A 64,780-nucleotide genomic window follows, 5' to 3' on the forward strand; every position below is an offset into this window, starting at 1 on the left:
ATTAATAGTAATAGTAGTTATAGTAATAGTAATAAATATATATTTACATATATATATACACACACACAGTAGTAGACAGTAACATAATATTGTCGCTCTTTCTGGGGTTTTGGAAAAGGCGAATCACAGGTCCTGCTATCAACACATTAATTCCACATTGAAGCAGTAGCACTTCTCCCTTTTTAAAATGGAATGAACAAATGCAAAATAATACGGTAATTATGCAGCCCTGATCCAACATTCAGTAACTTGGACAAAAAAAAAAAAAAATTCAGTAGAGAAGTGAGCCGCTGGTGCCAGTGGAAAAGTAAAAGAGCTAAAACTCAATTGGATGCCGGCGCGGCTCCCTTAAAGGTCAGATTGATGAGGGGAGCAAAAGGAAGTGACAACGGCGATGTTTCACGAAGCCGGCGCTCATACGCAGGCGGCTCCACCAACAGCAGCAGCTTACCAGTTACTTACCTGATTATATACAAATTTTTGGGTGGAAGGGGGTTGTTGGCGGAGGCCTCGCCTGTCGCGCTGCTTCGGCAGGGGGTTTTGACTCCCGGTTGAAGGTTAATGCCTGTTGGCTCACCCCTGGACACACACGGCCGTGATTGATGCATGCTCAGCGGCCGTGCCGGGGGGATTAGCGGCGGCGGGATCACAGCGTTTACATTCGCTGACCTCCCGTCGTCACCTTCCCGCTCCGCCCGTGGATTACTGTCACAAACACATGTCGGGGGGGGGGCCGCGTCAACCTCAGTGTTTTTCGCACCACAACCCAAAAAGGTTCTTTTTTTTTTTTCTTTTTTTTTTTACTTTTGGTCTTTTGCTCTTCTTTTCCGCATGGGAAAATCTGAGTTAGAGGATTCACATTTAGGTCTGAATGCAAGATCATTCACCTGACATCATACGATCCTAAAGTGTTTTGGCGAGGAAAATAAAGCGTTTCACTGGGTTTACCCTTGAGAATAGATCTTGTCTACGATGAGCTTTCATTGTCATCATTCACCTGCCTGAAAAATATGAAACCACAAACAAAAATCTTGGTCAGGTTTCATCTTTTTCCGGTCATAATGTTTTGAAAATAATTATGTCGGTGTATCGAAAAACTCCATCTTTGACACATTATCATTAAAATGAAAATAAATTGTTTATTTTGATTCTGCTTTATATTTTTAAAACAGCAAGTGAAATTGTGTTGATTAAGTAAGCGTTGTGATTATAAAATGAATTTGCTGCTCAGATTTAATAATATATATAATATTATACACATTAAGCGGGCCGTGTGAATTTGCCTCGCGTAGTTTGAAACCCCATGCCGTGGATTCTCTAAAATCTGCATCAGACCAGCAACAACTGAAGGAAGCAAATTTAAATCTCACTATGGGATGTTGCGGTTATGGCAACCTGTAATGTATGCTTCTTATGGGATAAACCAGGCCATCGGACGATAGATACAAGATCTGTGTGTGTGTGTGTGTGTGCGTGTGTGTGTGTTTGTGTGCGTGTGTGTGTGTGTGTGCGTGTGTGTGTTTGCATGTGTGTGCGTGTGTGTGCGTGTGCGCGTTTGTGTGCGTGTGTGTGTGTGTTTGTGTGCGTGTGTGTGTGTGCGTGTGTGTGTTTGTGTGTGTGTGCGTGTGTGTGCGTGTGTGTGCGTGTGTGTGTGTGTGTGTGTGTGTGCGTGTGTGTGAGGGAGGGAGACAGTTGACCACAGGCCATCTGGCCAGGCCCAACTGCTGCAGGCACACTGTACAAGCAAGTCGTTTATATATGTGGCGGGTGGTCCCCTGCGTCGGCAAGGGCCACAGTGAGTAATGCGCAACGCTCCGTGTAAGATCCGTCTTATAGCAAAGACGCAAAATGGCGGGACGGCATATTTAACTGCAGGCAAGAACTGTGATTGTCCAATATGTGAACATAAACAGCAGGCCACACAGTTCCGCACAAGTGCCCTTGATTTATAGGATTCATAATGCGACGACTTTAAGAGTTATTCGATATATAAAACACGATATTAACATCCTTTGGATTTAAACTGAATAAATTGGAAAGCCCCTCGCTCCGGCACAGATGTCAGTAGATCTTTCCCTTCTTCCCTGCTCCTCCGCCCCCCCCCCCGCCCCCCTGCCGCCGTCTCCCGCTCGTCCTCCTCTCCCGTGCGCGAGGACCTGAAGACTGCTGTCCCTGGCTAATAATTGCTGACACACCAAAGCCAACATAGCCCAAGCGAGCCTTTAATAGTTTTCATTTTTCTTCCTTACAGGACGGCCTCTGAGGTGCCATCATGAATGATCAGCGCGCGGACGCCACTGCAGCACTGCGCGGAGGCCGCCCGCTCCCGGCTCTCTCCGTCTCTCCCTCTCTCTCCCTCCCTCTCCCTCTCTCTCCCCCCGTCGCTCCGCTCTCCCTGGCTGAACCTACGCCTCGATCTACGGCACGTCCCTGCTCTGGCCATTACCAGCTCTGTCTCTTCCTCACCTCTCATCTCCACCCCATACAGACAATTTATATAGAAAATGTTCCCTGCCCAGAGCTTTCATCACGGGGGCCCAGGTAGCAGGGGCCCATTTTCGCGGCATTAATCCTCTCTCTCCCTTTTCCCCACTCCCTCCCTGTTTCGCCGAAAAAACTATCAATACGCTACTCGGTAAACTATTTCAGGAATCCAATTTATCAGGAGCTGAGTGGGAGCCCTGCACCGACATCAAAAGAGGGCGGTGGCAGGTGTGCTGCGGTGGCCTGCCCCGGCTCACTACTGTATTCGGCAGACGGCCATTTATCATTATTTAAGACAGTGGCCGAAACGCATCCTCTGACGATATTAATGAATGGATGGAACCGCGGGGGGGAAAAAAAAAACAACTTTGACGGGGAATCTTAGGAGTCAACGGGGCTGAAATAATCCATTTGGGTGGGAAACATCGGTGAGGAATGGCGCCCTCACACAGTACGTCCGGCCTTGCATTGATTAGCGTGCCCGTTCTCACGGGCGGCTGGAGTCGCGGCGCACGGAGTCCCCGCGGAAGCCGATGTTTCCCCCCGGCCCCTCCCCATCACGATGGCCCCGGAGGCGAGCCACGGCGGCACGGAGGCGACCGTTTGACAGCGTTCGTTGAAGTGCGCCGAGCGCACTTAGAAACAATGCCGCAAAAGCCGGCCCGGCCTTGACGTCCGCTCGGCGGGGAGGCCGCCAAACCCCACCGTGGCGTGTCGTCCATCAATCAAGCCCAACCGTCAGCTGCGGGAGAAAAAAAACCATTCTGTTTACCGTGACAATTTGCATCTTGTTTGTCAGGGCTTGTTTCCGTCAACGTTCTACCCGACGACTCCCAGCTGACGTGCGCCCCGTCTGCGCCTACCTTGCCTGAGCCCTGTCGGGCTTCCTGGGCTCCGTTCTGGCCCCGACTCGCGTCCCATCCCCTCTGGGTCTCCCGCGGATCCCGGCTTTGGCTTTCCGTATGCCGGGGCTCTATCTGTCGACCGGGGGACGGCTGGGAGACAAAATGCCATTCTGATTAGTCCTTCGCCTCTGAAAATATCTATCTCGGCGCCTGAGGTTGGCTTGTTTGCTTGTGTGTTGCCGGTGGGTTGTATGTCTGTCCGGATATAATATGTTTCTGCGTCGACAATAAGGGACACCAATGTTGGTTTTTAAAGTTATTATTGGGGGGTTTGAAGTGCTTCGAGACCTTCCCTACGCTATCGAGGCGTTTAAATGTCACAGCGTATGAAAAACATTTATTTTTCCACCTATGAATAATCATCTGTGATTGAGTTGAGAAAAGCGCTCCGTCAGGCCTGGTTTAACTAATGGGACAGGCAGTGATGTACCTGTGTGTGCATAATTGTTCGGATGAAGTTTTACGTCATTTTACTCTTCCACCCAGCCACCAGAATGCAGGGGCGTTTCACGCTGGAGCGGATACTTCTCCAAGATTGATCGCTCTGCTTATAATTTCCTAATTTCCAATCCACTGGGGGACTTAACTGCAAGCAGCCCTTTTTTTTTTTTTTTTCCTGAGCACCGGTTCTTTTTATTTCCGCACAGGGCTAAATAGGAAGAATCTTCCAGCCCATTAAGCAGACAGTCCGTGTCATAAAAGTTTGGTGGCAGAGTCTCTCTCTCTCTCTCTCTCTCTCTCTTTCTCTCTGCCTCTTGCTCCTCCCCTCCCTCCCTCCTTCTCCCTCTCTTTCTCTCCCTCAGCACCCGAATCGAAATAGTCTTTGGATTAATAGAAATCATCCCCTTCATCAGCAGTTAGCTGATTGAACTTAACCACCCACCTCTGCCCCGTCAGTTCAAATTTGGTGAAAATCCACTAAAACTGGCCCTACCCACATCTGCCAGATAAAAAGCATTCGCTTTAATCCATCAGAGTAAAAAAAAAAAAAAAAAGTCAATGAGCAGAGCCTCCCGGAGGTTTCATGCACGGTGATGTGACCCCCTCGCAGCCAGCCAGAGCCCAGGTAGCGCCGCTGACACAACTGACCCGAAGCCGGTCGGGGCCGGTCCCTAACTTTGCCGTGGTAGCGCATCACATGCCGTTTGGAAATCGGGGGCCAGCTGAACCCTCCAGTTTGAGGCTCCCGCACCACAAGAGTCCTCCCCATGTCAGGGGGGAAGGAGTGAAGAAGCTGCGTCAGGCGCGTTGTTGAAGTCAGGCGAGATGACACCTTGCCCAAGGTGCCACTGCCCGACAACAGGATGCAAACCTTGCTCAAGCGTTGCGGGAGGTTAAAGTGAGTGTTGGCATCACTATAAGAACACACTGGTACCACTACCAATCATTGAAAGCCCTTTCAGCCAAATAGCTACGGTCATTGTAGGACCGTTACGTCTAAGTCTTCTGAGGCCATCCCTCGATTTCAGTTATCTTGGATTACGCCACTCGATATGTACCGCCAGTGCCAAAGGTGTGGCCAGAGAGCTGTTCCTACTGTTTTTCAGGGTGGGTATTTCTGATGACATTTTGACCGTTCAAGGGTACTGTTACACATCGAAGCTGATGAAAGAACTTTGTCGCCACCTGGAATATTTGTCAACCGTGCCAGATATCTACTGTCCACTGCCCACAAACGGATGGCCTCGTGGAAAGGTTTAACTGAAACACTGAAAACCCTGTTAAAGAAACGAATAGATACAGAGGGAAAAATTGGCACCAAAAACCCCCCTATGTTTTGATCTCTATTGGGGGTGTACCGCAAAGTTCCACAGGCTTTTCATCGCTTGAGTTGCTTGACCACAGATCAACAATGCAACAGTGGCTGGCACAGATCTGGTCCCTTGTCCAATACCCCACAAAGGAGGCCAAAGGAGCTCAAGCTTAAGTATATAATTGACAAGCCCACGTACAGTAAATTTCAATCCCGGAGGAGCCCTACTGAATACTAATAATGACCCAAAAAGCGATATGCCATCACTCGCTTCTGCAACGACCTCAGAAAGTTAAATGAGATCCATAAGTTTGATGTGTAACCAATGTCAAGAGGGGGCGGGCTAATAGAGAAGCCGGGTACTGCCAGATTCATGAGCACCCTCCACCCCACCAAGGGAAAATGGCAGATCCCTCCTCACACCCAACCCAATATCCTTCTCCACTCCTGATGGGCTATATCAGTACACGGTGCCACCATTTGGAGCATGAAGTTTATCCCCCATTTTAGGTGCCGGATGCCTCTCTGTTTCCAAGTCAGGAAACCCCCTCCATGTGGGCTGGACGGAGGAAGCAGGCGGAGCATTCTGGGGGGGTGCTGGCGACCTCATAAAAAACATTTATCCTGCAGATGGACGCACCTGAGTCAGGCCTGGAATCCGTCGAATCACAGTCAGCCAGCCAAAAAGAGCACCGGGTTCTCTGTATTAGCTGAAGAAGAAAAACATATCGCAGGAGTTGCACGGCGGTGCCTTGAGTCGCCTTGAGTCGCCGCTGCAACGCCGACGCCCTGGTCCTGCCGGGGGGGAGCGTCTAGCGAGCTGTAACTCCGTCCAACAGTGTGGAGCTGTGGGTGGAGTATACGGAGGTGGATAAGGAGGCACCTGGGCGCGATTTTGGAAAGACAGGCCACGGGAGGTGCCTCGGGTCCGGGCTCTGCCAATCAGAACCTGTGACAAGCGACAGAGGGAGGTCGAGCCGCGTTGTCTATCACTTCTATTTTCCCGGCGAGCACCATCACACTAATCATGTAATTGAATTTGCGGCTCTTCTCAAACTCAGAGCCGTAACTGACACTCTTAAAGGCTCCCGGTTTCCTCTCCTTGATTGGCACGCACACCGGCGGTAATCACTGCTAAGTGGTAATCAAAAAGTTTGATGAGCGCTAGTTAATGCAATGACGGAGCGATGTCAAATCTGGTTAAGTGGGCGGAGAAGCGGAGCGATGGTTGAGAGGGTAAGAATAACAAACGGAACGTAGAAAAACACAACATTAAGTGGTTTGTGATGGGGGCCGATCCCCGAGCCAAGGAAAGGGTCCTCAACATCATTAACCCATTAAGCTAAATAGATTAAGGTGGCATTTGCAGTCATTAAAGCTACATGGGATGACTTTTTATTGCAAAATATTACCTGTGAATTGCTATTACTGAAATTGTCCTTACCTATCCACAATGGAACCATAAATAAGGCGTGAAATGGTGAGACCCTTGGGATTTGCGTATTCTGTCGGTGTACTGGATAGTACATAGAAATACACTGCGGTATGGGAAGAGATACAGTTTGTGTGTTCCAAATAGGAGGAAGAGAGTGATGGTGGTCGTACTCCAAGCCCCACGGGTGGGTGGCGGCCGGCGTGGTGGCCAACTCTCGTGCGGCGTCTGGGCCCAAAAAAAACCCCATATAAGGCTACGTTTACACCGCCGACTGAAATGATCCAATTCTGACGTGAATTGGGGGAGAAAAAAAACCAACACATGGATTTGGTTATTTTCACATCTGATTCGGGCCGCGTTTATACGCGGAAGCAAACCGGATACGCATCAGATAACGATTAACGCGACTTCCGTCCAAACGCCTGGGTCGGAATTCGACTTTATTGGCCGGTAAAGTAGCGGACTCCGCGCGATCCCACCAAACGCTGGGGGCTCTCCGTCGGGTCCTTTGCCGTAAAATGGGGCCGGTGCGCAGTTTACCTCTAAAGATGCTTCGGAGAAACGAGAGCTTGAATGATAATTCCCATTTCACTTGCGTCCCTGACAGATGGCGAACGGGCCCCGCTCGTACGCTTGAGAATGAACTGACCGAGGCTTTATTTATTTATTTGTTTATTTCCCCTTTTCTTTCTTTTTTAAAATTTTTCCCCCACCTTGGTTGTTCGTATCCACCCGTTTGTTTCAAGAGCTCGGTTCCGAACTGGGTCAGGGCCACCGCCGCCGCCACCGGTTCATTCCGTTATCGGGGTTAAGAGCCGTTGATTAGAGGACCCCGCCGATGACGGAGAGACTTCAATCAGCAAACGAGTCCAACTCGGCAGCCGGCCGAGAGAAGGTCCAATCGTCATGCAGCCGTTAATTCACCGACCGTCAACTTTCCGTGACTTCCGGGGGGGAACGTCTCCAACAGCAATAGCCGCAAAAATATCGGGGAAAAAAACCCCGGCGTGAGGCGTACATACGTCACCGCACAAATGAGCCGAGGCCGACAACACATTTAGACGGTATTTAGCCGGGGCCGTGCGCGTGTCATCGACAGCGTGCGGTGTTGGCAGCAAAATCAAATCTGTGTTTGGCTCAAGCGAACATTTGATTGGCGGCGTTCCCCGCGCCGTGACGAAGGGAGACCTTGCGGGGAGCGTCGAGACCTTGAGCAGGGGCCACGACCGCCGGTTTAACCGTCGCCGAAACTGAAGGTCACCGCGCGTTCTCTCAGTCGCCGTTGTTTTTTGCGCATGTGCGCAGTTCCTGTTGCGTCGCAAACGGAGGACAAACGATGTCTCGGAAAATAATCTGGTTTAAATTTTCCTTCTCATCCTTCCATGAACATTCATCTTTTTACTATTTCACACCGATGAGTGGATTTAAAAACAACACAAATAGATTTTTTTTTTTTTTTTACATTATTAAGCTTCGTTGGCTTTAGAAATCTATTTCCATTCATATTCATTCATTCTCTTAGTTTTTGTCTTTTCTCCTCATTCACTCTAACGTGGTGATAATAATTAAATAAACCGCATTAAGCTACTTAATAATGCACTGAAACAACTCCGGAGAAATGCATAATCTTATTCGGTATTGATACTTTAATCGGTGATTTGAATAAATGTTTTTATGGAAATAAATGGAAATGTGTATCTAATGGTGATAAAGTGCAAAAAAAAAAAAAGAAACATTCTCGCAAATAATGAGATGGGAACTACTTCTCCTGCGATCTCCATCTGCTCCTCACATGCACACACACACACGCACGCACACACGCACACGCACACACACACACACACACACACATACACACACACACACACACACACACACACACACACACGGGGTTCCAGCCCTGCTCTGCTGTGTTTGCAGAACGAAAACAAAGCTATATTGTGGCCGTTCCACCACCACAGAAGAAAAAGCTTATGATGATTTAGAATGGCCATATAATTGCTTCAATTAAACAGAAAACAAAGTCGAGTCCGTCATTTTGCAGACCAATAAAAAAAGGCTTTTGGATCTAATTTCTGATGTCCACCTTTACCAGTTTTCCCAGTTTAAATAAGAAATATTTCTCTCTTTTATTTACACGGAAAGACATAAAGAAGCATTGGTTTCGACATTGGTAAGTCTGTTATTATCCGTATTATTTGGTGCTGAGCCGAAAAGGATACGGGCATTTACTGAAGCCTCCAATATCGTTAATTTGAGTTCAGGGCAGGACGCGCCAAACACGACCCCGGAGCCGACTTCACACCGAATGCCTGACCGCATCCGACAGTCGGATCCTCGCCCTTGTGGCCGTGGAGTGAACTTCCTCTGAGTTTCGCGCCACAAATCGGAAAATGAGAGAGAGCTTGTTTTTACAGCGAGTAGTTTGCTCAGCTGGACATCTACCATGTTCCATGATCAGGAGTTAAAAATGACCTTCATGTTGTGTTTGCAAAGTGCGAACGAAAATAACAAAAAATACGCACAATTCACAGATTTATTGACAGTGATGACATCCAATGTCAATAACTAACGCAAATAACGTTGTTATTTTATAAAACGTTGTTATTTTATGAACGTGACAGTTCCAATAAAACAACTTGACCGATGTCATTCCCCGCCGTACCGTCGGGGCCTCGATCGGACGCGGAAATCCCAAGCAGGGAAGTGCGTCGCGGCTTTCCGGGGGCGCGGCTTTCCGGCTCGCCCTCGGAAACAAACGGACCTCCTGGTTTGTTCTTGTCGTTTGTCGTATTCGGTGTGAAGCGCGCTCAATGTGTTGCCATACGACAGCCTCTTTGAACAATGAAAAATGTGGGTTGAGGGAACTCCCCCCCCCCTTTTTTTCCCCCCGCACCTTTATTCAACCTTGCATGGTCCGTTTCTGCGCTGAGGTCACAACCTCTGCTGTGGCGTGTCACGTTTTTCGTGCTTCCTCGCTTCCTAATGGCCACGCCACTGCTTTTCGGTCCCGATCAGCAACTGTGAGTCATTCGGCTTTCGAGGGCCACGTTGTCTATCGAAGCCAATTAAAATGGTTGTCTCCCAAGAGGCCTCAATTTCAAAACTTTAAAACCCCTGAATCCTTCCCTGAAGTTTTTATTCTGTGGTCAACCCCACTTCATAATAAAAACAAAAAAAAAAAAAAATAAATCAACGTAGGCTCCAACACCGACTCTAAACCGTTCATATTGTAGTGCAATGAAGTGAATTGAATGAAACAAGTAAAGGGAATTCTTCCTAAATAAGTACATTCTGCGAAAAACAACCCGACAAACTCCGCGAGGTTCTCCGAGACTTTGAAACGCTGCCGACGTCACCGGGTGTCTGATGACGTCGGCAGCGTCGGGGGCGAAGACTGTCCGTCCTGTCTGCGTGGAAAACAGCAAACCCGGGGTTGGTTTCTTCATTAATATGAATGGATGTGAACGTGAATATAAATATCAATATCAATACATTTCAGGTTTTTTGGGAGGGGGGGGGGGGGGGTTTACCTCCATTAACTTGAACTTCCCGTTTAGTTAAAATGCGTTTTCAACGACACTACATAATGTAAATGCATTATCATTATTTAACAATGGCACTTGAAGTGGAAATGATGTGCGCTGATATTTACTTCACTTGAGTTTTGAACTATTTCGTTTGCCCAATTAATTCCATCCCGACGCAAAGACCGCAAACGGGCGAGAGGCAAACGTCACCTTTCGTTGGGGCTGTAGCACCCCCTAGTGGCCGTGAGCCGGAACTGCCGCAGGGAGTGTTCTCTTCCATCAAGCTGGACCCACAGTTAATCAATCTAACATCGATCGTTTCCCAAATTGTGAAGTGATTATCGTTATTTTATCAAATCTCAAAGAAATATAACATTTCTGAATCGCAATTTGCTCCTTTGAATCCGCTTCCGCTATGAAAAGAGCTAAAAAAAAAAAACCAAAAAAACAACGGCCCCATCATCCCCCGGCCCCTAATCGCTTGCTCAGTGGTGCAGCGTGTTATAGGGAGGGGGTTCGCCGGTCAACCCAGACACACGCCATTACCCCAAGCAAACGTTACTCTGCGGCGCCGCACAGAAAGCATACCTTATTTGTACCACATTAGCGCCCCGATATCGCATAACAACGATACTGCGGCGGCACCTGCAATACATCAACCCGGTTGTGGACGCCGATCCGCTCCGCTGGCGGCCGGGCCCCTGCACCACCACCACCCACCCCCCCCCAAAACACCCGTCCCAAATCCTTTTTTCCTCGTGGAGGAGCTGCGGCAGAAAATGAATTAAACATGTGTCATTGAGCATGCTAAATGGCTTGCAACACATAATCATCGAAATAATTATGAGGCCCGCCATTAAAGCGCGCTAGATGGATGGCGTTATGGAAAAAGCGGAGGTAATGGTCCAAGATTTGATATGAGAGAAGGAGGGAGAGAGGGAACGGGGGAAAGGGGAAAAAGGGGGGGAAAAAAGGGAAACCAGATAAGGGGGAAATGTAGGTTTCCGCCTGGTTCTTTTCCCCTTTTGGATGGTGTGGTGGTATTTATTTACATGTGAAGACGCAGACAGACAGACAGACAGACAGACAGACAGACAGACAGACAGATAGACAGACAGATAGATAGACAGATAGATAGATAGACAGATAGATAAATAGATAGTTAGATAGATAGATCGATAGATAGATAGTTAGATAAATAGATAGTTAGATGGATAGATAGATAGATACATACATACATAGATAGATACATAGATAGATACATAGATACATAGATAGACAGAAAGACAGACAGACGGACAGACAGACAGACAGACAGACGGATGAGAGAGAGATTTTGAGTTTTAAAAACCTTGTAATTTTTACTGTGATTCCAAATGAACAAGCAGGAAAAAAAAAAGAAAAAAATAGAAAACAATTAAAACAAACAAATGAGTAAATAAATAATAAAGTAGAAAAAAAAGTATATTTATATGTTTTAATTGTAACATGAACATTTTATTTTAAATGGAGGTACTCTTGTATAGACCATCTGTATTTTTCCCCCACTGCAACATTTGCATTTTTACTGTTTTAATTGTACTTTATCTTTTCGCTTTTTGCAACAACAAAAACATAATGTCAACTACGAGAGCGAGCGAGAGAGAGAGAGAGAGAGTTTTAAAAAGCACTTTATTTTGATCTTTTTTTTTTCTTTTTTTTTTTTTTTCAAAATACAAAAACGACCAATACACATACACATGCACAAGGAAAGAACGCAGACATTCAAAAACAATGACATAACGAACAGTCAAACAAAGAAAAGCGTTTAATCAGAACATGCACTTAACAACAACAAAAACAGAACATTCCAAACACAGACACCCACTAGGGCCCATCAATTTTTCTTTTCCCGCTGATGTAAACGCCCATCTTCGCTTGCCCCAGCACACAATTTAAAAGTTGCACATTTTTTCTTCCATTTTTTTTTTGCTGTATTTAAAACAGGAAAAAATGACAGTCCGCCGAGAGAAAACCCCCAAAAGACGTAAAAAGTATTTCCAAAGAGGAAAAAAAAAAAAAGGCGAGAGTCTGGGGCATTGTAAACAAAACAGTGAACGATAGTTTCTCTCTGTGCACAGAAAGGACAGTCGCTGGACACACTGGGGTTTGAAACAGAAATAAATTAATTAACAGCAATGATTCCATGTTGAAGCCTCCACTGAGGATCAGCAGCCTTTTTGATTATCGCTGGTTTGTGGAGCGCCCTCCACGTCCAGGTGGACCCTCCGGGGACTGTCCAGAGCCACCATTCCGTTTGGATTTGTTTAAGACCTTTACACACACTTTGCAAAACACCTTGCCCTTTAATTCCCTAAAAACAAAACAAGTAAAATCCTTTATGGTTAAAAAAAAAAAAGGGGGGAGGGGAAGGGGTCTTTTAAATCAGGCCACGACAATAAGACCTTAAGAGAACACATTCATTCCCATGCGGCTGATGCTTCCAGTTATCCAGCGTGCGTCGGATGAGCCGCACGGATTCAAGCCCAGAGTGGTGACCTTCGACCTGCACAGGCAATTCAGCAGTGTAGGCCCCCCTTCTGCAGGCCGGGGGTCTCCATTCCAGGTCCTTTGGTACAAAGAGTAGTCTCTGTATGTGCTGCAGTCTGGAGGTAGGGCCCCCTGCTGGCCAGGTAGACAAGTCCTTGCCCTTTCCTTTCGGGAGACACAGAACACTCTGTAGAAACCCAGTGGAGTTTGTCCCAGAAGAAATCAACTAATGTGGCCCGCACCTAAGCCAGCAGCAGTTAGGTGGAGGATCATCCCCCGTCAGACGGTGTCCAGGCATTGAAGAGGCCAGGTTGTTGATCGCCAGCGTTCCGTCTCCACAGGAGAGCTGTGGCCAAAATCTAAAAAATGTTCACCCGCAACATTTTTCCAGTTTTTCCCGATGACATCTTGGTTGCCCACAAAGACCCCCAGATATCTGATCCCACCATGTCTTCCACCTCCGCCCTCCCGGTAGCCTGATCCTTCCACCTAGCGTGTCGCCAACAGCTTCGCTCTTCTCCCAATTGACTCTAGCCGAAGAGAGGGAACCAAAATCACCAACAACCTTTTTTAAAACATCCGTATTGCTTTTTAAAAATGTTTTAATGAAGGCAATGACATCATCAACATGGGCTGATGATGCCATCAGCATTTAAAGGACCCATCACACCCTGAAACACTTATTTCGGCTGGTTCCCTTCTTAACTTTTGAAAGAGAGGTTCTATGGGCAAGGAGTAGAGCATTCCTGATGGGGAACATCCTTGCCATACCCCTCTGTGTACTTTAAAAGGGGCATTCAAACCAGCGTTCATCTTTAACACACTCTCAATGTCTCTACACGCAACCCGGATCGTTGACACCAAGCACCTGGAGTGTGTGCCACAAGTAGTGATGCTCAACCCGATCGAAAAGCCTTTTTCCTGAGCTATGGAAATAAGACCAGTCGCCTAATATCGCATTATTTTGGGGGTACATATGTGAGAGTAGGGGGTCCTCGGTTTGTACCCAATGAACTGGATGTCCCGAATTAGAGTAACGTTGTCAGTGTAATCAGCCTGCCAGGCGCGCGGGAGGTCCGATCCTCGTGGATGACCGCCGCCGTCACTTTGCCCAGCCTGGCGGAGCAAAGAGACCGGTCTCCGCTTCCTAATCTGCCGCGGGTGACCTTTCTTTGGTGACGGCGTGACCGCCGCCCTCCTGCAGCTCATTGGTGCCCTCCCTCCAGCCAGACTGTCCCTGAGCACAGTGAGCACATCGCTCCCCAACACGGACCAGAAGGACTTGGAGACCGTCTATACCAGGAGTCTATACCAGCACGGCAGCATACAGCTCCCCTGCAGACAAAATGACTTCTAGGGCTGGACCTCAGGAAGTCCATGCGAAAACGACCGGGCCGGTCGGATTCGGTTTGTGTTCATTTTTGTACACACTAGCTTTGTATGAAAACCAGCCGCGTACCTGCGCGGGTTCCGCAGGCTCCGAAACAGTCGCCCCGGTGTCAGCGCGCGGTGAGCGGCTGATCTTCCCCTGTCCCTTCTCATTCTCTAGACTAAAGCAGGTGTGAGACGGGGTCATGGGCCCAAGCTGGCGTTTTTATTTTTGCTGCCAGCGCCTCCATCTCCGGTGGAAGCCGCCGAACGGCGCAAATCCGCCAACCCGTCACCGGAGACGTTGAGAGTGTGTTGTTGGCGAATATTTATTTTTTATAAAAAAAACCGGAAGACAGTACCAGACCAGTCAGGAAAACCAACCGGCACTATACAGCAGTCGCCAAAGACGCTAAAATGACGCTTACAACAATGAAATCGGTCGAAATCGGAAATCGGAAATTCGAGGGTTCGAGGTGACGCCCGTCCGTTCTGTCATTTGCCGTGCAGTTAAAATCGACTTCAAATTCAAATTAAATCAGATATAGACCCGTCAACAATGCCGTTGTTCGCGGCACTACTCAGAATGTGTAAAAACAGCATTCTTTCAACCCACGTTTATGGGTGCATAAATATTCATAAAAAAAGCAAAAACATTTTAGTATTTTCATACTGTGCTCTGATTTTGAATAAAACACCTTCTCCACCCCTGTTACTGGACTTGTGACTTAATTGCTCCATTTATGTTTAAAGGGCCTATATCTAAATGACACATGGTATGCAGAGGTCTGAGGCGTACGAGAAGAAAAACACTAAAGATATAGAAGAGGAAAAAAAACACTCTTCACTTCACACTTCTTCATCATCTTCAGCCGTGTTTTTACCTTTAAAACCAGTTTCCTGAGACGGAGGATTTCCTGTTCGGTGAAGCTGTCCTCGCCCGGCCCGCCAGTGTTTTTCATGAGTTGTGGGATCCGTCGGAATCCTCTTCCGCAGCAGAGGACTGACGCTGAACTTCATAGAGACTTTCTTTCATCCATCACCATGTCCTCCTCCACCTCCTCCACCCGAGCAGCAGTCTGACTGACCTGAGCCTTCTCCTGAAAAACCTTTTACCGTTACTTTCTGGACCACCCCCTGCCTCTGGTGCGGTGACACCGCTGGTGCTGGGCTCAGCCTCCATGGCGGCTGTGGCCTCAGCCAGGGTTGTGGGTTCAGGGAGGACTGTGGGTTCCATGGGGGCTGGGAGGGGTCAAGGAGGGCCGGGGTTCGGTGGGAACAGTGGGTTGCACGGTGGCTGGGGTTCAGCGGGACTGGGGGATCAGTGGGAACTGTGGGTTCCATGGGGGCTGGGGCATCAAGGGGGGCTGGGGGATCAGTGGGAACTGTGGGTTCCACGGGGGCTGGGGTTCAGCGGGACTGTGGGTTCAGTGGGAACTGTGGGTTCCATGGGGGCTGGGGCATCAAGGGGGGCCGGGGTTCGGTGGGAACAGTGGGTTCCACGGGGGCTGGGGTTCAGAGGGGGCTGTGGGTTCAGTGGGAACTGTGGGTTCCATGGGAGCTGGGGCATCAAGGGGGGCTGGGGGTTCAGTGGGAACTGTGGGTTCCACGGGGGCTGGGGGTTCAGTGGGGACTGGGGGTTTAGGGGGCACCTGGGGGCTCCGGAGTTGTGGGCTCCGGGGGGTCTGCCCTGATGACACTCTCTCTTTTCCACACCCGAAACATTTCACAGTGTCAGATGGGGCGTAAACGGTATAATCCATTTCCCCTGATCCTATATCTCTGAGTTACTTTTACATCTGTTGCGTTGTCTTCTAAGACAAATAAAACTTGTCTCCTGAACGAAAAAAAAAAAAAAACATGTCGGAGCCGGGGAGCTTTGCAACCCAGCGGCACCAGCTCGACAGGGGAACCAATCTGCCCAAAACATGGCCGGCTCCTTCCCTGTCCTTTCAGGGAGAACGGGGGAGGAAATTGTCGCGGATGAGGACCCCGCACTCCACCAAACTGTTCACTCCATCCCCACCGTCCTCATCCTGCAAGCAAACCTGACGGAGGAGCAGCCCACCTCCTCCCCCCGCCGCCGGGCCGCACCCCTCCAGGGAGCAGCTGACCGCCGGGGCTGGTTGACCGCACGCCGGCGCAAAGTAAATTACCGATGACAAACAACACAAAATGAACTACAACACCGATGACAAACAACACAAAATAAACTACAACACCGAGGACAAACAACACAAAATGAACTACAACACTGATGACAAACACAAAATAAACTACAACACCGAGGACAAACAACACAAAATGAACTGTAACACCGAGGACAAACAACACAAAATGAACTGTAACACCGAGGACAAACAACACAAAATAAACTACAACACCGAGGACAAACAACACAAAATAATGGGAGAGGGGGAGAGAGAGGGCGAAAAGAGAGTGAGAGAGATAGAGAAGAGGGAGAGAGAGAGAGAGAGAGGCTGAAAAGAGTGAGAGATAGAGAACAGAGAGAGAAAAGAGCAAAGAGAGGGAGAAAAGAGAGAGAGGGCGAGAGAGAGAAGAGGCAGAGAGGGAGAGAGAGGGAGGGAGAAAAGAGAGAGAGGGGGAGGGAGGCTGAAAAGAGAGTGAGAGAGATAGAGAAGAGAGAGAGAAAAGAGAAAGGGAGAGAGAGAGAGGGCGAGAGAGAGAGAGAGAGAGAGGGAGGGAGAGGGAGAAAAATAGAGAGAAAGAGGGAGAGAGAGAGAGAGAGCTGCTGCTGAGGGACAATGGGGTGATTAGCCCAATCAGAAAAAGCGTCAGCGAGGCTTGTGGACCGTGGACCGTGGGTGGACGTGGGTGGACGTGGGTGGAGGTGGGTGGACGTGGGTGGACTTTGTTTTTCTTGTGCTTTTCATGCTGCAATCAGGCGTCCCCCTCAGAACAGTCCGCTGCCTCCACAACATCACCTGGAATTGCGCGATTCAAAAAAGAAAACGTTTCAAGCTTCCATTTTTAATTTCATCCATTTATTTATTTTTTAATCTGGTCCCTGGCCCCACGGTGCCGGACGTGAACCCAATTAACCCCCGCGGAGCCGCGCGCGCACTCAAAAAAAAAAACATAACCGTGGGTTTTAATTCAACCGTTAAAAAATTTAATGAACCGCCGTTTATGAGAATGAGCGTATTCTAAAATATAAAAAAAAAAAAAAAGAAGTTATAATAATAATCATCAGAGCGATAAGATACACAATACGTTTTTCCCTTTTTATTTATGGGGGGAAAAAATAGGAAAGAAATTGTGTTGGAGCGTTTCCACGGGAAAGGTTCTAATGGCTCTCATGCATCAACCTAAATGATGCGTTGTGTCAGCAGACATGGAAGACTGACGCGCTAATGATCTCTGAACGCACCACGTGGGTCCCGGCACTTTTTTTTTCCATCCTTTTTCTTTTTTTAACCCAACTTTACATTGTTTGCGCAGCCGCACCGTAAAGTTTACAATGGGACAAAAGAAGCGGTGAAGGGGCAAAGCCAACGACCGGACAAGGGTCGAGAAAAGGAAAAAATCTTTGAAATGAATTGAAAATTTGCACAGGAAACAGGGCGAGGCCGCCCTAAAAGTCGGCTTCACACCGAATCTGTAATCGCACCCGACAGTCGGGCGAACTGCGGCTCGAGTTTCTCAGCTCTTACATAAAAGTAAATAAGAATTATCCCCCAAAAATATGCTTCACGTACAACACGTGTGCAACAGAAAAGTACAAATGGGTAGAAATGTACCTTTATGACACTTTATATACCAAAAATATAATTTCAGTGTGGAAACATATACTCAGTTCGATGTAGAGCGCTCATTTTATTCTATGGTCAAATCATATAAAAGGACAGACCCAGAGTGTAATTCTCATTTTAAATGAAGCAACATGATTAACCAGTAAACACCAGTTAAAAATTATGTTCCATGTCAGGTTTATTGCATTATTATTGATTGATCCATTTTTTTTTTTATTTCTAATTCCTGACATGTAAGAAACAATAGATGGGAAATACAAGAAAGAAAAAAAAAAGATTACATGTAAAAACAAAACCATGGAACCATGAAAACATTCGGGGAAACATTCCTAAAAGCAGAATGAATAAATGCATGTGTGAAAAGGAGCAGGGGGAGGCCCTCACACAAGCTCTCCGCCCCCTTTTCTATCCACCCTTGATTGAATTTGGCTCTTAACTTAAACCGAGTTGCTCCTGTAAATACACAGACGGGGTCTTGTGTCTTGAGGTTATTTCGCGATAATGACAGGCGGGCTGAATATTTTCCTGCTTATTACACGGCTACTTACTAATAATATATTGAGACGGAATATTGATTCAAAATGATCTCACAAGCGTGGCTAGTTGAGGAGCCAGAGCATGCGGGCGGAGTGATGCCGGGAGGAGAAGTGGTTGCCCGTGACAAAGGCCACTGTTAACAGACAGCGATCGTTATTCAGAAATAACTGATCAACTGGCCAATCAGAATCGAGTATTCCACAGAGTAATTATAGCAAATAATCACAAGGATTCCATCTCCGTTTCCAATTTTTTTTTTTGGTGACAGGATGTAATGTGATGAAATGCTGTAATTTGAAATTTGATTCGTTTTCGAATGTATTTTTATATATATATATATATATACATATATATATATATAAAAAATGTTTTGAATGAAGCTGTTACTCAATAGTTGTGCTGTGGAAGCGTGTTGTTATCCTCGAGGGGACGGGTAAAAAAAGGAACTCCATCCGATTCCCTCTAAAAACCTTATTGCGGCCAGTCCGCGCTCGTGTGACTGACAACCTCCAGCCAATAAACAAACAATCAACGCAAGCCTGTTCTGCCAGTCGGCGCCGATTGGGACGTGATTTCCCTGGGGACGCTGGGCGGAGGAGGCCTCTGTGGTCCGACGCTAGGAGCAGGGAGCGACATTTTGACGGACAGCGAGATCCTCACCTCGGGGGCCGGAAAACAAAAGCGGCTTCCCGGGTGACCTGGCAGTGGAAATACAACTCGCAAGCTGAAACTAAACAAACTAAACCAAAACAACTTGTTTTTGCAAGTTTTCACAGTTAGGGACCTTTCTCTGAGAAATTAATCAGAATCCTTTCCTATTTATAAGATAAGGTGACTATCTGAAAATTAAGAGATAATGTTTTTATCTATTGGTTTTATTATATTAGCGGCTCTAATTGAAATCCATAGATTAAGTGTGATTAATTATGTTCCACTGACCGCAAATTAACACTCTCAAGTCTACATTTACAGTAGCACTGTTATCTGCATTGCACTGCTGCCTCACAGCAAGAGGGTCCTGGGTTCAATTCCCGCCTGGGCACTGTTGGCACCGCGCTCCGGCGGGTTATCGCCCAAATAGGAGCCTTTCCGCGTGGAGTTTGCGTGTTTCTCCCCGTGCTCACATGGGGTTTCCTCCACTACCATCAGTAAGGACCCCCACCAAAAAACATGCACACATCATCGCCCCCCCCCCCCCCCCCCCCCCCCCGGAGAAAGGACAAGCCAGGATGGGTTAAATGCAGAGGCCTCATTTCACCGGCCAACATGCAAAAGCATGTGCGTGTGCGTGTGTGTGTGTGTGTTGTGTGTGTGTGTGTGTGTGTGTGTGTGTGTGTGTGTGTGTGTGTGTGTGTGTGTGTGTGTGTGTATGCATGTTTTGTAGTGCGTCGGGTTGCGTGACAATTAAAGATTCTTCTCGCTTCTTAATTAACATTTTGTCCAACTTGCAAGACACCAGCGAGGGGGATGGAAATTAAAATAAAATGAATAAACAATAACAATAAAAAAAATATATATAACGCTTGGGTATTGTGACTAATAACTATAATAATGCAGACCTTCTCCAAAATCAAGTAATAAATAATGTCATGCACTCGTGTAAAGCATATTTTGTTGTTGATTCCCAGCGATCGCGTTTCTAACTACAGATTGCAGGACAGTTTCCTAATTCAAATTGAAGATCGGTTTACTTTAAAATATGGCAATTCATTAATTCCATTCATGATTTGGCATGAATGATGCAAGCTTTAATATACATGTTTTTTTATTTTATTCAGTTTTGTGTGCCTCGCCCTTGGAAATAATCTGCGGTCTCCCTCTTCTCTCCCTGTTTTCTACCTCCCCTCTTCAACTTTGATTGTGAAACACAAAACTGTTGCAACGCACACTCCATGTTTTATTTTTCTTGTAATAACAAACGAAAGAACACTTAAAAATAAATGTAAAGATTCTGAATTCTATACATTAGTGTGTTTTTCGTCAAATTTTCCACACTGTTATTGAAAAAGTTGCATTTGTTTTCAAAGTTATTATAAATTTAAAAAATATAATAATATATATATATATATATAAATATATATAAAATATATAAATAAATATTTTAATATTATTATAATATTATTACACGGCGTTATGCAAATACACTACATAATGAATAAATGATATCCTATTTAAAAAATCTGGACAAGTTATTTATATTATATCCACTAGAGGGAGACAGTACACCGCAAAATAATTTTCCCTCCTCCACTGATCGTAGATTGTACAGTATTATAGTCAAGTGCGGTGCGTGGATTTAATGAGTTTTCACTTTAGATTTGAGTCTGATCTACCATGTGATAAATGCAATAAAACTATTATCATGACGCAACTAGGGAATACACTAAATTATCTATTTCAGCATGGAGACAAAACAAATCCACTGCTTCTGGTTTACAGTCAGACAAAAGGAAGGAAAATATTATTATTATTATTATTATTATTATTATTATTATTATTATTATTATTATTATTATTATTATCAGGGGTCCATCCTGTTGGAATGGTCCGTTATTGTTATTGTTAGAATTTTCATTCTTTTCCTCAGAATTTTTCGGGCGAAAAGTGTCCGCAACATATTGACCGCTGCAGCTACGGACACTGTTGAGGTGTCGTTAGAACCGGGATGTCGCGGACATCTCTGGGTTCAGGTTCCATCCAAATCGATCCGCATAGGGAGCCGGAAAATGTGGAAAAAAAAAAAACGATGAGATTTGACCGAAAGTAGCCTTGGGTCATATCTTTTTGTTTCTTTGCTGTTTTTTTTTGTCTTCTTTGTCGTGTTCCTCCTTTCTTTACGGGGCTCCGTGATGCGTTCATATTTCCGGAATGAATCGGAAAAATACTCTCCTGAAATTTGTAAATAATCACGTAAAAACATCAGTTTCGTCGAATCGTAACCTTTCAAAAAACTTGGACACGAAAAAAATCCATGGATCCACAGAAACTCGTCTCCACATTGAATGGAGCCCACCCCAACTGTGGGAATGAGTGATGCGTTCATGTACTTGGAACGCGTCGGAAAACTAGAACCCGTGTAATTGTAAGTAGTCACAGAAAGACTTCCACATTTATCGGATTCTATGGAACCGTAACCCATTGGTAAATTGTATCCCCGGAAAGGCGTGACCACTAAAATTACATAACTTTGCTTCCCTTTATAAGCTTCCCTAAATTCAACATTATTGCCCCACACGAGACCAAACATCAATGTCCGTCACTGTGACTAGAGATCTATCTACGCAAACAATGCGTGAGTTATAACAATGACAAGATTTGGTTTCAAGGCAAAAATAGATTAGTGTCAATAAATGTTTTCTGTTTCCCTCCCGCTTTCAAAGCGGCTCGGGTCGCACCACTGCTCAAAAAACCCTCACTCGATCCAATCAAGTAGAAAACTATCGGCCGGTCTCTCTCCTCCCATTCCTTCCAAAACCTTAGAGAGGGAGGTCACAGAGTACCTGTCAACAAACAACCTTCTTGATACACTTCAATCTGCCTTCAAAAGTGGTCACTCCACCGAAACAGCCCTGTTGTCTGTGACAGAGGCCTTAAAAACTGCTAGAGCTGCTGCAAATCCTCGGTTCTCATTCTGCTGGACTTATCAGCTGCTTTTGACACTGTCAATCACAGCATACTCCTGTCCATACTCGGAACCATGTTGCCGCCGTCTCCCGGTCCTGCCGCTACTCAACATCCGAAAAGTCAGGCCGTACCTGACCCAATATGCCACTCAACCGCTGGTACAAACCTTGGTGATGTCCCGTCTCGACTACTGCAATGCCCTCTTAACAGGCTTGCCGGCCTGTGCGGTGAAGCCACTTCAGATGATACAGAATGCGGCGGCGCGACTGGTGTTCAACCAGCCCAAAGAGGGCACATGTCACTCCGCTGCTCATCGAGCTCCACTGGTTACCTGTAGCCGCCCGCATCAAGTTCAAGTCTCTAATGCTGGCCTACAGAGTGATTGTTGGGAATGCTCCCACCTACTTAAGTGCTCTTGTAAGAGCACATGTTGCCCCCCGGATGCTGCGTTCGTCAAATGAGCGTCGCCTGGCTCTGCCGGCCGTGCAGCCACGGCAATCCAGGCTATTCTCATTTGTAGTTCCACGTTGGTGGAACGAGCTGCCAAAAATGACCAGAGCGGGGACCTCCCTCTCTGCACTTGAAGACCCAGCTCTTCAGTGAGTACCTCCTGTCCCGACCTACAATTACTTAGCACCACCTTGCAGTATTTATTGTTACACTAATGTTGTTGTTACACTAATCTCTGTCGCAATGTAGCTTGAATGTTATTCTCCCTTGTAAGTCGCTTTGGATAAAAGCGTCTGCTAAATGACTAAATGTAAATGTAAATGTAAATGATAGGCAAGAAATCTATTTAACATAATTTTTCAATTGTAGATTGTAAGCAGAAGAAATTCAATAAAGTACCAATTAAAACATTTATTTAATACATTTGTGAAATCACATGTATTTATTACGATTGTTATACAAAATTGTTGTACAAAGGTGCAATTGTCCAGCAAACATCCAGCCTTAGAGGTCTGTCACACGGGTCTCAAAGAAAACACAAAAGAAAAATACAGTGGAAATAACCTATGAAACTTAAATTGAAAAAAATAAAAATGGAAAAGAAACACAACAAAAAAAAATATATATATATATTGGAATTATATCTATGAAAAAAATAATGTCGAAGGCTTTAAATATAAGTGTTGATTAGATGGATGATGAGGATGATTCCGTTTGGAGACTCCAGGAACAAGCAGTGTGCAGCTATCAGTTTAACAGCAGCTCTTACAAACAAGATCAAGAATGTTTGCACATCGGCACAAAATGACCTAGAGGACGTTTTGATAAAGGGAACTCATCTTCCTCGGGATATGAAAAAGTCTGGTCGAATAAAAGATAACGGTCCAGGAAGGGATTATATTGCAATAACAAAATTGCCAAGAAAAAAAAAATATGGGGGCCCTGGGGGGCCTCTTGCTGTTGTGGGTGTGGGTTGGGGTGTGGTGGGGGCGGCTGTCGGCCTTTTGCTCCTGCTGCGCGGCTTCTCTGCGGCGGGCGCCCCGGGGGCTGGGGGTGCTGGAGGGCCCGTATATCTGGCGGCCTGCTACAGGGGGTTCCATCTCACACACACACACACACACACATACACATACCACCACACCTGCTTCGAGTGCAGCCCAGCACCCCCCTGGCGGATCGCCCGTGTATCTGGTGTGGGGGTTGCTCCACGGCCCTCTGGCTTCTCTGGGGGCCCGGGGGTCTTCTGTGGCCGCAGGGCAGGGTGCTCGGGGCTTTCCTGCGGCCAGAGGGTGTCCTCTCCGCTGTTTGGAGGCGCCACGGCATAATGCCCACCTTCTACACCGGAACCAACTGGGATAAGTCATGTGCACCCCACAGTGGACACCTTACACACACACACACACACACACACACACACACACACACACACACACACACACACACACACACATACACACACACACACCACCAGACCTGCTTGGGGTGCACCCCAGCACCCTCCTGGTTTGCATTCCTCTCCTTCCCTCCCTCATTTACTGCTGTAGCTATGACAGGAAGAGGCCACGTGACCAGTTGTAGTTCCAGTTTTCCTCGACTTTATTCACTGTTTTTCAATACACGTCCTGTGTTTGTTTTTGTGTACGTGTTGTTTGGTTCTATTTTCCATTTGTTTCACCCATCGTGATCCTCCACCTCTTGGAGTGGTGATCAGTTGTGTACGGAGCCAAACATGATAAATAGTTGTCCAAAGAGGGGGGGTTGGTGGTGGTTCTCTTTAACCAAAAACTAAGTAAAAGATAAAAATAAAAAATAAAGAAATAAAAAAGAAGAAAAACTATGTTTAGTCCAAATAACTGGTGACTCTGCGTTGTATAATACAGCGACGCCAATTGATGAAGCAATTCAGAAATCCCTGTTAAATAATAGTGATGCATGTTTATTAACTATTTCTGGTGATACATGTGCAATTATCAAGCAGGGATGGTGGTGCGCAGAGCAAAAGTGGTACATATATTCACATATCAGTGGCACTCGAGGGATATATTTCTCCAACAAATGACAAATGATGCAGTGCAACCTAACCCGGATGAAACAGTCACCATAACAATGTCCGTCGTGCACAGTTACCTGGTACAATACAACATGACCCACTTTGCGACAGATATTTAAGCCATTCAGCGACAGGTTCGTCACCTACACCGACAACAATACGGTGACTAATATTACCAAAATAGAAAAAATGGTAAAAAAGAAGAACATGAAGGTGAATCATTTCTTTATTGACCCTTGTTAAGATGGATCCTTTTTTGTAAATGATACATTACAAATGTGTAAGCTGTAAGTAGGCTTCCAAACATTGTCTTCTCGTGTTAAACTCCGTATAACACAATGTTTATAAACACTGTTTTATTTTCACAACTTAATACAAGTTGTAATTTTGTTTCTCTTTTCTTTTTTTTTTTTAATTACTGAAGATTTACATTTTTAATAATAGACGATTGTTAAATTTCGAGTGATCTTTATAAATACTGTGATGTTTGGTTCGCTTGTTTTGTCCAGATGTTTTGGACAAATGTTAAATGAAACAATGATCTGACCCGCCTTGTCATCTCTGCTAACAATTACCTTTTGCACTGTTTTACGAATAACAAACATTTTGACTCCAATATGTGCACCTGGTCTAACATGTGAAGCTGGAGAATTGGAAATGTTGTAATCAACGTCAACATTTAAAAAAAAAAAATATATTATATATGTTTTACAGAACTTATTTTTCATAAACTGTAAGAGCTGTAATGTACAAATAGTTGACCTTGTGTAGAAATCACAGATTACACACTACACAGGATAAAGATGAACACACATCATGGCCTGATCATTATAATATTGTCCTAAAAGACAAATTCGGGTCAGAGTCAGGCTGAATGCGTGTAGTTTGATGCCTCATTACGGAAAATGTCAAAATGTAATTGGTAACTAATGCGTCTAGAATGACCACGTGTATTGCTGCCTCCAGCTATATTCATAATAATAGTAATAATAATAATAATAATAATAATAATAATAATAATAATAATAATAATAACAATAATAATAATAATAATAATATTAATAATAACAACATTAATAATAATAATAATAATATTAATATTAACAATAATAATATAATTACAACAATAATAATAATAATATTAATAATAATAATAATAATAATATTAATAATAACAACAACAATAATAATAATAATAATAATAATAATATTAATAATAACAACAATAATAATAATAATAATAATAATAATAACAATAATAATAATAATATTAATAATAATAATAATATAATAATAATAATAATAATAACAATAATAATAATAATAATACTGTTAATAATAACAATACTACAACTACTACTACTACTACTACTACTACTACTACTAATAATAATAATAATAATAATAATAATAATAATAATATTGATGTTATCATTATTATTATTATTATTACTACTACAGTAAAAATAAAGAGAGAAAATAATGGACCATTCACTTTAAAGAACTGATGCTACGTGCACACGGCAGCGGCCGCCAGCACAATGGCATCCTCGCGTGGGAATGTCATTTCGCCCCGCCTGCATTCAAAGCGCCTCCCTCCGATTGGCTTACATTCCCATAGGGCGACGTGAACGGAGCGCTGATTGGTCGGCGGTTGACGTCAATCCTTGAACACGCCGTCACAAATGCTGCATTCCATCGACGCGGGAACTCGGTAAAAGGTGCCCTCCCGACGGGTGAAAGGTGCCCTCCCGGTGGGTGAAAGGTGCCCTCCCGACGGGTGAAAGGTGCCCTCCCGACGGGTGAAAGGTGCCCTCCCGACGGGTGAAAGGTGCCCTCTCCGGTGGGTGAAAGTTGACCTCCCGATGGGTGAAAGTTGACCTCCCGATGGGTGAAAGGTGCCCTTCTAATGCGCGAAGCGCAAAGGAACGTCCCCCTCTGTGGTTAAATGAAGTTAATTAGCTCGACTAAAAAAAACACACACACGCATTTATTGCGGGCGTCCATGTTGTCCCGGTTACATTGTTCTATCTCCCATTTCTGTTTCTCGGCCTACGGTGCTTGCGTTTTGACCCCCCCCCCCCCCCCCCCCCCCCCATCATCTCCTACTGTTTTTATTGTCACGCCCCGAACACCAAGATCAATTCGTCCGTTCGTGAAAACGCACCCGGCGGTAAAAGACGATTCTGACTAAGGGGTTCGGCAGAGAAGCGGGATTTCCGAGTGCCGGCGGAACGCACCGACGCCAGCAGACGCGGAGCGAAGGGAGCCGCAGGGAGGGACCACAGCGGGCGCGACAAGGTGGAACCCGGAGGAGGGGGGCGCGGACACACGCATCATCCGCACGCATTTGTTTTCTTTTTGTGTTGGTTTCTTTTTTTTTTTTTTTTTTAAAACCCTTGTTTCAGTTGCTTTTCTGGGGGGAGGCCGAGCGACGACGCCGTGAAAATGGCACAGCCGGACACCAAGAAGATCTTCTTTGAGAACCTCTCCGGCGCCGGGAAAGCCATCGCGGTGCTGACGAGCGGGGGGGATGCTCAAGGTACTGGGGGGGGGGGGTGGCGTCGGGAAACTTCCTCACCGCGCCCGCCGCTCTAGCTGCTCGGGCGTTCCGACACTCACGGATGCCGACAGCCGTGCGAAGTGCGTGCTTCCACCGTCCAGGGCTGTAGCTAGTTAGCACGCTAGCGCGGATAACGTTTGTGTGGGTTTAGTTTACCGTCAATGTGAGCCACACCGGGCCTTTCGGTGACTTGCTTTTTGACGGATGACTGGTGTTTTATATATATATATTTATGAATATATTATTATACAATATTAGATATAAAATAACCACACATAAATACAATGGTATTATATAATATTGCATCTAATAAGTACAGAGAGACTGACTGAATTGATGGGCGTTTGAGGTGTGCAATAATGCCACTCACTCAAGTTAAGCCCTTTCAAATCCGACATCACTGTGCCCGGCTTGAGTGCGCCCTGCAATGCAGCTCCTTTTTATTTGGGTGGGTGGGGGGCACTGAAAAATAACCTCAGCTGGAGTCTATGTGGGGTTTTTTTTTGGGGGGGGGGGTGTGGGGGGCGAGGAGGGAAGAATTTGTGATTTGATGTCTTGTCGCCTGTTCTGGTTATTGTTGAACCAGGATCGTTGGTCGTCTATAAGTGCATCGGGCTGACATTTATCTGTTATGTATGTTATGTATGTTATGTATGTTATGTATGTTATGTATGTATGTTTGTATGTATGTATGTTTGTGTGTATGTATGTTTGTGTGTGTGCGTGTTATATTGCATTTATTGTCATCGCGAGATACTTGTGACGGTCGAGTTGAGGATGCGTCGCTGCGGGGGGGGGGGGGGGGGGGGGGGGGGGTGATATTCTGAGACGCAGGTACGCATGCGTCATCGCCTGTGAGGTCACGGCGGAAACCCGCCGCCCTCAGCCGCGCGTCCGCTGCGCGTTATAATAGTAAAGCGGGCCATGTTATTAATGTTTACCTTTTTTTTTTTTTTTAAATCCTATTCCCGGCTCCTCCTGGTAGCGTGGCGATGTGTTCTGTAGCGAGGCACTGAACCCCCTGACTGCTCCCCGGGCGCCGCTACATGGCAGCCCGCTGCTCCTAGATACGTCACTTGGTAGGATGGGTAAAATGCAGAGAAATCATTTTACCGTTGTGAGACGGGTTAAGAAAAGAGAAAAAACAACAGCAACTAAACGAACCGATTACCGTGTAGGTACTTGAAAGTGGCTTGGACGCGGTGCCAGTAAATGGGGATTTCCCCTGCGCGATGCGTACGTGATGAGCGGCATGTTTCACTGCATGACCGCGCAACCACAGAACCTTTCGTAGGACTAGAGTCGAGGCATGGCACACAAGTGAGGGAATGGAAAACGGGAAGCCGTTCACCAGAAGCCAAAGACAAGTGGAAAGTTAACAAAGTAAAAAATGCTTTTTAACTTCGCGTATATTCCGTTGTGGGCAGCGATTTCACTATATTTCAAAGTAAATATCTTGACTTTTTACTTGACTACATGTCTCACAAAGTAGTTTGTAAATGGGATACGCACTAATCAGCTGAAAGAAATACATTACATGCTTTACATTACATTACATTACATATTATCATATTAGGACAAGTACTTTTACTTATAATACTTCAATACGTTTAAGAGCAAGTCGTTATATACTTTCACCGAAGTAGAAACGTCACTGTACTTTTACTCGTCATTTTGTGTCAGGGTATTTGTACTTTTATTGTAGCAAAAGGTCGTGAGTCCTTCATCCACCACCATTTGCACTTAGACCAGTGATAGGCCTGCCCAGTATCAGCTCCAGTCTCGGGGGATTTGAACTTGCATTTCTATTAAACTTTTAATTTCACTGTGTTCTTTCTTGAGTTTCAAAGTTGTGAGGCAGATTGTTAATTTCTGTATAACTGCCCACTAGACTCTCCAGCCAAGAGGAATGGATCAGTTGGCTTTGTCGGTCCATTCTATAAACAGTTAGATGTCGTCCACTTGTTGCTGGGCCCCTGTGTCTACATCACTCCCTCGTACACAATCGGGGAAAGCATTCAGCGTGTTCCCAAAGCAAACTCTGTCCATGGAGCAAAGGCACGCAGGAACATGGCGGAATGTCAGTGTCAAAAGGCATTGTGCAGCCTTGGCTTAGTTCTTTTTAAGCAAGTCTGCATGAGCGGGGCACGGAAGGCGAGCATCAGTCATGCATGTCATGAAGCCCAAACTTAGTAGAAATTCTACCTTGCGCTCTTGCTGTCTCCTCTTCTAGTATCGCTTTACTCTGCTGCATTGTGTGGTTCCTGGGAATGTAAATAAAACTAGGCCACTGGATTGAACACTGTTATGTAACCATAGAACGGCTCATGGGATGTCGGCCAGTATAGTGATGACAATGCAGCTGATCGCTTTAGGTGGCTGTAGATGAACTGTTATGATAATCTTGATATAAAGCAACAGGCCAGAGGACCTTCATTGCTTCAGGTGCTTTCAAGGAAGGGGTAGTAGGCATCTAGTCAGCTCTTTGGAAAGTCGTCTTCTCGTTTTCATTTTCTTCTTTGTTGGCCCGCTAGCTGTGCATTGCCTAGTAACAGCCACCATTAGGGTTGTATTAATGCTTGCCAATTTGGAGCGAGTAGGGTAACCAAATACTTTGTTTCACTGATTAACACTCCACTAGTCGGCCAAGTAACATCCAGCCCAGGTTCAATGAGGCATTATTCCACGCTGGCTACCCCAAAATTATCATTGGAGTTACAAAACTAAATCTTTTTGGTTAGTGAGTCTATCTCTTAAGAGTCACTGAATAACATGTGAAGGAGCGAAGAGAGCATTTTGACCATACAAGGCAGCATGGTCTCTGGCTGCACATGTGAAGGAAACAAACACAGCTCAGCCAGATGACTCTCAACATTATCTTCATTTCAAGATAGGAGATTAAAGCACCTTTGTTATGGGCTTGACTTTTGAATCAAATAAATGCTCATGCTGTTTTAAAATGTGGTGCAGGTTGAAACTATTAAAATCCAATTTTTACACCCCCCTCATGTAATCCCCACGTGGTTATTCAGACTAAAACGTGGTCTTGAATCATCTTATTCTTACTTTCTGTTTCCTTCTGACCAGGCATGAATGCTGCTGTGCGTGCAGTGGTTCGAATGGGAATATACGTCGGTGCAAAAGTCTACTTCATTCGTGAGGTGAGACTCAACAGACGGTGTTTGTGGGCTTCCTGCAACACATCGTCTTCACCCTCCCTGCCTCTCTACACCAGTTGAATATGTTATCACATTGGATTTCAGGGTTTTGGACGAGCACACAACTAATTCATAGTTCTAAGAACTTTTGGAGGAACCGCCCCTTTGTTGTGTCCGCACTGCGGGAACTAGGAGCGATCGTAGATCTTAGAACGCTGTTTTGAGGGACTTTTTTTAGCTCCCACTTCAGGGCAGAGACTAACCGGCACAAGAGGAACATTCAGTGACGTAAGTGCACGGCCCCTCGCCCTTGGCACGCTGAGCACAGGCCCCCTGGTCGAGTCACAACGCTCAGGGCGAGGACCAACAGACGTACACTCAGCGGCAATAAAAATAATAACCAATAAAAAACGATAACAATTTGTGTTTTTATTGTAGATGCATTTATTTTATATTCCAAAGTTAATTGAATGAAACCAAAAAAAACGGTGCTGTGTCACGATGGGAGCCCTTGCCTACAGTGGCCCTTAGAGCTCAATACACTGCAACTTAAGAAAACACGTGCAAATAGACAAAACACAAGCGAATTACAAAAAGCACAGCCGCATCAACAGAAAACACAACTGTATTACAGTAACAGAAAACACAAACGCAAAACCACACTACAGAAGTGAGCCACACCGGATGCACTGATTTATCTGCAATAAAATATATTCAACTAAATTATTTTGTGTCTGAAATGTATCTGCTTCCTCCATGCAATTTATTAATAGAAAAACAACTTCTATATCAATCCACAGTTTTTATTTCAGCCATTTAAGTTTGATGTTCCAGAGAAAACAGCTCTGTGATAGTGAGGCGAAGTTTGCCAACGATTCAAATCTTTTGGGTGAATGAACTGAACTGAATCACTTCCTGAAACGATCCGTTCAGCAGCCAGATAGGCCGAAAGATTCCAATCGTTCGCGAACTTCACCAAACTATCACAGAAGCTGTTTTCTCTGGAACATTGCACTTAAATGGCTTAAATAAAAAATGTGGATTAATATAAAAGTAGTTTTTTCTTTTTATTAATTGTATGGAGGATAATTACAGACACAAAACTATTTTAGTTGAATATATTTTATTGCAGACAAATCAAGTTGTGGCTCACTTCCGTTATTGTGGTTTTGTGTTTGTGTTTTCTGTTAATGTCTTTGTGTTTCCTGTTAATGCGGTTGTGCTTTCTGTTATCGTGGTTGTGTTTTCTGTTAATGCGTTTGTGTTTCCTGTTAATGCGGTTGTGTTTTCTGTTTAACGTAGTTGTGTTTTCGTAATTTGCTTGTTTTTTGTATATTTCCATGTGTTTTCTTAAGTTGCAGTGCGTTGAGCTGTCAGGGTCACCGTACTTGCCTTTCAATAGTCAGAGCAAACTTTTAAATGCAGCCTTTTAGATCTAATACGAGTGAAGATTCCGCAACTGCATTGCCTATTTCTCCCCTCAAATTTGTTAAGAAAAATGTGTTCAGAAACTGAACACTTGTAAACTGATAAGTTGAAATCAGTGAAAGTTTATGGAGTAAATTCGACAGGAACCCTGAAGTGAAGCTCAAACCCCATTGGCTTACGTCACTTCAGCGTTCCTAGTGGCGGTGCAAACGCAACCAAAAACAAAGCCCTTTAGTTCTCGGGTGACCTCCCCCCCACAGAACTGTTCGGTCCCAAAAACGCCTTCTACTTAACTTGCATTTATTCCTCTGGTGAAAAGTTAGATCCTCAATGGAAGCTGCTCTCACAAGGCAAACGTCACAAGTAGCTTTTGACCGTGATCGCCACGTTGCATCAGAATATTGATATTTCTGTACTATGAACTCATTCCGGGCAGGAGGACAGTTTTGGGATTTTTTTACAAATGGCCTCACTAATGGTGAACATAACCTCATGCCAGACCAGTCTCATCAACTCTTCCTCTTACTCCATACGACGAAGCCGGCTGCCCTGTAACAAAATTTGCTTGGGTTACATCATCGATCAGTTGCGACAGTTGCTGTACTCCAGCTCCATTAGGCCGACAGAGCTTCTGAATGAGCTGCCTTGGTCACGTGCATGTGCAGGCTTAGACTTCCGACCATGGCTCAAAAAACAATCCACCCCCATGAAGTGTAATTTTGTCCAATCTGGCCAGCGAGCTGCGATGGGTTTGACACCGCTCTTCTGCGGAGCGCCGAGTGCTCTTCCGCAGCTTTGTACACGGCGATCCTCCTCCACTCATCGTTACATAACCGACTTTCAGGCTGTCAGCAGATGTCTGGCATGCAACACACACCCCCACCGAAGTACTGCGGCACGATTTGGCGCATAACGAAGGCACAAAAGCTCACGGGCAAAGATGATGTCTTCTTCCCCCATCCTACGAGTTCCAAAAACAGACACACTCTCTTTGACCTCACTGTAGTGCCTGATAAACTACTGTGGTCACCCCCAGCCGCTAGCATTAGCATTAGCGCTTCTCTTTTATTTGGTTTGGGAAGCTCCTGCGTCCACTATGTGTAAAAGTATTTATCTCTTTTCCTGTCGCGTTTCTCCAGGGATACCAGGGAATGGTGGACGGAGGAGACAACATAAAGGAAGCCACATGGGAAAGTGTCTCTAGTATGCTGCAAGTGGTACGTAGAGGTCATTTGACCTAGAGTGAGGATGTTGCCAAATATGGCTTATGACTCAGCAGCATATAGGCTGCACTAGTGCATTCCAAGGGTTACAGGATATACAGTATATTAAATAATAATAATATTTCTCAATTTTCAGTTTTAAGTGTATTCTCATGGCTTTACGTTAAACACTGAATAAATAAAGTAAAATAATAAATATCTAAACAAAAACAGATAGACATCGGAAATCCCCTGAAGAAGTATCCTTTAGGTACACAAAACATGTTTGTGTCTCTACTGTACGATTGGCTGTTGATGTCGTGTCTTTGTAGGTGGAGGAAAACAGACTCAAAAAACTGCACAGAAAATAAATCTAAAAAGTGTATCATTGTTATCGTGCAAGATTTTATCGTGCAAATTATTGATGATCGTTTTATTGCCCAGCCCTCTAAAATGTACACGTCTTACACAAACAATCATTGAAATAAATTTGAATACATATCTAACGGAGCAGTCATTTTCTTTGTCCCCGGACCTCAGGGTGGCACGGTCATTGGCAGTGCTCGCTGCAAGGAGTTCCGCACACACGAGGGTCGCTTGAAGGCCGCCCACAACCTGGTGCAGCGTGGCATTACCAACCTGTGTGTGATCGGAGGAGACGGCAGCCTGACGGGGGCCAACCTGTTCAGGGAGGAGTGGAGCGGACTGCTGATGGAGCTAGTGGAGCAAGGTGGGGGACTAAACCACAGGAAGGTAACAGGGGGTGATCACCTGATGCCCTGAAACCACCTGGATCTCTGAAACATTTGATACACACAGGTCACCCGAGGATAGAATAGATACCTGCCGCTATCTAAAGGTGTAGTACAGACGTCCTTCAACATAGCAGGTATTCATTTCAAAACAAACGAGAGATTTAATTTATTGAAACTACAAATCAGTCTGTGTGCCAGTCAGAGGTATTGTTCATAGGAAGCAAGATTTTTAGCGACGGAGGAGGGCGAGAGCGACTGACGCAGAACATGTCCCCACGTGCTTGTTTCATTACATAACGAAACTGAGTAAAATAAAATAACCTACTTCTAAAATAAAACACACTGTTTTGGCGCACCAGTCACGGGCGACCCATCGCCTGCGCGCCATGGGCACAGTCTCTACCATCGCAGAGGGTTTTACTTTATTTCGAACTCGAGTTCTTCCTATGACTTAAGCTGTTTCCAAACAGCTCCACTGAATAAAGCTGAAAGCCCCTTTAAACCAACCAAGTCTCAACTGGGCCCTGACAGGCTGTGATTGGGTCACAAGGATCATATGGCTGCCCATGGCTGCTCATATGGTCAACCACTGGATGAAGGCCAGTGGTTGACCCTGGACACCGAACGGTAGTTGGGATACCTGGCGATGCCCCTCCCGGAGGAATCTGTAGCTCCCCACCTGTGCCCCTCCCTCACTGCGGGAAAGCCTCAGTTGCCATCTAAAGCATGTAAGCTGACCACTAATTTGTCGAAGAAGTCCTACAGGGCTGTAGGGCAGGCTGCAGCACTGCTTTACAACATCTGCCTGCCTCTCAAGCCTACCAGTTAAGGCTCCTGTGGGACCCGGAGGCGAATGCCACCCCTGAGACCTACGTGGTTGCGCAAAGCCACTGACTTCTCCCTCACGATGGCCATGGGTGCAGCGCAGGATGCAGGTCGTATGATGAGGTTTTTGATGGTGACGCACCGCCACCTGTGGCGGAACCTGTCTCAGATATCTGAGAAGGAGAAGACCAGACTGCTAGATGCTCTGGTCAAGGTGTCGGGCCTTTTCGGGCCCATTGTGGACTCCATGACCGGCCCAGGAGACATCCCAGCCTCCCTCCGCTGACGAGATGAGGGGCTGGAACAGGAATTCCTTCCGCCGTCCCCAGCAGCCGCTGGCATCGCCTGTGAGGGGCAGGAAGGTGCGGAGGACCTGAGCCTCTACTGAGAGGGAATTCGTGCTGCTGGACCGTCGGCTCGATCTCCAGTTTTGACACACAAAGCCATTCCGCTGTACCAATTCCCGTGCCAGCAAAAGCCATGCAGTCAATGTACACGAAATACACACACGGTCTTTATTCCCCCTCCCTCCCTCCAGTTTGTTTTCCCAGTGTGTTTATGTAGGCCCCCTATCCACTCAGAGGCATCGTGGCCCAAAACGAAAATATGAGCCCAAAGCCTCACGTGAGGCCGGGACACGTCACCAAACACATCAACATGGGTGTGAGCCTCCCTGCCCAGATAACTTGGCCGGAGGCTCAATTTGTGTGCTAATCTGCCTGGTGCCATCGCTACCAGTAACCACAGCATGCCTTTCTGCTCGTGTGAGTGTATGGAGATGCATGTGCACTTTCTGCCTGGCTTGAGAGGACAATTTTAAAGGGCTATGTGCTGCAGTTCGCTGTTGGCTGTTTGTTCACCAGTGCTTGGTGGAGTCACACAGACAGAAGTTTTGGACTCAACGTCCTCCATCCTGAAAGGGGAGATTCAGTCCTTTCTGGAGAGGGGCGCCATTTGCCAGGTAGTGGACAGAGAGAGCAACTGCAGCTTCTACAGCAGATATTTCCTCATTCTCCACAAAAAAGACGTCTCTTCTCTGAGACCAATTCTGGATCTGAGAATATTAAACAAAACATTGAGAACCTATTCAATTCGATCCGATGGGGAGACTGGTTCACGTCGGTGGAAAGATACTTACTTTCACATACCAATTGTGGAAAGCCACAGGAAATATCTGTGGTTCGCCTTTCAGGACAGAGCGTAGCGTTGAGTGTTGCGTTCTACCGTTCGGTCTATCTGGCCTCCAAATATTCACTATTTGTGTGGAGGCAGCTATTGCTTCTCTGCACACCCATGGAATAAAGGTTCTGTCATATCTTGACGATCTCCTGATAATAGCGGTGTCCAAGGAGACGGCACACTCCCACACAGGAGCGCTGTTCGACCATCTCTGCATCCCGTGTTTTCTGGTGAAAAAGAAGAAGAGTGCTCTGTTTCCAGCCCAGCACACTGTGTATTTGGGTCTCGATCTGGACTAACGGTCGATGTGTGTACTACTGACTCCAGAACGTGGGAGCGGACTTTTTATCAAGGGGATAGCGGCAAGAGTAAGATTGGTGCATTAATCTGCTGGTCATGGACATGATCTGGCATCGATTAGGCCGTGCCGACCTTGGATCTGTTCGCTTCACGAGACACGGCTCATTGTCCTCTATGGTACTCCAGTCGGAACGACGACCCTCTGTTGGGTCACGATGCCACCGTTGGCCCCGGCTCGTTTGTATGCATTCCCTCCCCTCCCACTGTTGCAGCAGGTGCTGGACAAGGTGAGGGCGACAGGGTGGAACTGGTTCTGGTGGCACCTTGGTGGCCGACACAGACTTGGTTAGTGGCCCTGAGGTCCCTCATTGCGGGTACACCGTGGGTGCTCCCGCTTCGGCCGGACCTCCTGACCCAGGCAGCGGGGGAAATCGGCTATTAGAGGAAGGTTTACCCATGGAGGTGGTGGAAATAATTCAGAGCACTAGAGCCCCGTCAACGAGGGCGCTTTTCACATCCAAATGGCTAGCCTTTGAGCGCTGGTGTGTGGCGTGAGCATAACCCATTACTCATTCTCCTCTAAGGCCTGCATGTAATAGGCTTGGGACCATCAAATGGAGTGCTTGGCAGGCCACCTGGCACTCACACTTTGGCATCTGGGTTCATGCAGGGCATACGCCAGGCTATGCCCGCGGGTGCGGTCGCTGACTTCGAAATGAGATTTGGTTTTGGTGTTGAATGTTTTAACGATCTTGATCTTTGGTCCATGTGCAGCGCACATGCTCCGTAGGCCAGTCAGACCAGCTTTTTGTCCGTTATGGATCTCGGACAATTGGGAAACCCCTGTCCAAAGATCGTCTCTCTCACTGGAATAGTGGAAGTGATCTCATTAGCCTACTCCTCTGTGGGGCAGGAACCCCCAGAATGTCTTAAAGCGCATTCAACTAGGGGTGTGGCTACCTCGTGGGCGTTTTTACGAGGGGTTTCGGACGAAGATATGTGCGGTGCTGCTTTTTGAGCTACCTACCCCACACATGTTCACCAGATTCCCCAGTCTCAACATGACGCGGTCATCACTGGCGCAGGCTGTTTTGACAGCAGCCAGGTGTTAGCCTGCGAGCAGAGTTACACTATTTGGTTCATAAAAACTTTATGAATGAAGAACAAGAGTTCTTACCTGTGGCCTCACTGACCAGCTTGCTCAAGAGCTGAATAATAAATCAGAGGACGTATGGCAGGCCAATATATATAGACCCAGTCTATATATATTGGGGGGCGGGCTATATGATGGGTGTCCGAGTGGCCCAATCACAGCCTTTCAGAGCCAAGTTGAGACTTTGTTGGTTTAAAGGGGCTTTCAGTTTTATTCAGTGGAGCTGTTTGGAGACAACTTCAGGAATAGTAAGAACTCAAGTTCGAAATTAAATAAATCCAAGGTTGTAGCATAACCCTAATTTTTTTTTCCCGGGATGGGGGGGGGGGGTCCGAACCCCCCTATTACCCACGTCATTTCCGCCCATGTCCGTGCCACGTTATTTTTTGCATTAAACAGCCAAGGTAGCCCACATCACAGCCCTTATTAGCGCAGGATTCACATCCTTCTCTTTGTGCCACACAGCCGTCCTTAACGGAGTCAGCTTAATTTTCTCCAAATGCTTCAGGACTGGTGTGAAGGCTCCACAAACAATTTGGAGGGAAGTTGACTCACGTATTATCAGATGGCACTGTTGAAATATCTTGTCCAACATTAGCACAAATTTAAATTCATGCAGTGAATTTGTTTAAAAAGAAAATGTTGTTATCAATGTCAAACTTGTTAAAGCTCCCGAGAGTGCTGTCCTTGGAGGGCCTGCCAATTTTCAAGGTCCTACGCCACTCTGACGTGGACTCGTGATAGGTTACAGTAAATATCGCAACGACCCAATCCCTTTGCTTCATTCCTCAAAGATTCTGATTTGATTTTGGTCAGAGCTGCATTGCACTTGGTGACCTAGGCCGCCCTTTCCACGTTTCCCGTAGACAGAAAACTGTTTGTGGAAACACTTTTTTTTTTTTTTTTTTTTTTTTTTTTTCCCCTGCCCTCAGCAGTTTTGGTTGCTCAAAGTCAAGCTGTTCTTAAACATCCTCCGGCTAAATATTATGAATGACAACACTCAGCGGCCGCTAGAAGGACGGAGATTGTTCTTCAGAGTCAACGTCTTTACCACTGACCATCCCAAATTCTCCCACAGGTCTGATCGATAGCGACGCGGCGGAGACGTACTCGGCGCTCCACATCGTCGGCATGGTGGGCTCCATCGACAACGACTTCTGCGGCACTGACATGACGATCGGGACTGACTCAGCCCTGCACAGGATCATCGAGGTGGTGGACGCCATCATGACCACCGCGCAGAGGTGAGGCATGCCGCCTGTGTTGCCGTGGCGGGGGTGCTTTCAGCTTCTTTCCCATCAGAATCACCTTTGTCCTCGCTTTGATGGCTCAGCACCTTGTTGATTTCCACCTCTTTTCAGTCACCAGAGGACGTTTGTGTTGGAGGTCATGGGCAGACACTGTGGGTAAGAGCGCAATTGATAAAATTTGATTAAAGAACATTGTTTTGAGGCCGTCAGCAGGTACCGGTACCACCGACGTTTACCTACAGCAGAGTACCTATCTATGTGTGTGCAGCTACCTGGCCTTGGTGAGCGCACTAGCTTGCGGTGCAGACTGGGTGCTGATTCCCGAGATGCCCCCCGAGGACGGCTGGGAGGACAAGATGTGTCAAAAACTATCTGCGGTAACACATCTCGGTCTCTACCCTCGGCAGGAAACACCATGAGCCTTCTCCTGTATTCTGTTTCTTACCTGTCTCGTTCGGCCAGGACTAAACTGTCCACAGTGGTTTGTTTGCACAACCTTTTCAACACTGAGAAAATTGTTTTGGACACATAAAATGATGCTGTTTCCTTTTAAAGCCGGACCGACCTCTGACTGGAATTCGTGTGAGAGCCAATTTAAAGTGGTAATCTGTAAGATTATTTTGTTTAAAAAAAAAAAAAAAAAAAAAAAAATCCCATATTCGACATTTATCCCATATTTACTTTGCTATCACTTAATAATAAACATCCATTTAATTGTATTAGTAGTATTTGTGTAATGCAGGTGCTCCTCTATGTGCTATTTCCATTGATGGTAATTGGCAAGAAAGCAAAGATCAGGCAAGAAGTGAAATGCGATTTTATAAATCAGTGTAGCTGGTTGTGGTCGGTAAACTGTCGATATAGATTCACAAAAAAGAACATTCGCAAAAAAAACAAAACATACCCTCTCATGGAATTCTTTTTAGTGTAACCCACCCAACGCAGACGATCCGAACACAGACGATCCTATGGATGCCACTTTAAGTTAGGCGCCAAGGAGAATCAAGCCAGCTGTTCGTAGGATGAACTGTACTGTCACTCTGTGCTCCAGACCCGTTCTAGGGGCACCAGGCTGAACATTATCATAGTCGCTGAAGGAGCCATTGACAGGCACGGGAAGCCTATTACCTCTAGCTTTGTCAAGGACGTGAGTACCTGAGCGCCCAGAGAGGGGGAAGCCGGAAGCACGGAGGTCCGACTGTTTGAAACCAGCCCGCTCTGCCACGAGGGCACATAGAGATGATGCACTTTCATCATGTCGACGTGACTGTCATACACTTGCATATCAGGACCTACAGTACAAGTATTCAAGTATAGATTTGCTCTTTTCCAGCCCAGGTCTTATTACAATGTTGGTAAAAAAGTATTTATTAAAATGCTTTACTATTGAGGAACTTACTGATCTGCTGCAACTTCTCACTAGTTGTACACATTTAAGATTTACGTTAAATCTCCTTTTCAAAAGGGACACTCACTCATGTATTGTAGTCTCACGTATCTGAGTATATTTATTTGTTTTTAGTAACGGTCATATGATATTTTAATTAAAACAACTTTATGTACAAATGCATGTACAAAGTAAAAAGCGTTGCATTGCCAGTAGGATAGGGCCTGACTTCCTGTTTCTAGTCTCAAGTTATTTCGGATGTGGCCAAAATAGCTGATTTGCAGGAGTGCAAAAACTTGATAAAATGAACTAAACTACGCCCTGCCTGTTAAATATGTAAAGACAATTATGTGAACTTCCTGTTTTCAAAAAAGAGATTGAATTTGTTTTTTTTAATTTTTGTATTTTTTTGCCCCATTGGACTACATTTAAGAACGCTGCGAAGTTGCAGCAGAGTGTAAGTTTCTCAAAGGTAAAGCGTTCAGCGAGGCTGTGCAATGAACAATTTAGGGATGGGAACCAACATTTCAACAAGGTGACCCTATCCTTTTTAAAACAAAATGGCGGCAGGCATTGACGCCATATGGACCTGTTCAGATTACAGCAGCGTCAGGATATGCCGATAACGCTGTCGACACCGTCGGTGGTAGGACAAAATCGGCCGCCGGGCCGGGGATACCGTCTGGGCCCTCTGTGCTTCTGAAAGCTTCTGTGGATGCAAATCGTCTCAATTTTTCTGTCATGTTGTTTCTCCACCTCCCCTCCCCCCTCCCTCCTCCCTACCCCTATAGAACCGAGCAGGAATGAAAAGGCTGAATATCATAATTGTAGCCGAGGGAGCGATTGATCGTAGCAACAAGCCCATAACCACTGAGTATGTTAAGGATGTAAGTATGGTGTATTTGAAAAGCATGGCACCTGCCCCACCTGTTATTTGAAAAAAAAAAAAAAAAAAAAACAAGCAACTTCTTCAACAATACGTCCTGTGTGGCCTTGTTCTGCCTGTACCCCTGCCCCAGTGTGGCTCTGACTCTGTCGCTGTGCCTTTTGGAATGCTCTCTCAGACACCCTTTTCTAGCTCGGTGCGACGGCTTTCACCTGCACTACCAAAGCGGCGAGACCCTCAACTAAAAGTCTCCCCATTATACGACGATCCGACGTCCTCACTCCCCCTTGAGACACGGATAGATCTGCGACCCATCTGTGATATTTAGCTCTCGACGTAAATCGTAGTGTATATTTCTAGATCCCTACCGCCCTGCACTACTTACGTTCTTGTGCTTAGATATCTTTCTTTTTTTCTTTTTTTTTTTGGCAAGTTTCTTCCTGCAAGCAACCCAACTAACATGACTGAAAAATAAGAATGGTTTGCCTTCGCTCTACAGTTTCCCCCTTCTCACTTCTCTTCTCGTGTGTGTGTGTGTGTGTGTGTGTGTGTGTGTGTGTGTGTGTGTGTGTGTGTGTGTGTGTGTGTGTGTGTGTGTGTGTGTGTGTGTGTGTGTGTGTGTGTGTGTGTGTTCTCGCATACGAATGCTTGAGGGCTGAACAATAATTGGCTATTATAATTTAATAATTGTATTATACTGAAATAATAACAAATCATCGTTCACAATTAAGTAGTCTAAAAAAATCATGTCAAGAAGATATGAGGTAAAATTGCTCATGAGGTCTGAAATAAATTACAGATGTCAATATAATGATCCGTTAGATTTATTTTTTCAACTTTGGATTTTGACATTATAAGCAAATATCAATGTTGATATTTTGAGAAGTCCATATTATGTGAAAATACATTCCTCCATATTGCCCAGCCCTGAAGTCTTGTCATATTGAACATTATAATATTGTTGTACTCAGTGTGTACTGTATTCTTCATGTCAACACGCAGTTATTATAATTGAAAGATGCATCAGCCACTATTTCATGTCTGTGTGTGACCAAAAAGTCAAATTCTCAATAGTGTCTTAAGTCCTTTTTTTTTTTTCCCCCTTAATTTATTTCCCTGCTCCCAGCTCGTTGTCAAATGTTTGGGCTTCGACACTCGTGTGACCATCCTGGGTCATGTCCAGCGAGGAGGAACGCCGTCCGCTTTTGACCGCATCCTGGTAGGAACGTCGCTTTGAGCCAGATCCTTGGACTAAATCTGCTTTAGGGTTTTTCTTTTGTTTGTTACCAATGCATGTTTTGTAATGGTTGACATGATGCGTTGTGTGCAACAGGAAGTAAGCTTATTTGGACAGAATGGAAAACTGTCAATATACAGTATATGCTGTATGTAGGATTGAGATGGCTTTAAATCATGAATTGCACATTTGAAAGTTTTTTTGGTGAATTGAAATGGACAATATCAACTTAAAAGACACTAAAACAACTCTTATTATCACTATTTCTGAATAATAGACATAAAAAACAAGGTTGGATTGTACTTTTAAGAAATCAGAAAATCAGAATCCGTTTACATATACTACACATTTCTTACGGTGAGGTTTGGTGCATTACACTGCAGAGCGTTGGAGAAAAAAAATCGTTTACAGTCCAAAATTGTATTAAGTACGATATGAAAATAAAATAGAAAAAAAAAAGTGAACTAAAATTACAAATGAAATTGTCAAATATATATACAAATAACCAAAAAAAATAAAACTTACAAAACATAATTATAATTTATTTGGCTTTTTATGGTACAGTAAGCACAGAAGTTTGTTTGGAAATATTACAGTGTATTTGTACATTTCACGGTATAAAACTGGTCCACACTCACTAACAATGAATAATAATTACTGCTTCAGAAAAATATCCTGACTATAAACTCAACGTAGATTACAAGTCGTTTCAGAGTTTACATCGGCAGCTGATGTATTCATCTATTCGTCTCTAAGACCCCATGTAGTATATAATAATATAATAATCTGAGTTCAGTGGTAGCAATGATCCGGCGGTTCACTTCCTGTGTGACAGTGCACACAACTCACACTGTGGACAGTAGAAGTAGGTTTTTCCAGAGGAAATGGGCTCTGGTAAAGTACATTTATACGGATTAATACGCCGGCACTTGCAGCCAGAAGTGGAAGGGAGTAATCCTCCATATAAAGGATGCCATTAAACCTTTTCTTACTGCCTACTACTCAAATAAAAAAAAAAACCCCTCTGCTGAAAAAAAGAAAATGCAAAGAAAGGCTGGTTCTCTGAGGCGTATTATAAGAGGTTGTGTGGAACAATGATAAGAGTCTGGTGAGAAAGGACAAATAATGACATGAGTGTAGCATTTGGTCAAAACAACAGCGCAAACAAATCAGCTGATAAGAATGATGTAACATAAGGTGTGTGTGTGTGTGTGTGTGTGTGTGTGTGTGTGTGTGTGTGTGTGTGTGTGTGTGTGTGTGTGCGCGCGCATAGGCCAGTCGTATGGGTGTGGAGGCCGTCCTTGCTCTGCTAGAGACCACGGCCAACACGCCGGCCTGCGTGGTGTCCCTATGCGGAAACCAGTCGGTGCGATTGCCTCTGATGGAGTGTGTACAGATGGTAAGTACATCACACACACACACAAGCACACACACACACGTCGCCCACAGACGCCCCCACAAGAAACAGGACGGTTTAAGTAGCGATTACACGGCACCCTGGAGGCTTGTGCTTTTTTTATTTAGCCACAATATGGTTGAATTATTGATACGTAGGTTTATGGTTACTCTTTTTTAGGTTTTATTTTTAGTACAGTTAATGTTGAGGTTTATTTTTATTGTTTTTATATTTTTGGTTAATTGTTCATTGCCAATTCTTTTCTTGTTAATTGTTTATTTTTCCATTGATTTATTGCTTATGCTTATTTATAGGCGTATTTTTATTGTTCATTACATATTTTCTTATTGTTCATCAGCTTTCTTTTCAATTGTTTATTTTATGGTTTTATGATTATTTTGATTGGTTATTGTATTTCCATTCTTACTGCCAAAACTTTAAGTTGATTTATTGTACAGTATATTGCCAAATTTTCAAATTTTATTCTATTATTTTATCATTGCTTTCTATTGTATTAAATGTGAGCTGCTGTAACACTGCAATTTCCCTCTGGGGATAAAAACAGTATTTATCTATCCAAACGCCCTCATGTCTGAGAGCGTAGTGAGAGCAGAGGGAGAGGTACTGTCTTGTATCGTGACTTGCTTCTGGTTAATGATTGTCCAAAAACCCATTTGGCAGAGTTGGTGATTAGCGCCCGCGCAGTGGAAATGATTTCCAATTATGCCTCCGCAGCCGCACAAAGGAGCTCTGTTGGAACGGCAGCTTCTCATCGTCTCATTGGCCTCCGCAGTCACACAGCACTTCTCCTGGCTTTGTGTGCTCTGTAGACGCAGTAAAAGTTACTTTCACACACTTGAAATCGCCATTGTGCAAAATTCCATTCATGATTACCCCCAGAACCTCTCTGCCTGACTCAGCACTCCAGTAGAAAGTGAGTGTGGGACAGAGCAAGGTAGTTTAAAAAAAAACCCCAAAAACTCAAGGAAGGAGGCCCAGAATGGTGAAGCTAAGAAACAGGACAGAACATGTCAACCTAATATCTTCATTCTAGTCTACGTCCAAAATCTTAGTTCAAGTGGCTTTAAAAGATCATTTTGTATAAAGAAGTGTCTGCTGCTTCCCTTCTGTGCCTCAGACTCAGGAAGTCCAGAAGGTCATGGATGAGAAGAAGTTTGAGGATGCAGTCAAGCTTCGCGGAAGGTACGATGTACAGTACTGTCTCAAAATGTTTTAATTGTTCTTATTTTACATTTTATTTTTTGGTTTAATTTTGTCCTTGTATACAGCACATTTTTAACAAAGTTGTCCGACAAAGGACTTGTTTGCTTGTACCTGACTTTATTTCTATATTTTTTATATTATTATAGGAGTTTTGAAAACAACCTGAAGACCTATAAACTTCTGGCTCATCGCAAACCGGAATCAGAACTGCCGAGCGTAAGTCACTTTTTCATGGGTTTTATATTCCCTTTGTAGTGACAGTGTTTTCAACTTGTGTTGACTGAAACAGGGTCTCCGCAGGGCCCTTAAAAATTCTTCAATTTTCTTAAATTCAATTTTGCTAATAATTAGGCCTCACAAGTCAATAAATACGCTTACATTTGAATTCATGAGGTGTTAATTTACACAAACATTTTTTCCGATTTGTATATTAGCTTATCCATATATTTATTTCTATCAAAATTAGACGAACCAAACTCACTTTATACGAGAGAAGTCCAAAAATAATCTGATATTCCGGGTAGATTATTAAAGTATGTAATCACTGACCCTGACATCTTATCTCAAGGTAAACTGTAAACTGTAAAAATTGTCTTGAAAAGGTTTCAAAAGTGATTAAGTTGAACTCTTGGATACCTGTGGGCACCCTATGAAAACAAATCATCCACGCACACACAAGGAACGATATCAAACCCGAGTTGTTTTTTTTGTACGTCATATTTGCAGTGCCCGATTCTTCCTCCTGGAAAATGGGCTCTTTAGATTGTAGTAAACAACTAAACAATATCTCCACTCCACCACTATCTTCCTTAAATAAGAAATAAAATAACTGCTGTGACTCATTTACTGACACAGCAGGCGGTGGCAGACAGTAATAGCGCACTCTGAACACTTCTGATTTTAGCTCTAGCCTTTTAAACCCAAGATTCTTTCAATGAAACCCCATGGAGGGTTTGTTCCATGATCCATCTTCTATAAATCCAGTTTCGTCCTGGGATCCAGTTTCGGGAGTGCACGCTGGTACGCTCGTCGTAATGGAGACGAAAGGCCTGTCGTCCATATTGAGAAAAGGCATCGCGGAAACCATGAAATGTCGCCATGAGGCCATGTAATTGCTGTGACTGGGGTCATAATAAACCGTCGCGATACCTGAAATCAATTTGAGGTATCCCACCCCCACCCCGACCCCCGCTGCGCGCTGATCGTTCGACCCTGTCGCGAGCCGTTTGTCCTGCTGCTCGCTTCTAAGCGAGGAGCGGGGAAGTGTGGAGGCCCTCGCAGGAGGTCCGCTGCGGCGGGGAGCCCGCCCCAGGGCTCCTGTTCGCACACTCTCTTCTCAGATAATGATTGCTGGAGTTCCCGCGTGGCGTCGAGCGGCAGAGCAACTATTGATCTTCTCTCCACGGGGGGAGGAACCGGCCTCCCACGGATGAGCCGCTCCTCCTTCACCGACTCCACTACCACCCTCCATATCAGCCTCGACACAAAAATCCCGTTCGCTCAGTGCTGCCTTCTCAGGCATCTTGGCGCTGAAGCTACAGTCTTTGTGGTGGTATATTCACTTTTGGTAGCTGTTCCTGTTGTTTTTTTGCTATTCCATGAGCCCAAGAGAAGACAGGACAACAAAGGATCTGAGATCCATTGGCATTGATGAAAGCCAGGCCAACTTTGGAGAAGAAATTCTAAATTACAAACAGCGAACTGTTTGGTTGTGACATGGCTCGTCCCGGTTATTGTGACCTGAGTCAGATTTGTGTCCTAATCCTGGAGTGTTTTAAGACTGCTTTGTACTGGATAGTGGCGGGAAATGATAGTATTGCACAGGAAGCGGTGTGGTTTTGTGCCTTTCAAATACGAGGAAGTGCAGCGAAAGGAAAAGGTCTGTCAAACCGGGGCCAAAACGGAATACAATCAGCGGCTTCCTCAAACCACCTTTGAAGGGTGAAAGGAGTTGAAAAGTCATTGAAGACACCAGCACATGACAACAGACACCGGAAGCTCGTGTTGTCTTGCGACAACGCACCTAATATGTGTTTCCCCTTTTTAAAATGTTTCCACCTTCAGAGCAACTTCAACGTGGCCGTGTTGAACGTGGGCGCCCCCGCCGCAGGCATGAACGCCGCCGTGCGCTCGGCCGTCAGGGTGGGCATCTCAGAGGGCCACAAGATGTTCGCCGTCAACGACGGCTTCGAGGGATTGTACAAGGGACAGGTAGGTTTTGTGGCATTTATCACTCACTCATACACATTAAATACATAAAAAAATTTTTTAAAAAAGCTTGAAAATGATAACGGCTTCAACAACTTGGTTGTATGCCTCAAAGGACTCGAGATTCGTGGCTTAAGCTCACTGCACTTTTAATTTCGGTGATTAAATTGAACAAAATTTGTTTTCAAGGGGATCTGTAATGAAAAACTCACATTTTCACTTTTTTCACCAGCACAAACTGTGAAATAAGACAACTCAATGAGTTTTTTGTGGGCAGTCTTTGTCAGGGAACATGTCCTGGAAAAAACCCCGTTCAGAATTTTCATCCCTTCATATGTCACGGGGCGCACGTAGAACCTCCCCCCATCTGAGTAACTCAACAAACAAATCTTTTAAAAGAAAGAGGAATTGATTCTAAGTGTCTGTGAAGAAACTGCAGCAGTGGAAATGTAAGTGTTTAAAACACGATGTGTCCCCTACAAGCTTGGGGCACGGCAACGAAAGTCAGAACAACCTTTTAAAATGAGGCTTTTAAATGTAACTTTTAAATTGTAGATCTAAAATGAGGGAAGATTCAGCAACTGGATTGCTTATTTCTCGTCTCAAATTGCTCGGAAACAAATTTTGGCGGACTCATGAGGTGTAATCAGTGAACGGAGTAGATACAACAAGAACCAGAAGCCGCGCTCAAAGCCCATTGGCTCAGAGAACTCGGGGCCTCAGGCTCCTCCCACAAAAACAGCCCAGTTTTGGAGCAGGATGGTATAGGGGTATGTTAAAATGGCATAAATATGTATGTCAGAAATACATAATGGTATTTTCGGGACATTTTCAGCAAAAAAAAAATGTGAAAATGAGCATAATAGGTCCCCTTTAAGTAGAGCGATTTTGTTAAATACATTTTTCAAAATTCATCCAAAATTGAGTTGGACTTATTGACGTCCACCTTAAAGATTTGCATCAACAGATATGAACCCAATTCAACTATGGCAAACCAAATTGGCCAAAACCGTTCCTTAACAGATATTTACGGATGAGGGGGGATAAAAAAAATACTTTAAATCACATGTACGGAGTTAGTTATAGAGTCGGAATAGACAATGAACTGAAATAATAAAATACCAACTAGGCCTGGCAAAAAGCATCGAGAAAGGAGAGCAACAGCAGGTTAAAATAAACAGCAGTAACAGATAAATTAAAAATTGTAAAAGCTCCATTAGTAGTTGAAGTTGAAGATTGAAATTACAGCGAAATGTTGTTTTACTTACCAATAGAAAAACACAAATTCGTGACTATTGTTGAATCCATTTACAAAATGTCTTTATTAAGCTTGGTTCAAAAAATGGGAATGTGGCATTTAATTAAGACTCTAAACGCGACCCCCAGCGCAACTGATTACCAAGCGCTGCACTGAAGACTTGAACGGCTGAAATTGGCTTCCTCGGGCGACAGTTTGACAGGATTCAATCGCCTTTTAGCCAATTTACCAAGGAGGCGTCAGAAAGGCAGAGGGGATAATCTGCCCAGATCAACATAAACCTATTTGTCTCGCTGGCCCTCCCTCCTCTAACCCGCTCGCCCAGAGTCAGTGCAGTGTCCCTCAGCGCCAACAGGAGGCGCCAGAACACTCTGGCTGGAAATGGGAAACAAGAGCGCAGAACGGGATCATTTGACATTGACGTGTTCTGTGATGGAGGATCAGAACATAATATTGTTGTTAATTAAAAAAAAAGATTATTTCTACATGTTCTCTTTTAGTGGCACGCTGCGTATTTGGAATAAAGTGACTTTTAAACCCCGCGAAGGGTTTGTCATTAACATGACCTGCACCGCCCTTGATGCGTCTGCTGTTTTTGTATCCGCAGATCAAGGAAATAAAGTGGGCTGATGTTGGAGGATGGACTGGCCAAGGTGGATCTCTTCTGGGAACCAAACGGTAACTTCTACCACTGCTAATACCAACAAGTACACCTGAAATATTATGTTTTGTGGTGCGTTTCGAATTTCTCCTCATCTCAATTTCACGTGTTAGGAATTCTATTATGATTAACAGTTCATTTATTTTTGTTCTTTATAAGTTCTTCTTTTTTTTTTTTTCCTTTAGTACACTCCCAGCTAAACACGCTGAAAAAATTGCTGAGCAGATGCGACAGCATAACATAAATGCACTGCTAATTATTGGGGGATTTGAGGTATGTTGACAACAATTGCACACCATGCTTATTATGCTGATGATGCTACATTCTCATTTATCATTTTCTCCATTAGCTTGTTGGCTCCTCAGCTTCTAAACATTGACACTGGTGCCAAACTCTAATAGGCAACAGAGGATAGGAGTATTATAGTAAAGCATGTGATGCAGTTAAAAGGATTCCTCTAATTAAGAAATAGATGTCGCTTATGATCATTTCAGATCGTTTCATGTGGATTAAACGGCACGCAGATTATGTTGATTGTGCCTCGCTTTTCCCAGTAGCGTTTTCTTCATTCACTTACATCCTCTCATGCGTAGTCCGACACATCATCGCGCTTTAGAAGCTTTTCTCTGACAATACAAACAAAGGACACAAACGGCGCAAACGCCCTTCTGATGTTTAGCGCTTTGAATAGTTAGACGAGGGGCGAGGATTTAGTGAATCACAATTGATTGATGGACAGAAAATGATCCACTTTACATTTTAGTCACTGATTATTCAGTAATTTTTTGACTAAAATGTGAATGCATTTTATTTTTCCATTTGACAAAAATCTAAAGTTTTGTTTTAAATTGCGGGATGAACATATACAGCAATCTCAAGGTGGCAACTTTGGTTTACCTTACCTGTGCCGCCAGGTTTTTAATCATCATTTAATAGATTAATTTAATAATCAAAAAATGACTAAACAGATAAGTCAGTTGTGAAAATATACATTGGTTGTAGTGCTATTGATTGGTTAAAGTCCAAGTGAAATTAGAATCCATTTTTCTTAAAAAATAAATAAATAAATCAGTTATATATATATATATATATATGGATATATTTTCTATTTTCTGGTTATTATATGAACAGAAAAATGAATTTTCTTTCTTCCATGATAGCGCCACCTACTTTATATTTTGATACCAATTGATCTTTGGGTACTATTGATTCTAATGTTGGGGGGGTTCCACACTTAGTACAAACTCACAGTCGGTCCCTCCAGAGGTGCGATGGGGTCGAGAGTTGACCAAGTAAGCGCCAGATATTCAGGGCTTGATAGATTATAAAAACTGGTATCTAATCCACTGCCTTGTACTATGGACTTTTCACTATGGCGTTCATCAATAAGCATGACACTAGGGAGCGTAGTTGACAGTGCGTCTCCATGGCAACGGCAGCTTTCATCTGTCACTCAAACTCTCCCATTCTCACAAGCTGAATTCCTTTTTTATAATAATACGAAAAGTAGCCACAATAACTTAAATATAATTAAAAATGAATATTGTTTCAGTCGAAAGGGACAAGATTACCAGTTTTGCTTGGACTTTAATTCGGGGCATTGATAGTGCTAATAAAAAGTAACGTAGATCACCTCCTTTCTTTTTCCAGCCATTTCACGCTCTCTCCTGTAACCGACGCTCGCTGGCTTTATTTACCTGTTGACATGTGAAGGTGAATGTGTGTGTCAGATGAAGGTGTGTGTGTGTGTGTGTGTGTGTGTGTGTGTGTGTGTGTGTGTGTGTGTGTGTGTGTGTGTGTGTGTGTGTGTGTGTGTGTGTGTGTGTGTGTGTGTGTGTGTGTGTGTGTGTGTGTGTGGATATGAGTAATGTAATGTTTTACTGTTTACTGTGATGTGTGGAGCGTTTACCTGTCTGTTTCACGCTGCTCTCCACTGTGATAGACCTGGCTCTCCCCTCGGCACCTCCACTCCTCTTAGTGTCTCTCCTTTCCCACCTGGCTAGTACTAGCACCACCCGACCCAACACACCCACCCACCCACTCACTCACTCACCCCGTTCAGCCACTAAAGCCCTTGGCTCTGACCTGCAGGCCTACCTGTCACTGCTGGAATTGTTAACGGCACGCGAGAAATATGACGAGTTCTGTGTGCCGATGGTTATGGTCCCGGCCACAGTCTCCAACAATGTGCCGGGCTCCGACCTCAGCATCGGTGCAGACACGGCTCTGAACGCCATCACAACTGTAAGTGATGTGGGGGGGGTGGGTGGGGGCGGGCGGGGGGCCGGCAACCAGAACAGCACATCAAGCGAAACCATATGCAGACAAACCCATTCACACACAAACACGCACGTGCGAACCAAACCCACCGAATCTGCCTGGCCGGGCCCGATGGCGCGTCAAAGGGAGGGAGGTCGCCGTCCGAACCTAACCCTCCGTCGGCATGGATACCAGCACCAGCCAATGAGAATAGAGTTTGTGAGGTCAAAATTTTTGGCCCAATTCCCAAAAAGTACTCGCATTGAGGAAGGGAACCATCGGGACCGTCCAAGTGTTGAGACTGGTCGGAGACAAAAGCCGAGCTGGTGCGGTTGGCGTACCTCCCTCTCTCCCACCAGGTGAGTGATTCCAGCTACAACATGGAGGCATGCTGCGACCGCCCGCCATGTCTGCTCCGCCTCGACCCCCGCACCCACTTTCCCCTCGTGTGTGTGTGTGTGTGTGTGTGTGTGTGTGTGTGTGTGTGTGTGTGTGTGTGTGTGTGTGTGTGTGTGTGTGTGTGTGTGTGTGTGTGTGTGTGTGTGTGTGTGTGTGTGTGTGTCTGTGTGTGTGTGTGTGTGTGTGTGTGTGTGTGGGGTCATCGGTGGACTGGTTAAATACTAGGGTAGGTAGTCCTGTAGTTGGTTCACACTCACCTCTCAAGTGGAACCACCATCACAAGAGTAGAAATAGATTTAAAATAAATCTGGTTTGCTAACTTATATTATCCGGCTATAACAGGTATAATTATGTATAATCTTATTTCACAACAGTTTCATGGAATGCTTGGGACTTTACAAAGCCAAAAGATTTAGCGTGGCGACATTATGCCGGCGGCTATTGTGCCACAGCCGGTGATACTGTACCTCTAGAGAGGTTTGACAAACTAATAGAAAGGTCCCCAAAAGAAATCCATGGAATTGTAAAAAAGAAAAAAACAGAAAGTCTTGCCTCGACCACCATCTTGAACCTCCCCCCCGTCCCACCATCCATCTCCACCTTCCCGGCCCCGCGCCTGACCCGCCTGTTTTTATCTCGGGGCAGGCAGGCAGGCAGCCACCCCTTTCTTTTCTCCTTCCTTCCTTCCTTATCTCCTCTTTCTTCTCTTCCCTGCTTGCCACTCCACCTCCTTCCTCCCCCCCTCTCCTTGATCTGCCCTTCCTCAAGTTTCCCTTCTGCCCGACCTGCTCTCCGCCCCCTTTTTTCTTATCCATCTCTTCGGTCCCGCTTCCTCCCTCTGAACCCCTCTCGCCGCTTCATCCCTAGTCTTGCCAACGGGGAAAGCCATAGGCGCTATCACGCGGAAAGAGCCGGGACGGCACGGTACGCTCTCCAAAAAAAAAAAAACGAGAGATCCGCGTCTTCCTAACGCCTTCTGTGTGTACTGCCGCTTCAGGCGTTTGAGTGTCTGCTGCAGCTGTATGAGGCGCGGTCCAGCTATGAGGAGTTTTGCATCCCGATGTGTATGCTGCCCGCCACCATTAGTAACAATGTGCCTGGCACTGACCTTAGTATCGGGGCCGACACGGCCCTCAATGCCATCGTGGAGGTAAGACCGCACCGCCGAGTTGCCACTGAACTGACGATTAGACATGCAAGTCGGTCAAAGCGAACCAAATGATCATTTTTGGGGCTGGGTTGAAAAAAAAAAAAAAAAATGGAGCATCCCATAATAATTCGATTTGATGATATTGTTTCAAATTCTGTGTCGATTTGAAATTTGTAATATAAATATATATTTTTTCGATATTTTCCATTTAAATAAAGTTCCACCATATTCCCACATGAATTGGACATATGTCATTTCTGTATTAGACTGAATTTGTTCCGTGACATATTTTTGTAATGCACCACAGACGGTATACGGTCCTGAAAGGTTGGTAGCAATTCTCATTATGTATAAAGTGTCAATCTGTCAATATATAATCGTATCCTGAGCCATCTTATCAATGTCGTATTGAATAAATATTTAATCCGATCGTGACCCTTTTTGTATCGACATCGAATTGTGAGATCCCACCCAAAACCCAGCCCTACTCATTCTCACCACACGACTGATTTTTGCCTCGGCCACGTCGCCAAACGGTATTTTGCTGACTCCATCTCAACCTTGACGTCCGGTATTTGCGGTTGAATCCTGTGTTCTCTCATCGTCGGGCAGAATACTTACCCGGTGAAAAGAAACACGTTAGCTTGAACACGTCCGCCTCCGTTTGGTTGTAGCAAGCTGCGACTTGGGATTGGAAAGAGCATGCAGGCCTCGAAACGTGGATATGAATGTTTTAACTGTTACAATTCACGCATTATTAAAAAATAAATAAATAAAAACATTTCTACCATAATACAGGCCTTCTCAGATGTATTGACATGTATTGTCTGCACATTGTAATGAATTTGAGGTTACGAGCATGTGTGTGTGTGTGTGTGTGTGTCAGACCTGCGACCGCATCAAGCAGTCGGCCAGTGGAACCAAGCGCCGCGTCTTCATCATTGAGACGATGGGGGGCTACTGCGGCTACCTGGCGAGCGTCGGGGGTCTGGCGGCAGGGGCCGATGCCGCCTACATCTACGAGGAACCCTTTGACATCAGAGACCTGCAGGTGAGACGCTATGTGCAGACAGACCTTTGGATGTTCTTGACCCAGGATTTGTGATAAGGTGCACATGGTTTTCAGTATTGCCCTGCAAGGCGCTCCTAAGTCACGTAGTTCCTTCCACTTCCACAAGAGGGTGTTTGAGCACCACACGAAGACTGTAATGCTTCCCTCTGCTGGACGGCACCTTTATCATTATTTTGTTTTTTTTACTTTCTTACAGTCCAATGTTGAACATTTAACGGAGAAGATGAAGACTAGCATTCAAAGAGGACTGGTCCTCAGGTAATTACCTCAAGTGTCCCTTACCTATTGTTTGGTACACTTATTAGTGCATACCTGGTGGGTGGCTGGTCCGATCCTGTAACCCAGCAAAAGGCTCCGTCCATGTAGTGCATCCATGACAAGACAATAGTTGCACCCAAACATGTTTTCCTAAGTCTGGATACATTATTGCAAGGGTTCTAAATCTTTCTTGGCCCATGACTCAGTCTTTAGTTCCCCAAATGCTTCTCACTACAGTAATCGGGCGTGTTTTATCATTTTGGAACAAGCACCACTAATTGTATGCGTTACAATTCACATTCAGTCCTGTAAGCGACCGATTGAGGCTAAATAAGAATCCTGGATTATTACTGCGCTATTCAAACTTGCTGGTCAAATTGGGAATATCCCACTTTGAGGTCTTTGTTTGATGTGAATTTCAGTATCGCATTGGCTACTTTTATCTTAGAGCATGGAGGGAGATCCAAAGGGGTTTTACAGAAATATTATGACTTATTTCAAAACTTTTTAATGCAATTTCTGATGAAAAATATAGCAATCAAGTATCAATATATCAGTCTCCGCATTATTGTGTAAGGCTCATTTTTGAACACATACTCTGTTTAAAATATATATAAGTACATTTCTTTGAACCTATGGGACCGTAGTTTGATCAATAAACATACTCGACTTGACCTTGAGATGACGAACTCTCCTGTGCCCCGGAACGTTTGCAGAAATGAGAACAGTAACGAGAACTACACGACTGACTTTATCTACCAGCTGTACACTGAAGAAGGCAAGGGCGTGTTTGACTGCAGGAAGAACGTCCTGGGACACATGCAGCAGGTACATAAAGTCTCATCTTAGGAAGGCTAACCCCTTAGCACTAAGCGGGTAGCCATGCCGCCATTGGGTAACTTCAATTTGAAGAGAGGGCCGATGGCTTCCAATCCTTATTTTAGAGCATTAACGTGGTTTCTCTGATCCTGTTGTCTCTGGTCAGGGTGGCGCACCGTCTCCGTTCGACCGTAACTTTGGGACCAAGATTTCGGCCAAAGCCATGCAATGGATCTCCAAGAAGCTGGTGGAGACTTTCAGACAAGGTAGGAGCTCAAAGCGGCCGGGCCGCAGCACCGGTGAGCGCTCGCCTCCACGCTCCCTCCAGGGGTGTGGTCGTCATGAAACAGACCTCCACCCTGATCCGTCATGGAGCCGACACTTAAGTGCTTTTGTACATGATTATTAATTTTTCTCCAAAATATTCAAGCTACATTTATCTGAAACCGAAGAACGGCAGAAGTTACGAACGCGGTTGACGTCTCGTTTGCACCGGGACGTCACGAACATCTCCTGGTTCAAGTTTCATCCAAATCGATCCACGTACCGAGCGGAAATGAGTTGGAAAAACCGACGCAAAGTAGCAGGGCGGTGGTGCGTCACCGACACGCCAACGTTCGAAAACGAATGGAACGAGATGAGATTAAGACGCTTAATGACGTCATCATAAAGCGATCATTATCATCATTTACGATAATAATTAAATTATTTTAATATATGTTTTTGGGGCTTCAGAAAATGGTTTGAGTTCCATGGCTGAGAGAGAATGTTCTAACTAACATTGTTAACACTGTGCTACATTACAGATAAATACAAAACCTAATTACCGGCCTTTGTAATATCAATTCCATTTACAAGGGCTGTGCGCGCGAAGCGAGCCGCCTGTTAATTACAGCGGTTAAACATTACATTGTTTAAACTTATTAGGCCCTATTATTATTTTATTAATGTAAACATATAAATTACATATTGACATCATTTGCACCGAAATTTGCCGTACGGAACATAATTTTCCCGCTGTGTTGGTTACCCCTCGTGCCGCAGACTGACTACACTCGCTGCGCAGGGTTGCCAGGTCTGTGACAACACTAGCCCAAAAACCAGTCCAATCCCAGAATACCAGCCGTCGGGGCATTTAAGATACAATTCAGTTATTGATGAATGTAATTAATGGTTTCAAATGGCTCTTATATTATACGCAATATCCACAATATTTTTTTTACATACACAATATTTTTTCGGACTTGTAGACTAGCCAACTTCATGCGGCGCGCACACATGAAGCCAGCCACCTGTTAATTACAGGAAAAAGCCGCTCCACGAAAGCTGTAATTATTCTTCTTAATGTGTCAGAACAACCAGCAAGAAGGCTGAACATTTATTTTGTTAAAATTTGTTTCAAATCAAAAGCCCTCTAGCGTTAACGGGTCCAGCCATATAGGTTTTAAGGTGAGGGTTTGTTTTTTTTCCTGCGACTAACCAACCAATGAATAACTTGGTCGACTCTTGGAAGACTCTTCTCTTCCACTAACGTTTGAGCGACTATTTGGGGGCAGCCATAGAAATAAGACAAGCCAGTCAGTTTTTGTGAGCCGTCTATTTCAGAAAAATAAAACGTTCCGATTTGCAGCCCTTATCTACGTCATTCAGGACTTGAGTAGAATTAGAATGGCCCTCCATCTGAGAGTAACTCCACCCACGGATGCAGCGCCACCGGACGCGCTAGCAGCGCAGCCGAGAGCTTGTCATGGGAACTGCTCTGTTGGCTGCAGAGACCAGCACAAATCTTTTAAACGAAAGAGGAATTAATACCAACTGTCCGTGAAGAAGTTGCAGACAATGGAAATGTATTTAAAAATGAATTCTGCTGCGTGTTTAAAAAAAAAAGCCACTGTGCGTCTCTCTAAACAAAAGCAATAAAAAGTGTTTTTATTGTAGATGTTTGCAGGACAGAGTTATTGCAGCAGCTCTTGATGATGAAAGAATGAATAAAGAGTTGCATTGCAGGTTGAGAACTCCACTTGCAGACCAACTCTGTCCTAGATGCAATGGCACACAAATACTGTGTGTTGTATACCCAGCATGCTGATAACACAGGTTAAAACAAAATAATTTAAATAAAAAGTAGATGTATTTATCTATTTGATTTTGATTTTCTGACGGTTACACGAAACTAAAGAAATCCCCGGTGCAGTGTCACTAATGTGGTGTCAGCAAGGAAAGTTGGAACAAACTTTGAAATGGGATCTAATCTGAGTGAAGGTTCAGCGGCCGGGATTGCTTGTTTCTGGGCCTCAAGTTTGTTCCGAAACAGATTTTGATGGACTGATACGGTGAAGTCAGTGAACGTTTAGGGCCCAATACAACCGAAACCCGGAGTAAAGCTCAAACCCCATTGGGTCACAGAACCCGCAACTTGTCCTCAAACCCCATTGGCTCAGAACCAGGGGCCCGGCAGCTCATTTACATTTAAACACACAGAACACACGGTTCTGGAGCAGGTTGGTTTTGAGGCATGTTAGAATGGCTTGAATGCATAGTCCGAGTGGTATTTTCAGCAAAAATCTTCATGTTATGGGGACCTCAGGGACCTATATTAACTTGTTGAAAAAAGAGCATAATAGGTCCTCTGAATTATACGTGGACATTTTTTATTTTTTATTTTTATCTTTTCGCCTCAAGGGCAAAGTCCAACAAACGATTTAATTTCCACAACCTCGAGGGACCTCTTGGACACAGACTGAAATAGTCCAGACTCCCAACGGCTCTTAAAACACTGTAAGGAAATGACATAATGGCGACGGTTAAAGCTAAAACTCCTGTTTGTTTGTTTTGTTTTGTTTTTTGTTTTTTTTTAATTATTGGTATGTCCATGCGCATTGATGACTTAAGATGAAGGTAAATGTGTATTCTTATCACAACGGCTCCATGACCATCTTCTTCTCTAGATCCTTAGCAACAGCAGCTCCATCTCCATTTCTGTGTCTCCCCTCTATTATCACACAAAGCAAATCCAGGTGCTCGTTATTATGTGTATATATATATATATATATATACATATTATTATTATGTATTTATGTATTTATTATTGTTATATTACAATTTATGCTTATGAAATACCCATATTACTGAACTATTTGGTAAATTAAAGCATAATATCAGAATGAATCACAGTCAGTGTCTTATTTTCGGTCATTTTTTCAAGTTATTTGCAGCCAAATCCTCATCTCAATTCGTAGTGGATCCACAGCTGGTCTGTTTGAAAAAAAAAAAAATTAAAAAAAAATGACTTTCCCACGTCCCCACTGACGAGTGTTACTACTCATCTGCTTCCACGCTCGCTGGCCCTGCGGAGCGTTTCAAATTCTTCCTCCACTTTGGGCTCGCCAACCCTCTAAAGTGACTCTGTTCTTATCTCATGCTGCCTCCAGAACGTTGTGCCTGCTTTGCTCTGCGTCTCCCTGTCTCCTCTCATGTCTGCCCGTTCTCTATTCTTTTCACCCCTTGTTCCTGCTCTCATTTCGTCACAAATCCTCGATTTAATTTCGTATTTGTCGCTCCCTCAGGCGCACCTTCCCATATCAACTATCCTATCCTGTATTTTTATTTTCTTCATCGATAGTGATAACGATGACATCACTTTACTCCTTCCTGAGTGTTTAGGCCAGCGGTTCTCAACTGGTGGCTCTCCATCCAAACTGTGATCCCAATACGTCCAAATTCTCCAAAGATAGACTGTGCTTTTGTTTAGAAACACGGCTTCAAACCAAAAGCCAAAACTAAATCAAAGCGCACTCTCGTCGGGTCATACAGTCAACCTTTCATTCTGTGAAAGGAAGTAGAATTCCCCCAAAATCTTGAACTGTCGGGTGGATTCTGCGGATCCGGAAGCCCTCCGAGACCAGTTGAGAACCGCCGGTTCGAGTCCCACGCTGATGCATGCCTGTCGCCAGCGAACGACAGGGACACCCCCCCGCCGCCGCCGCCGCCGCCACCGCCGTCGCCCCCCCCGTTGGCGGAGGACAATTGTGACCGCTGCGTTGCCCCCCCTCCGCCCTGCCCCCCCGCAGGCCGCGTCTTCGCCAACACCGAGGACTCCTGCTGCCTGCTGGGGATGCGGCGCAGAGCCCTGGTCTTCCAGCCCGTGGTGCAGCTCAAGCCGGACACGGACTTTGTGTACGTATCACGTTATGGTCTTGAATCGGCAGGTTCTTCCAGGCATACGTGAGGTGAACCTCGATTACCGTAATGACTGTAGTAATCTGTATTCGGTTAACCATGTTTTGCGGTCAGGCCTTCCGTCTTTCTGTATCTCTCATGTGCTTCCATAATTGGAAAAAGGCAGCGTCACATTTCAAAATGATCCAAATAACCCCAAAGGAAAGCTTTCGCAAAGCCTCACTTCCTTAGTTCCCGTCCAGTTTGAGTTTTTAAGGGGCCAGAGTGGGTCAGAGACTGGGTCGTCACTCTGGAGTTAGCTTGTGTAGCATCGTGACGGCTCTCCAGGTTGGCTTTATGCCACTAACGCTTTTGAAATCTTTCCCCTTACCCTGTTTTTTTGGGGGGGATTTTCTTGACATAGTTTGAACCCTCCAGAACCATCGGGTTTCCGGGCTCCACTCAGGTCTTTCTTTGTTCCCTTCTCCAGTCACAGGATCCCCAAGGAGCAATGGTGGCTGAAGCTCCGCCCCCTGATGAAGATCCTGGCCAAGTACAAGACCAGCTACGACGTCTCCGACTCGGGGCAGCTGGAGCACGTGGTCCGCAACCGGCCCAAAGAGTCGGACGCCTCCGCCCCTATGTGAGACCCCCCCCCCCCCCCCCCCGTGGGTGAGACGTAGAAGAGCACCAGTATCCACTCCAGTTGGAAAGCCGTCTCTCGTTACTCTGTTGTAGCCTCCGTTTGCTGTGTTTGTCTTCGCCTTGTAACTCCACCCCCCTGATTTTAGTCAATCGCCGTCCCGGCGAAGCCCCCACCCGCCCACCCCGTAGAGTATATCTACTAAAAAAAAAAAAAAAGATTTACCTAGACTCCGCAGTGCTACCGATATCTGAAGCGTGCGTATATACAGTACATCCACACATACACCAACACAATGGATGGATCTCATCCTGCCGCCCCCTCCCCCGTGTTTGTTGTCGTTTAAAACTTGCACTTTTCTTTGTGCGGGAGCCGAGCGGCGGGGCTCTATTCCAGGACCCGCTCGAAGATGGAGAAGACGCCGTATCTCCCTTAGGAGTCTAGCTGCGGTATATTTATGTGAGACTGACGCAATCCCGCTGCTGAGACTCGGCTCGCCGTCCCGCTTCCTTTAACTTTTTAAACATTAAACAACACATTTTTTTTAATTTTTTTTTATTGTTTTGCCCCGAGAAGAAGGAAGCACTATAACCTGTATGCACTGCTGAGCGGAGAGTAGACAGCTCATGTATCGCACCATTAATTTAACTGTGTAATAGACTAACGTTTCCCACAAAATAAAAACCGCCACATGAGAAATGTACTCGGAACCATCTTGCCTCCATGTGTCTCTGCTTCACCCGGTCAAAGTGACGGCTGCATGACGTTGTGTTTTTCCAAATGGTGTACATCAGCAGGTTGTATACCAGAGTGTCCGGTATACAAATTATGTACAGTGCTAAGTATCCCAAAATGGTACTAAAGCTTAATACTTGATTAACCTGATCGATTTGATAAGACAGTTATTAATAGAGGCTTAATCTAAGAAAATATTTCAATTAAATATATAAATTTTTTCATGCATTCATTTAGAATAAATCATAATTTCTTGTCCTTGGGGGTTGCACGGGCCACATACAACCCTCGGGCCACAGGTTGGCCACCACTGGCGTAAAACCCTCATTCCAAGTCCTGAAGTGCTACATCTACTGGCTGCCAGACTTGGTTCAGTAGATGGATTCAGTATTCTCAGCATTAGGTCATGAGCCCATCTGCAAAGATAATTGAATGTTAGATATGATTCAGTCCAAATTTCCACACCTGTCTCTACTGTAGTTACAGAGAAAATAGCGAAACTGGTTCTAACGTCTTGTAAGTGAAATAATGGTGAAGTATTATGCTGGGGAACCCCTGGAACCTCTCGAAAGACCCCCCCCCCCCGACCCCACATTGAGACCCCACCGCGGGCCTCCGTCTTTGCAGAGCGGACCTGCAGGTGGCAGCAGAGCACCGCCCTCCTCCCTCCCATCCGGGTTCATCAAGTCCACCCTGACACGGATTCCCTCCATCCGCCGCAGTGCATCCTGCCCATAATAATTGCGGCGTGCGGCGGCGCATTATTCGAGATTTACTGTGTAACCGCGAGCATGCACTTGTGCTTCTACCGGTAATAAGTAATTAATCTTATCATTTGTGAGAAAATTTTCTATTTCCCCCCGGGGCGCGTTAAACGTCAGCCGTCACCCCGCGCCTAAATAGATCCTACCTTCTTTTTTTCTTCCTCCTCCTGTAAACCTGCCGTAATTACACGGGTATGGCAGCGATAAGGCCATTGCTTAGTTACAGGGCGACGTCGCAAAATGCGATGCGAGGAGAAAGTTACTGAAATCACCTTGTGTGTTATCCCCCCCCCACCCCATCGTATAATTATCACCCAGAACAAAAACGGGGGGAGAACAGAAACAACGGCGGTGGGGATAATTCAACTTCACGCCCACGCGTCGCCACAAAAGGCCACGGCTCCTCTCATCACTGTAATTTCCCGGGACCTCTGAGGGGCCTTTTTTCCTTTTCTCCCCCCGCCACGCCGGCTTCTTCTTCTCCCAGCGTGAAATTAGCAAATCCAATAATTTGGGCTGATTTGAGAATGCAGAAGGGGGGGGGGGGGGAGCCCATGGGGGTCACACGCACATAGGTAATCAATACTAATTACCATTTCATTTCTCCCTCCCTCCCTCTTTCCTTTCTCTCGCTAATTGTACGCACATCTGATCTCATTGGTCTGATTAAAAGTTGCAAATGAAGGAGGAGGGGGGCGGGGGGGCGGTAACTTTGTCTTCATTCAATCCTGCCGTGTCTTCAGACAAGCCTCCCTATTTTGAGCGCGGAGTGAATCTCCCAAAAAAAATGGCGTCCGCAAATTGACCTTTCGCAGCTTAAAAGCACATTCTCCGTCTCTCTTATCGAAGGGCCCCCACGCACTCCAGCTTAAGTACCAATGAAGCGCATTGCCGCGAGTCCGCCGCGCCGCCGCGATGAATATTGCAAATGACGCCGAGTGCCAAAAAGAAATCTCTATAAAGGTATTGTGATAACAGTGTTATACGGAGCCATAAATCCCGGCTTTCTGTTATTGAAAAGGCAATATTTTTTGCTCCTTTCTCTCAAATGAATCATGCATTTGTGACACGCGTGGAATGAATATTTATGAATGAATAAATCCATGTAAAAATAAACAAGCTCATAATACATTACACAGGGGGAAGTGGGCGAGGGTGGTGGGGGTTTGAAAATGAAATGCACGGTAAAGCCGAGGTTATGGATTTTTAGACGGGGAACAGGGTCCCTGCTCTGCACCCGTATCGGCATCCGTGTGAAGCGCAGACTCTGTGGTTGCCAGAGAAACGAGAGAGAGAGAGGGGTGGGAGGGGGGGGGGCTCCCTTCTTTTCGAAAACAACTCCGGCGCAACTCGGGCCGGGGGCCCCCGAAAAGCGCGAGGGGTCGGCCGCGCAAATCCTCCCAAGGAGCAAGGCGCCCAAATTTCCATCTTGACAATCTCCCTCTCCTCCGCCATTAGAGGTGGCCAGGGAGGCAGGGAGCGCTGTCTTCCATTAGCCCCCCCGCGCCGCTCCCCCTTTATCTGTCCGCTCAGCCTGAACTTCCTTATTACTACAAGGCGGCTGTATTTTGTCAGCGAACGTGATTAGCTAAATCTACATGAAAATGCAATTCCCCCTCCGCCGCCGCCACCTCCTCCCTCCGCCTCCTCCTCGTCATCGTCTTATTCGGTCCCCTTTCGCTCTGTCGCTCTGCGCTCCGTCGGGACCGGGGGGGGCGCCCTAAAGAGTTGCGGCGGCGGCGGCGGCGGTAATGAAATTGGGCCTCGCGTCGTCTTCCCGTCGCCTGACCCGTGTCTCTGTTTACTCGCTCGGTCCGGAAATCACACCGGTTGACCAAAATGGAGGGATGCGGGGCGACTCAGAGAGCGCCCCTCCGCACTTGTACGTATGGGAGTTAGTATCTCTCTGACATTTCCTTGACCTTGACCTGACTTTTTTGGGCCTCTCGATAAATAACTGTGGACATTAGTTGTTTTCTGTGGACGGATCTAAGCGTGCGTTTGTATAATATATATTGTGTGTGTGTGCGTGTGCGTGTGCGTGTGCGTGTGCGTGTGCGGTTGCAGGTGTGTGGCACGGGTCTTTTCGCGTCTCTTATCTGTCGAGCTCATATCTCGGCGCGTAGGTGTCTGCCAGCGCAAGGGCGCATGGAGACAAGTTCCAGTAGTGGGGAGGGAGGGAGAGGGAGAGAGGGAGAGAGGGAGAGAAGGAGAGAGAGAGAGAGAGCCTTTGCCGGGGTGAAATAGATGACGGCATTAATGGAAGTGACATTCATTTGACAGAGCGCTCGCTAACATGTGAAGTCACTCGCAGTTCGTAAGAATAATATTAACTCTGCATTAACATGCGGGGCTGTCTGTTGCACCAGATGCCGGAGCCTTTTTTCGATTTTTTATTTTTTTTTTCCAGCGGCTCGACGACACCGACGCCGACGATCACATCCCGGTGCTAGGCGGCAACGAGAAGAGCCTCATTCTTTTTGACTCGGGCCGTGTGTCGTGGCCCCCCCCCCACCCCCCCACCCCACCCCCTCCTCCTCCTCCTCCTCCGCCAGCAGAGATGAGTTGCAAGGCGGACGCGACCGGGCGGCATTCTCAAAATAGCTGAATGGAGCTCGCAGGTATTGGTTCAGCAGCTCGTGCGCTATGCTCCTGTGTCACTCCAAAGAGGAATGCCAGAGGGCGCGGTAGAGGTCTTCCCGAAACCCAGTCGGCCGCCATGAGATGTGGACCCGAGCCCTTCACAGCTTCCGGGTGGGGTCCCGGGGACCCGAGTGTTTGGTCCACATTTTATGACGGGCGATGGGGCCCACGCTCCGCCGCCCGTCGTCGTTACGTGTGATACCCGAGTGGCTCCAAGAGGAGGGGGAGATACGGAAGGGCGGCTGTGGATGGCTTCACTATGTGCGCTGTGGTTAGCCAATCAGATCGCAGGGTGCGGCGTAGGCGTTGACGGGCGACAAAAAAACAGCATTTCAGGAGCCATTTTAAATTTTCCAGAAAATACTACTGGGTTTGACTACTGTGTTTGTTTAATGTATCCGGGGGGGAAAAGCAGGTGGCGTTTTTTTTTTGTTTTTTGGTTTTTTTTTAATGGTTTGAATAAACGGTTGGTTCCAATTGGATCTTGTGACGAATGTCCCGGGGGCCAATGTAGGGTTTGGGTCCAAATTCTGGACCGGAGAATCCACCGCCGTCCACTCGATCCGTTCACGCCGAGCAATCGCCGAAACCCCCATCCACTTGGGCCGCTGAGCCCTTTCGACCATTAACGCCAATCAAAAAACACTTCACCTGATGGGAACCGGGAGGTGGGGTGGGGGAGGAGGTAAAAGGGAGGGGTGTCGCCACATGCGCCGTCTCCTCACGGCAACTGCATCCGTCTTCGGCGGATTATTGACCGGGCTTAAACGAGGTGCCACGGGTTGGAGAAGCGCGAGGGTGATGAGACCGCGCCGGCGAGACGCTAATTCCGGTCAAGGCGGGAAAGACGGATCCTCTCCCGTCGCCGGCAGAGGTGCGGCGGGCGCGGATGTGTCTGGCACGCACGCACACACACACACACACACACACACACGGGAACCTCATGATGGGTTGTTTCTTCATGTCCACATTGATACATACGGACGTTTGTCTTCTATTTTGGCTGAGAATATCGGAGCTAAAATGGAGGGAATGCACTGAAACACACACACACACACACACGCGCGCATGCCCGTAAACACACGAACGCGGCGCGACTGCGTGGGGCGCGGTACGTGCCTACATCTCCACCTCTACGCTCAGGGTCGGGCACTGACCACGCCTCATGAAAGATGCAATTATGCAGATGAGATCCGAGCCGGGCGGCGGCGGCGGCGGCGGCGGCGGCCATCGGGGGGTGATTTAGAAGCTGCGGAAAAAAGCCTCCCGGTCGGCGGCGGCGGCGACGACGACGTGACAGAAATGGACCGGCGTCTAAATTAATCTCCTTAACGCCGTAGGAATGCCGGTGCCTTTGAGACGAAGTTACTTT

At 45.6% G+C, this 64,780-nt stretch overlaps 1 protein-coding gene across 3 annotated transcripts; it reads left to right on the plus strand.

The window, feature by feature from the left end:
• The first annotated feature begins 26,708 nt into the window (after positions 1-26,708).
• Positions 26,709-59,979, plus strand: pfkpa (phosphofructokinase, platelet a). 3 transcript variants are annotated; one of them, XM_080020329.1, is made up of 23 exons: positions 26,709-26,980; positions 30,089-30,162; positions 32,727-32,804; positions 33,330-33,519; positions 38,080-38,245; positions 38,363-38,407; positions 38,520-38,628; positions 40,430-40,525; positions 41,651-41,743; positions 43,035-43,160; positions 44,296-44,360; positions 44,528-44,597; positions 46,446-46,592; positions 48,455-48,525; positions 48,694-48,781; positions 50,600-50,752; positions 52,164-52,316; positions 53,203-53,367; positions 53,585-53,646; positions 54,363-54,474; positions 54,632-54,731; positions 58,536-58,641; positions 59,114-59,979. In XM_080020329.1, the coding sequence occupies exons 1-23, from the start codon at positions 26,887-26,889 to the stop codon at positions 59,268-59,270; spliced, it is 2,520 nt and encodes an 839-aa protein (XP_079876455.1). In that variant the 5' UTR covers positions 26,709-26,886; the 3' UTR covers positions 59,271-59,979. The 3 variants fall into 3 exon arrangements, with proteins under 3 accessions (XP_079876455.1, XP_079876453.1, XP_079876454.1); XM_080020327.1 differs by lacking the exon at positions 52,164-52,316; XM_080020328.1 differs by lacking the exon at positions 50,600-50,752.
• Positions 59,980-64,780: the final 4,801 nt, after the last annotated feature.

Source organism: Zeus faber (assembly GCF_960531495.2).
Source record: "Zeus faber genome assembly, chromosome: 19".
Lineage (NCBI taxonomy): Eukaryota > Metazoa > Chordata > Actinopteri > Zeiformes > Zeidae > Zeus > Zeus faber.

Bases quoted from the DNA above. Each gene is read 5' to 3' on its own strand.
- pfkpa (XM_080020329.1), top strand. From the start codon at position 26,887: ATGGCACAGCCGGACACCAAGAAGATCTTCTTTGAGAACCTCTCCGGC. The intron at 46,593-48,454 runs GTAGGTTTTGTG...TTGTATCCGCAG, and splicing joins AGGGATTGTACAAGGGACAG to ATCAAGGAAATAAAGTGGGC. The intron at 58,642-59,113 runs GTACGTATCACG...TCCCTTCTCCAG, and splicing joins AAGCCGGACACGGACTTTGT to TCACAGGATCCCCAAGGAGC.